A 70,765-nucleotide genomic window follows, 5' to 3' on the forward strand; every position below is an offset into this window, starting at 1 on the left:
CTTGCGCGGCAGTTCTGCAAATCCAAGCCGCCAGACCCAGCTGGTGAGGGCCTGGGGTCCGCAGAGCGGTAACTCAGGTACAACCAAGTGGGACACCCCACCCCGCAATCCACACTCACGCCACCTAATACGCCCCACTTTCCCTAAGTCTCCGCGTTCATTCTCCTGCGGTCAGTTTCTCCTCCGCCCGCCTGGCTCTCCCGGCCCACTGCCTGCGTCGGTGGGTCGCATCCTCCTCCATCCCCTTCTTCCGAGAGCACCGCGGCTTCCTCCAGCTCTCACCTGAACCCCCGAGGCGCAGTTTCCTCTTCTCTCGGGACTAAAGCCGGACCCGCAGCCGGTGGAAAAGTCCCGGAGCCTTCCACACTAGACTGCAAGCTACTTGTTTAACAAGTCCAAAGGTCAGCTAAAGTTTGGCTGATAAACAGAACCCGTACAAGAATCTCTTCAGCCCCCCGGCGTGAGTACAATGGACCCTGGCAGCCCTGCTCCCGGCCTGGGTCTCCGGCTCTCCCCGTCTGCCCCACAGGCTCTCCCTCTCTCGGTTTTCCCCCCTCCCCACGACCATTTGCATCTTGCCGAAAGCCGGGCCCTACCCACTAATTTGCATATCTTATATGGCCTAATGGTGGCGATCATGGCAAGTTAGAAGTTTTCTGACTCCTCTCGGAGGAGACTCCGGGACCCCGGGGAGTAACAGGTGTCTGGAGGCTGAAGGGTGGAGGGGTTCCTGGACTTGGGGTTCGCTTGTGAAACTCCCCTCCACCCTCCTCTCTCGCACCCACCCACCCCCTCACCCCCTTCTTTTTCTGTCCTTGGAAAATGGTGTCCAAGCTCACGTCGCTCCAGCAAGAACTCCTGAGCGCCCTGCTGAGCTCCGGGGTCACCAAGGAGGTGCTGGTCCAGGCCTTGGAGGAGTTGCTACCATCCCCGAGTTTCGGGGTGAAGCTGGAGACGCTGCCCCTGTCCCCTGGCAGCGGGGCCGAGCCGGACACCAAGCCGGTCTTCCACACTCTCACGAACGGCCACGCCAAGGGCCGCTTGTCCGGGGACGAGGGCTCCGAGGACGGGGACGACTATGACACCCCTCCCATCCTCAAGGAGCTGCAAGCGCTCAACACCGAGGAGGCGGCGGAGCAGCGGGCGGAGGTGGACCGGATGCTCAGGTAGGCGCGGACCGAGGTGCGGCGTGTGCGCCCGAGCCCCTCGAGGCCCGGGCCTTGTGCCTGAGCGACACGGCGCCCGATCGCTTTTGCCATGCCTGTTTCCCACGGGAGAAGTCCCCCGGTGGGCGCTCCGCTTCTCTCCCGACACCTGGACCCCTCCCAGGCCCTCAACCGGACGGCCCGAGCCCCGAGGCTTCAGGAACCCCTGCCCAGGCCAGCGCCCAGAACTCGCGGGGCCCTCCCGGCCGGGCTGGGGCTCGGCCTGGGAGAACCCGAGCTGCGGAGCCCTTTGCCAGGGGGTTTGCCCACGCGGCCTAAGGTGCGAATGGGCGCGGTGAAACCGCGGCGATTTGCAGAAGCCGAGGCTCGGGCCCGCATCCGCCCCAGGCCAAGCATTTCTCCGGGGTGCCGCCTCTGCGGTCCGGGAAAACGCAGCCGGCCTGGGACTCGGCGTCCTGCCACTGTTTGCAGAGGGACGGGCGGCCCCCGGGCCGGGATCTGGGGGGCGAGTTCTCTGGTGGGCACTCCCGTCTGCAGCGCCCGTGCAAGGCCCCAGGGGTATTCGGAATCTCCAAAGCGCGTTTAGATTTGCGGAAAGAAATGCTTGCACCTCGTCGGGGCCAGGTGGACCCGCAAGGGGCAAAAGAAACCACATCTCTAAGCAAGCGAGGGGTAAATGCGGCCAAGACCCCAGTTTGCAGCAGATTTGGTGGGAGAAAGGAGGGTGTTTCTGGATCTCGCTGCCGACAACCCGGCGTCCCCGGGGAATCCAGGCAGGCGGGCGGGCGGCGGGTCTATCTCTCGGCCCGGGGTCGTTTTCTAAGCCTTCCCGGGCGGCCTAGGGCTTTGACAGCTGGTTACTAATTATCCAAGGAGCCGAGCGGTTCCCTTAGACCGCACGTCGCTCCCGGCCGCTCTGCTTTAGGACCCGAGCCGCTTGCTTGGCCTCGGACCCTTCAGCGCCGCGGTCTCGGGGCAGGGCCAGGACCAAAGTCGCGCCCGGGACTCGGGCAGCCTCGGTCGGGCAGCACCCGCCCGCAGCGGCCGTTTGGGAGGGGAGATGACCTTGCATTTGAATTTGCTACCTGGGGACCCGGCGGCTTACTCTCTAGCAAAACAATCAGGGGAAATTCTAGATTTTTTTATTTTTTGCTTCCCGAAAGTATGTTGCTACAGTTGGTAGGTTTGAGGTTTTTCCCTCGCGGTTTCCCCGGTGGCGGCGGTTTCTCCCCCGCCGGCGTTAAGGGTGCAGGAAGGTGAGAGGGGTCAGAAGAGGAGCGGCTGGGGCGTCGGGGCGGCCCGGAGGTGGACCCGGGCCCGGAGGACCGGCCGATCTGCCGCCGCCCGCCACCCGCGCCCCGCAGGACCTAGGCCCATCTGCCTGGCCGCAGGCGGCCGCCTTCCAGCGGGGTTTTTGGAAGGACCTGGGAAGCCCGAGGCGACCTGGGGCGCCCCTCGGCACCCAGCCCCGCGCCGGGCTGGACGCGGCGGAGATGTAATATAAACTGCAGCACGTGGAGTTAGGGTGTTATTAATTTATTTCTATAAATCATCAACAGAAAGATACACAAAAAGTCGTGATTAGGTTGAACGGAGAGGCGGGTTATTCATTGGTGAAGTTGTAAACGCGGCTTCGAGGGGGAAGGAAAGCAGAAGGCGGACGCAGGGCTGCTGGCCGCACGCACGCACCGGGCTGCCGGGCCCTCCCAGCCGAGCCCTCGCGCCGCCTGGAGCCCCGGCGCCGGACGCGGGCTGCCCCAGGGCCGCCGACACCGCAGGCCCGGCGGGCAGAGAGCCAGGCCCGGCCCGGCGTCCCGGACCTCAGCGCTCTTCGCGGCGCAGAGCCCCCGGCTCCAGGGGGCGGGGAGCGAGGCTAGGGGGCCCGAGACCCTCGCTGGGGCGGGGGGACGCAGGACAGACCCCAAGCTTTCTCACCCTTTCCCCAGCGGTTGCTGCCTTCCCTCCCCCACCTTCGGGAGTGGTCGGACTTGATTAAAGTAATTTTTCAAGAAATCGCTAGCGGTCCCCAGGTCACCGCACAGTCGGCCGCTGAGCGCCAGACGCATGCACTCCCTTTTTGGCCCACCCTGCTCCCCAAAGGCGGAAAGAAAAGAACAGGGCAAGTCACTCCGGGGAGCGCCTGGCCGCTCTTTCCATCTCCTAGAAGAGAAAGGCGAGAAAAGCAGGTCGGGGTCTGCATGCTGCCGGGTCCCCGGCCCCAGCTTTAGGCTGGCGCGCGGTGGAAAGCTGCAAAGTTGGGAAGCTGGTTGTTCCCCCAAGAAGCCGGGGCTGAGGCTTCTTCCTGGAGAATCGCGGCGACCTGAGCCGGGGTCCAGAGCCTCTCTGCTCGTGGGCGGCCGAGCCATTGTTTGGAAAGGAGCGTGCTGGGCCGGCCAGGCGGGCGCCGAGGTCGGGCGCTTGACACCTGCGCCCTGAGCACAATGGCCGGGCGCGCTTCTCCAGTTCCGTGTGTTTATCCGGGTTGGGAACCCCTGATCATGGGCTGTGTTTTCAAATTTCAAAACGTAACTGACTCTCGGGACCCTTCCCAGCGAATTCATGAGAATTCTGTGGTCAGAGCTGTTAAAGGTGTAACTACGCCATCTTATCCCCAACTCTGGTGCTTGAGTGCGGGCTGAAGGATTTGCTGTCGTTTATAGGGTTTTCCTGGGCTTTTTTTTTTTTTTAACCTTCTCAATTGTTAAGCTAATTCACTCTTTTCAACGGAATCATTCGCTCTTAGAACATTACGCTATTTCAGTTAGGTTTCTTAGACACACAAAATAAATACAAGTAAAAAAATTTTAGACAAAACCAAAAAAGTCAAAGAATCTGTAGAAGCAGCATTAATTTTTAAAATCCAAATACTTTTTCTAACTTTTGAAGCTATTGTTCGTATCCGTTAGAGGTATTTTTCTACCCTAAAAATTTCTGTGGAAATATTCACCAGAAATAAGCTTTTAAATGAGCACTGATGTTTACACGAGTGTGTTCAAAATGTTACATTACTTTCCTCTTACGCAAGGTGAATTCTCCATGTTTGAAACCCAGATGCAGTTCCTCATTTTTTGTTGCTGTTGTTACTTGGTTATGTTGTATTCCTCAGAAGTACCTTTATAAATACTTGAGAAGTGTATTAAGCTACATGTAATTAATCTTAAGTTTGCATTTCTCAAAACCATCTCTGTCAAAGCCTGTGTTTTCATAAATTTAATATCAAAGACTTGCTAACATGATCACAATTTTCAAATGCATACAAAAATCTGTTTAATTACTGGATTTTTAAAAATTCATTACACAAACATAATTTTAGTTGACATATAGGTATCATTTAGAAATAAATCAGTTGTTTCGTTTGCAACACTGTGTCTATTTTGGCCTCTGCTTTTCAGCATTGTTTATTATTATCTCTGAAACAAATTTTTCCCTTCATTTTTTTCCTGTTCTATCAGGCTATTATATACATCAACATACAGTAAGGGAATGCTGGGGGTTTTTTAAGTTAAATATGTTTAACTTTAAACATTAAACATTTTGTATATGTGGATGTATTGCTTCTTGAATATTTTTGTTCTCCAATGTGCACTGTTTTCTTAATTTTTGTTTTCGATTATATCTCTCAGTTCTTAGCTACCTATTCAATAAGCAAGAAAAGATATTGGCAAAGTTGAAAACATTTGGAATAAATTCAAAGGCACTAATAATATATTATTCCAAAGAAGCTTTTTGCATTACCTGTGTTTATGAGAAATGACAAGTGTCAGTTCTTATCGCAATTTTAAAATTTATGAGAAAGATTAACTTCCACTCTTACCCCATCAGAAGAGAAATGTAAGAATACAGGAAAACATGGCATTTGGAATTGTTTGTATCTTATTCAGAAACTGAAATTATTCCTATCTCCATTTGGTCTTATTTGGGAGGTGGGGCTGTGAAGAATTTTTTTTTTTTAATTTTAACTTTACTTGCCTCACCTCAGCCCAAGGGAGAAACATCATTTCTTACACCTTTTCTGAAACTCTGAAAACTTTTTAACATTTGGCTAAGTCCTTCTTGCTTCTCAGGAGGTAGACACAAATGTTTTACTCCTGCTTTATAAGACAAGAAACAGAGACACCCATTCTGCAGGAAAATAATGTGGGAGCAGTCAGATGAGTTTAGAGATGCTGCCCCTATCGTGGTGGGATCAGCCAGCCCAGCTCTCAAGCTGATGGCACTTCTACTCTCCAGTGGGCCTCTTGCCGTTTAAGTCTCTCACGTTCCAGGAAAGTGAAGGAAAGCAAAATAAAACCAGAACTTCTCTTTCTGCTTCCCTAGAGAGAGTGCTGGGGGTGCTTTCCCAAGTCTTGAAGTGGGGAAATCATCTTCCTCTTTGCCCTCCTAATCTCAGATGAAAGGGATGGAGTATACTACGTAGGAGCTTTCATCTCCTCTTTCATTTAGGTTCTATTTTGGCTTCTGCCCAGGATGTAACTTGGACCGGAGGAGAAATAGGGGAAGGTCAGAGTTTTGCACAGAGTTAGGTAAAACCTCTAAAAAAGGGGATATTTCTCTCCGACCTCTTCCACCAGCATCCTAACCATCTGCTTATCTGTCTAGCGAGGACCCTTGGAGGGCTGCCAAAATGATCAAGGGCTACATGCAGCAACACAACATCCCCCAGAGGGAGGTGGTCGATGTCACCGGCCTGAACCAGTCACACCTCTCCCAGCATCTCAACAAGGGCACCCCTATGAAGACCCAGAAGCGCGCCGCCCTGTACACCTGGTACGTCCGAAAGCAACGGGAGATCCTCCGACGTAAGTGCTTTCATCCTGCCCCTGCTTCCACCAGGAGTGGCCTTTGCCCTAACTCTGACCCCTGTGGGATGCCTCAGTTTCCTCTTTATCAACAAGGTCTGCGTAGCACTTGGCAAACATAAGGGAGCTGGCAGGTGGATTTGGCCTTCAGAGCTGCTGTACAATGGGTTGGCATGTCATTTTCTTCTCTCATGACCCCCTAGTACCTAGCCAATTGCTTTGACAAGCCCTTCAATGGGTGCAGCACACCTTGAATATTTTGGTCCCTGCTTCCAACATCTTTCTCTTTGAAACCAAGTAGGTAACAGTGGAGTATTGTCCCCAAAGTAATCCAAGCATCTCCCTTGATCCATGACCACGGATAAGAGTTTCCAGAGAAGACATTTAGTAGCAATTAATAATATTGATCACTATTATTGTTATTTTCCTCCTCTCTGAAAAGAGTATAAAAAATAGAAGGCATTTGTATCTATAGATATATTCAGAACCTGACTCTGTTATTTGGGAGGGTGAGGTAGAGGGGTGAGACTGAGTTCTGAAGCAGCTTAAGATGCTTATTCACAATGACCAAAATTGGTAGAGTTTTAAGACCCCAGCTGGTGAGCCTGTCGGAAAAAGAAGCTGCTTCTGGCTAAGACAAGACACACTCAAAGTGTTTGCATTTGCAACTCTGACTCGCGAATTTTTGTCATTGCCAGTGTTATTCCAAAATTTCCTTTCTGTCCCGAGATTTCTTACATCCAATAACACAGAGATTTTTGTTTCAAAGTCTAGGGAAGTTTGAGCTGCACTTCAATGATAAGCGTACCAGTGACCTACTCTTTTTATTTTGGGAAAGTATACTTTTACATTACACTTTTTTTCAATCCAGCCCTTTTTCTAGGAAAATTTTGTGAGTTTTCACTCTTCCCACACACCATCCTCTGGGCCGTGGGCTTCTCTGTCTTGTCAAGATATGAATTTCCACCACTTTCTGGGCTGGGTTTTCCCCCTCTCACTGGAGGGCTACTTTTTAAAAAATCACTCTTGTTTTCTGTCACCCACTGACCTGAAGTGATTGTTTCAGTATTTATTGTCTCAATGTCTGTGGGCTGGAAAGGCCTTCAAGGTGGAGGGAAAGGGTTTAGGGATCCATCTCCTGTTGTGGTGGTTTGCTTTTTTGTTTGGAAGCAGTAGATGGATAGGTTAGAAGAAGCAAAGTGAGAGCTCTTTGCTATAGGGGGAAGAGGGCCCTTTTAAACTCTGGGATGATCCACCATCCATGGTGACTAGGTCTTTAAGAATTTGTGTGTCTGACATGAAGCAACTCCCTGTAATTCCTGGAAAGCCCAAGTAAATTTTTCAGGAGCCACAGTCTCCAAAGGCCAGAGAACCCTTGGGACACGCCCTCACTCCAATCCAAGCCTCAGGCAGCATCTCCAATTTGAGCTGTCTCTCTGCGTTTAATGGGATTTCCCTCAGAAAGGAGAAGGAGACAGGAAAGGCCAGCTGGAAGCTTCTAAAAAGACAGAAGTCCCAGAAAGGTTCTCAAGATGCTTGAGAATGACATTTTACGAAAATGTATGACAGTCTCTGCAAAGGATTTTTAAATTATTGTTATTATTGTTTTAAAGTCCCATGAGACATAAAACTTAAGAAGCATCCCTTCATTCTGTAAATATTATATGAGCACCCATGAGATGCCAGGCACTTGGTGGGCAGTGAGATATACCAGTCCTTTTCTCCAGGGACTTACAACCTAATGAGGGAGATGAGATGTTTGAATAAATAATGAGAGCTGCTTTCTAAGAGCTATTATGAAGATATATGCAAGGGGCAGCAGAAGAATTGCTAAATTGCCGAGAGACATCACGGAGGGCTTCTTAGAGGAGGTGACATTTGAACCAATTCTTGAAGGATTGCAAACACGGGATAAAAAATAGGAAGTAAAATGAAGAAAAGAGGGACACAAGCGAACATGGCGAGTAGTAAGAGAGTGTGGGGAGAATAAAAAAAGATGACACATGATAACAAATTTTCTTGAAAAACTAAAAATGACAAATAATAATATTCTTGAGCCCATCTACACAGATAGAATCTCCTTGTCTGAGCTGGCTCCTGAGCTGATAAAGAGGTTGCTGAAGCCAACTTCTCCAGGTTAATTTTTATGGGCAATGAACATTTTCTGTCCCCCTCCCCAATTAATCTGGAAGGAAGTGGGGGAAAGTTGGTAGTGGGTGGAGGATGTGTGGGAGTCTAGTTCTTCAAAAAGGGCATATTACTGCGCCATAAAAAGGAATGAAATGGAGCTATATGTAATGAGGTGGATAGACCTAGAGGCTGTCATACAGAGTGAAGTAAGCCAGAAAGAGAAAAACAAATACCGTATGCTAACTCATATATACGGAATCTTAAAAAAACGGTACTAAAACAAAACAAAACAAAACAAAACAAAAACACGGTACTGATGAACCCAGTGACAGGGCAAGAATAAGGATGCAGATGTAGAGAATGGACTGGAGGACACAGGGTTTTGGGGGGGGGAGGGCGAAGGGGAAGCTGGGACGAAGTCAGAGAGTAGCATAGACATAGATACACTACCAAATGTAAAATAGATAGCTAGTGGGAAGTTGGGAGATCAACTCGATGATGGGTGATGCCTTAGAGGGCCAGGACAGGGAGGATGGGAGGGAATCGTGGGAGGGAGGGGATATGGGGATATATGTATAAATACAGCTGATTCACTTTGGTGTACCTCAAAAGCTGGTACAAGAGTGTAAAGCAATTATATTCCAATAAAGAGCTTTAAAAAGGGGGGGGGGCAACTGACAGCCAGAGGTAGCCCCCACACTGTGTGCAGCTGCGAGTGTTTCTTGCACCCACTACAGACAGAACTTCAGGAGTCGATTCTGTTACTTCCACCCAAGGCCAGCTGGAAGGTTTTGTGGGTGTGTTGGCTGGGTTTTGTTTTTAGCGAGAGGTGCTGCACAGGCCCCTGGTTATGAGTTTAGCATCCACAGGCTGGGTTCACATCCTGGCTCCTGCCCCAAGTCCTTGCAACTTTAACTGATCTGAACCTCAGTTTCTTCATCTTTAAAATGGAGATAACAATACTTCTCGCATAGAGAGTTATGAGAATTAGATGAAGGGATACATTTGGAGGACGTCCTATAAAACCTCACCATAGAGATGGTTCAGTAACTGTTCACCGTGTTGACACCCGTTCACATCACATGAGGAACCTCATATTGATCCTGGGTCCTTGGGCTCATCCGTACTGGCTTTGGCTATTATTCATGGTGACTCCACAGGGCCACAGGGAGGAGAGGAGACCCTGAGACAGACACCCACTGAGCAGGGGACTTCCTTCTCCTGCTGTGATTGTCCCCAAAGTCACTGCACTTAGATGGAGGCGATGAAGACCAAATAATATAGGAAGTGCAAAAGCACTTTGAAAAGTATAAGGTTGATAATGATAGGTGGCCATCATTATCAACACCACTATCCTGATGAGGGGCAGATATTCTAAAAGACTATTTAGTGCCCTTAGGTCTTCACCCATCCCATTCCACAGGCGGGGAAGCTGAGGGACCAGGAGTTAAGGAACTTGGTTGGGACCCTACGTTATCTCCTTGAGTCAGTGACTTCCTGCCAGTAAATCTGGCAGAGACACTCGCAGGTATCTAAAGGAATTGCGGAGAACCAGGGAAAACAGAGCCGTAAGTGGCCCGAGAATCATCCAACGTGGGTGGGGTCCAAATCAAAGGCTCCAGCGACACGTTCAGTTCATCCACCCGGGAGGCAGCTCGTTAACTTGGCCCATCAACAACTGGTTAAACAAAGCCCAGCACCATCTGCATCTGAGGTCCTAAGTCCGGGTGGGTTAGAGGCCCCCTGCTCCTTGTGATGGGCCAAATGGAAATGGATTAGACGGTAGTAAGTTCCCCATTGCTGGAGGTGATGGGCTGGAAGGCCACGTGGTAGGGTGTTATGGAAGGGGGTTCAAGCACTGAGTAGTGGCCTGACTTCGGACCTTGAGGATTTTCTGAGACCTGCGGGTTCCTGACTCCAGGAACCAAGAAAGGAAAATATCAAGGTCCAGAACACGGGGACCAGGAGTTAGGAAATGAATCTGTTATGTGTCCTGGCTCAGCAGGGTGCTTGGCCTCTATGCTTGTTCATCTGTAAAGTGGAATTAATCACCCTGATGAACCCTGCTTCATGCAGATGTGAGGAAGAGGACAGCGAGGCTGCTCTTCCACGAGTAAATATCAAATCTCATTGCAACCCCGGGGGCTAGGGGTATCACCACCAGGCGAGCTGCCGTCTTTCTTTCATTCATTCAACCAAAATATATTGAGGATCACAGTATGCCTGGGTCCTGGGAATTGGCCTGACAGGGGGCAGCATGCCATCTCTATTTGCCTTTCACCAACTCATAAAACGCCTAGGAAGTTCCTGTGTTTGCCATCTCCTGCATTTTCCATCTTTCAAATGTGCGGGCAGGTCTGTAAGACCTTCGCCTCTTGGGTTGTTTTCCTCATAATGAACCCCTAGACACACACACAAACACACACACACACACACCCCGTATTGCCTTTGAAATGATCTGAACTCTAAAGAGCTTCTTCTTTTTCCAATACAAAGGGCCAACTATATTTATTTCCAAGTGGTAGTCAAAACTTTCAGGGTTTGGCATTTTTCAAAGAGCATAACGTTATAACGTTGGGCCCTAGGATCTACGGCAGGGCGGGGGCGGGGTGAGTTGGAGAGAGCTATTTTCAGCCTCTGAACATTCTGTCTAAGTGCAAATTGTACCTTTGAGCATTTTTTTCCCCTAGACCTGAGACTTGGTGGAGCTCATCTCCTTGACATCAAAACATAAGAGTTCAGTTCAGGATTCAGAGTGTTGCTTCATGTCTGAGAGCCAGTGAGCCAATGAAATAATAGTAATAATAAATTGTCCTGAAAACAATGGCCGGCCACGTTTGAGCTCCTCCAAAGAAAGAAAGGGGGTGGCTTTGGTGGAGCCAACAGAGGTGGGCAGTGAGGGGCCTGCACTGAGCCTGCCCCCACACCACTGCACCCCAGTAATGGCAGATCCCAAGGCTTAGAGGAGAGGAATAAAGGTGGTTTTGCCTGTCAGTCTATCTGTCTGTCTGTCTGTCTGTCTGCTGAGTGAAGGCTACAGACCCTATCAAATCTACTCCTTTCTCTTTTCAGAATTCAACCAGACAGTCCAGAGTTCTGGAAATTTGACAGACAAAAGCAGTCAGGATCAGCTGCTGTTTCTCTTTCCAGAGTTCAGTCAGCAGAGCCAGGGGCCTGGGCAGTCCGATGACGCCTGCTCTGAGCCCACCAACAAGAAGATGCGTCGCAACCGGTTCAAATGGGGGCCCGCGTCCCAGCAAATCTTGTACCAGGCCTACGACCGGCAAAAGAACCCCAGCAAGGAAGAGAGGGAGGCCTTAGTGGAGGAGTGCAACAGGTAACAGCACCAGAAGCTCACCCGACCAGGCGGGCAAGCACACAGACCCGCGCTCCATCCCCTCAGTCCTGGAATATTGAGACACTAGTTATCCAGATAACTGTGGCTACATCAGGCTTTCCCAAAGTGCGTTCCGCAGAACCCTCATTTCAAGTGATGACGAGATCAGTTTGAGAAACGTCATCTGCATGCTTCCTCTTAGGGAATCACCATGTATATTAATGTATTAAAGGCTCTGAGAAGTCCTGCAGACAAGAAACCCAGCTTACTTTGCTGAATTAGTTGTTAACCGTGGGAAGTCTTTCTGTGGCATATCCCTATGAACTATTAGCCCAGGGAATGCTAGAGAATGCTGGTCTAAAATATGATGCCAAAAAAAAAAAATAAATAAAAATAAAATAAAATAAAATAAAATATGATGCCAGTGAAGTGAGGGTCATATGTTTGACCTCCCTTACAGACCAGGGGAAAGCTACCCCTTAGCCACAGACTGGCTTTGGCCTTGACCAAATGTTGTACACACATCGGTTCAAAGGGACGCTTAGCAGGAGAGCAAGTGTCCCCTCCACTCTGCCCACACTGATTAGAGTTCTTTTTGTATCTGAACGACATGGAATTTTAAAGAAAACTCTTAGAAATCCTCCAGATATCTTTTTGCTTCATTCCTGCCCATCCGCTCTGACTTCAACCTTGACTTTCTAAAAAAACAAAAAAAATCTGCTCTTCGCTCTGGTTAAGATGTGTGGACACTCTCTGTCTCTGGGCTGGGCAGGCTCTGGCAGTGGGAGGATGCAGGCAGGGAGGTCAGGCTGGGGAGTGGGAAGGCAAAACGATGGCCATCTGCCCATACTTGTCACAGAGTCCTCCACTGTGCTCCGGCCCCCTACCGATGGGAAGGAAGCCTCCGGTATCTAGTGGTGTCTAAGAATCTCTCTCAGCCTGGCACTGGGGTTTCATCAGCAATGAGAAAACTAGAGCCCAGCCATCTCTGCACATCCTCATTTATATCTCACCCAGCCTGCCCCTTGGAGGGGATTCCTGCTGTGCAAACAACGAATCTGGCTTCCTTGGCACCCTTGAGGGCTTTCCAAACTCTGGAAGACCAGAAGTCGTTTCAGAGTGCTTCGGAGGGGCTCACACAGAGCCAGCGAAGGAGCTTGCCTTTTGTAGGGTGGGAAGAATAGCCACGTAAGATGTCAGGAGGCCCACCTGGACCTTCCCCCTGGGCTGCCTGATGCTGGGCTTCCTCTCTTTTTCAGAAGCCACACCAGAGGCTAAGCCCCAGGGCAGCGAGCCTGCTCCGTATCTGTGTTCTGCCCCATACCAGCCGTCTCATCAGATATGTACACAGGCTGGCCTTTTCTCAGGACAGGCTTCCCCTGCTCTATGCTTAACGTCTTCACACTCCTTGCCAAGGCCCCCGCGATCGCCTGTCTGGGGTCAAACGCCAGCGGGCCTCCCCCAGGCCGCCCTCCCTCATCGTCTCCCCTCCCTCCTGTTCTCAGGGCGGAATGTTTGCAGCGAGGCGTCTCCCCCTCCAAAGCCCACGGCCTGGGCTCCAACCTGGTCACCGAAGTCCGCGTATACAACTGGTTCGCCAACCGCAGGAAGGAGGAGGCGTTCCGGCAGAAGCTGGCCATGGACGCCTACAGCTCCAGCCAGACGCACGGCCTGAACACCCTGCTCTCCCACGGCTCCCCCCACCACCAGCCCAGCACCTCCCCTCCCAACAAGCTGCCAGGTAAGCAGGGCCCGGCCCCACCGCCTCGGCACCCCGACCGTCCGGCTTCTCCCCACAGCTCTCAAGATCCCTCAAGGAGGCAATGATTTTGGATGGTCCTAAGGCCGGCCTCCTCCTGCTGCTGGAATATTCTCATGAGAATAGCCTGAAGCTGCGGTTGGGTTTCCTCTGAATCCTTGCTCTGCCTGCAGGGAGCCCTTTGCCCCCTTCTTCTCCAGGCTCCTTTCTTCTGCCTGTGTGGCTGCTGACTTAGCGGGTCAGGGCCGCCACCAGATGAGACGGAGCAGGCTGCCTCGTTGGTGTGCCCAGTCCACACTGCCTCCTCCACCCCGTCCATGTGCGCCCCCGGGGCTCTGGCCAGCTGCAGCAGGAGAAACCCAGGGGCCTCTGGGGAAGGGCCACCCTGCTTGTTGGCATCTGTGTTCCGCCAGCGTTAGGGCGGGGCTGAGCACTTGAAATCTTGGCAGTGATGAGTTGGCCAAAATTGGTTGAGTACCTACTGTGTGCCGCTGTGTGCCGGGCCTCAGGCGAGGATGCTTCTGCTGTGAGCTGTGGGCTTGTCAGGATGGAATCCTACACCTTCCTGGTGGGAAAGCCTGCATCAGGTATAGGCTGGGGCTGAGTGCATCTCCCCCCTGGGGCTTCATCCTTCCAGGAAAGCAGGCTTCCCAGAATGGATGTGTTTCCTGAGGTCGGCTTGGTGCCTGTGTTGACAGAGAGTGGCACACACTAGGGAAGGGTTTGCAGAAGGAGAGCCGAGCACCATTTCTGACTCGGGGGATGTTTCTGAAACTGCTCCTCCCCTCGCCTGTGGGTCGCCCTTCTGATGGGAAAGGCCTGAGACCTGGGAGCTGGCCTGAGTGCTGGGGGGGGACAGGCTCACAGCCACCAGCTGAGCAGTCCCCAAGCATCTGTTCCACACCCCCCTCCCCCCCCCCCCCGCAGCGTGACCCCATCAGTGTCTCTGCGAGCCTGATACTGTCCAGCGTGACGCCTGGGGGACCAGGGAGGGGAGCTTTTCTGGGTCCTCTTGCCATAGAAGGGAAGGGCTCAGCCGCACGGGAAGAAAGTTTGGGTTACTCTTGAGAGGCAGAGAAGCCTCCAGATGAACACTGGCCTGACTGCAATGTCACGTAGCCCCTTTGCCGTAGTAAATCCACGGAGCTGGATCTGGGAGCTCTGGGCGGGGCGTGGCTGGGGCAAGGGGCGTTATTGAGAAGACAATGGCTATTGTGCTAGGCCCTGTGATCTCCACACCAAAGTCAGAGAGTCTGCACGCCAAACAAAGGCCCAGCAGCTTTCTGACAAGCTGGGGTTGTGGTGAGGTCACCACAGGGTCGTTGGCTTAAGCATTGTGTATAGTGACAGGAGACCCAGAGAGGCGGGGCTGGAGGGGCCGGAGCAGGTACGAGGGACTGGGGGTGGGAGTGGGAGACACCGCCCCTCAGTCTGAGAAGGCACATCCCACTGGAAGTGGATTCTCTGGGGCCCCCAGAAGTGGCAACCTTTTTAAAAGTCAGGGAATGTTAGAACTGGGGGGGACTTGGAAGAAGGAGGCTGAGACCCAGGAAGAGGTGGGGACGGCAGAGTTCCACAGGGCGATGGTAGCAGGACAAGAGCTAGAACCCAGGCCTGGTGATCCCCACCCACCGTGTACTTGGCTGCAGCACCGACACAGGCTGAGTCAGGGCAGCCCGTCAGTGATGCGTCAGAGGTGTGTCCCAGCACCCAGGGGCTCATGATCTCGTTGGGAAGAGCTCTTGCTGGCGTGGAGTCCCCAGGACCAGCTGGGGACCAAGGTTCTCTCGGGGGGGGGTTGAGCACCTTTCTAGGGAGAATCTGCTATTTATGGAGCAATAATTATGGGCCACTGTGTATTTTCAGTGGCTACCTTCCCCTCCCCCTCAATTTCCACTCAGGTTTCATCAAGAGAGTTCTTGTCCACACCCACTAGGGAGTGGTTCTCTGGACTTAGTTTTGAGTCCTGCTTCTAACCTGGTTCTAATTCCCATACCTGCAGCATGGCCAGTTCACATAACTGCTCTGAGTCTGAGTTTCCTGTCTGTAAAGTGGAGATATGTTACCTACCTCATAGGGTCCATGTGAGAATGAAACAAGAGCGTGTGTAAACGCCACCTTTCCCAATACACCGTAACTGCTGTCATTATCATTACGACCACAGAAGGAAAAACAAGCGGCCGTGGAGACGGGCAGCAGAAATCTACTTCTTTTTCAGTTTCGTACACGGGCGTTATTCCTAAGAGGCAGGGAGACGTGTTCTGGCTCTGGGGCTGGGGTGCAGGATGCTGGGATAGGACCGTGTCTCCCTCACAGGCTGCCAGGGTGGGCCGCACGTGGGCTGTGACGGGCCCTTAGGAAGTGCGCCCAGTGCAGGCGGAAGCCCCGCCCTCAGGAAAGATTTGGTCTGCACTTCTCATGATATCGTTCCCATCACGGCCCCTGCAACCAAGGTATGGTCTCTCACCAAGCCCCAGACGTACCTGGATGCAGAAAAGGGCTCTGTGGTGGCTGAAGAGAAACCAGCATCCAGACTCAGCACTAGGAAGCTCTAAGGCTGAGCTGGGGAGAAGAGGTCCCCACCCCCCAAATCCCCAGCCCCTCCCCACTTTCCCCTCCCAACACCCGTCTCTGAGCCAGGAGGACAGGAGGCACCTTCAAGACAAATCTTTCCCTTGACCTTTCTCCCTAGAGAGGAGAGCATCCCTCCCGTACCTGAGCCCCTTCCCTCCCAGCCACGCCTACGGCGCTGTGGCCCACTTGCCCACAGTGACCACAGTGTGACCCTGGTCCTGGAATGTCCGGCACAATAGGAGTGGCAGGAGGAGCCCTTTGCCTCTGTCAGCGGCTGATTGGTTACAAGGTGCCCTGCAAACACACTGTCAGCAGAATCAGCTGTTTTCAGCGTTACCCCTCCCGGCTTTACAATCGCAGGGCAGCATGCAGCCCAGGGTTGTCATGGCTTTGTCTCCCTCATGCATGCTTAAGTGACAATTAAGCTGGGGCTTTGAACCAGCCTGGCTGCCTCTGATGGGCCTTCATCTTTCCAGTGAGTGTCACAGGGGCACCCTTTGTTTGCTCTTCTTGGGGGCCTGGAGTTGCTGTAGCAGGCTGCAGGTAGCCATTTATCTTCGGCTGGGAAGGCCTTTATCTGCACCCCCCCATCCCAGCTCTGGCCAGCAGGAGCTGTCCCTGGTTATAGGCCCTGTGACAGCCCATTCTGAGGCCATTGAGCAGGCCCGGAGTAATGGCCCCGACCTCCCTTCTGGAGCGGAATCAAGAGAAAGGCCCCCCAAAGGTCAGGGAGCAGGGCTGTGGCAAGGAAGCAGACTGGTTGGAGACTGGTGCCTGTATTGATCGGCCCAAGGTGGAGGAGGAAGTTGGCGTGGGCTGGAAGCTGGGCTAGCCGTGGCCCAAGCCCTGGAGTCGGCTGCACATTCTGTGGTGGCCTTGCATACTGTCCCCTTTGCTCCAGTCTGTGGCAAACTGGCCTGGCCTCCTCCAGCAAACTCACCTGGCCGCCTTGCAACAGCAAGGGAGGGGCAGAGGTCTTCATCAGCCTTCATTCACCCCACACGTCATGTCCTCCCTCTTGTATCATCTTTCGAGAAGGAGATAGAGGCTTATTCTCCTGGAAAGAAAGTGAGGCCCAGAGGCGAGAACAAGCCCTCCCAGGATAACCTTTGGATGCCCTGAGCCACACAGCCTCTTTACCCAAGAGGAGACGGTTATTTCTGTGGCTCCTTACTGCTCCCTCCCTTCAAACTCCATTCCTCCCTCTCCAAGCCCGGGGGCTGTGATTGTCCCCATGGTCAGATCAGAGCTTGAGAACCTGAGAATCTTGCCTGCTGCCTCCCCCTCATCCCCTTTTACCTCTCCTTCTAACTTGCCTGCAGAAATCCAACCCTGGGTCTTAGACAAACCAGATTCTGGGCCCTAATATCCACGTGGTCGCTGTGGTTTTCCCTGACACTGACATCTGCAGGATCCAAGGAAATCTCAAAAGTGCCCAGTGGCAGGGTTGAGCGTAAATTTGAATAATCAGAACAGCTAGTCCTGATGGAGTGCTTCCTGGGTACCAAGCTGTAGGCTGAGTACATGCATCATCTCATTTAATCCTCACAACTTTGTAAGGTAGACACCATCCATATCCTTACCCCCATTTTACAATCAAGGAAGGAGAGATGTTTAGAATGTAAGTAATGTGCCCAAGTTCACATAGTTCGTAAGTGGCAGAGACAGGTTTTGAGCTGTTATACACTGACTATCTCTTTGCTTTAGGAAGATGCTAAGAACTTTCAGGCATGGAAATCAGCACACACACACACACAATCCTCCTACAGTTCCTTCTGCTCCCACATTATTACTGTTCCCCTCTAAGTGACAAAGGGGCTTTGGGAGGTGGGTTAAGGGTGGGGTCTCCCAGTCTGGCTAGTTTGCTGCTTCCCTCTCCCCATCAACCTCCTCCCCCTCCCCAACCGTTGCCCCTGACCAAGGTGGATGCTGTGCCCTGCCCAGGGAAGAAATCAAAGCCCCCCCCTTTCACGGCCCCGTCCCCCTCTGGGTGGGGATTTGAACTGCCCTTGCAGTCGGCGCTGTCTGGAGCACTCAATGCCTTAACAACTTGATGGGGCTTCTGCGACAGTGCGGACACCTCAGCTCACCTCTGGAGCCCCGCCCACTGCCTGGGCAGCAGACGAGTGGAGGGGGTTTATGAGGGCCGTTGTAAAAATATTCATCTCCGCAGCAAAGGTCCCCATAGTAAATAAGCCCCATTGTCCCTCAGTAGTAGGTTCTTTGAGCTCAGAAGAAAAACGAATCCTGCCTTCAGTTGTCTGCTATTTCAGCAAACACCTTTATACTGATCTGGAGTTCCATGGTGGCTACGGCTCCAATGTTCTCCTTGTAGGGACTTTATCTGACTGCCATTTTATCTGTTGAATTTGAAGGTCATTTTATCTTGCGAGTACCACCCCATCGGCTGCCACCAGATTGGGGAAGACAATCAGGATATTAATGAGATTAAGAGACCCAGCCTTCAGAGCATTCTGCTGGCAGCCTCCCCCTGATAGCGGACCAGCCCTGGTCTGCATACAAAGAAACCCGGCTGCCCAGGCTGGTGGGGCTCCAGCCTCCTCACAAAGGGGCCGAGGAGATACTGGAGTCCTATCACTGGAGGCAGCCTTACCTGGGTGCCTAATCCCCCAAAGGACCCTTGGACAATTCAAGGACTCCTTGCTGCCTCCCGTCGGCTCCGAGGAGGAAGGAAGCTGCCTGTAAGCACATTGCCCCAGCCTGTAGGTTATGAGAGAAGTGTCCTTGGAGTCTGTTTGTTGAAGGTTTGATGGAAACTGACAAGAAGTGGGAGAGAATTAAGCACCAAAGGTGCAGAGAGAGAGAGAGAGAGAGAAGGCTGTGCAAGCGTCTTTGAAGCTAACTGCTGACCAGGAAGCCACAAAATCAAACACAAATGGGGAGAAGGGAAAAAAATCTATATATGTGAAACATATAAAAATATATATATATGAAACATATAAAAATAAATATATATATGAAACATATAAAAGTATATATATGAAACAAAAATAAATATATATGAAACATATAAATATATATGAAACATATAAAAATAAATATATATATGAAACATATAAAAAAATATATATATATGAAACATAGCCCCAAAATAATGTCAAATGCATTCAATCCCGGTTATCATCCTAGCTATGCATAAGAACTCTAGCATAGGTGCTGGCAAACTTTTCTATAAAGAGCCAGATAGTGACTCTTTTAGGCTTTTCAGGCCATACTGTCTCAGTCACAGCTGCTCAGCTTTGCCTGTGGAGAACAAAAGCAGCCTTGGACCATATGTGAATGAATGGATTTTGCTGTCTTCTAGTAAACTTTATTGATGGGGATTGAAATTTGAATTTCCTGTGATCTTCACATACCGCAAAATGTTCTTTTTTTATTTTTAAAAACTATTTAAAAATGTAAAAACCATTTTGAGCTCATGGGTCATAAAAAAGCAGGCTTCTTTGGACTGCAGACCACAGTTTGCTGACCTGTGCTCTAGGACAATGGTTTCTAAGTCTCGCCTCACCTTAGAATCAACTGTGGGGCTTCTAAAAATCCCAGGGCCTGGGCTTTGCCATAGATGCCTGACCATCAGCAGTACCGGCATTTAATACATGCTAAAGATCCTCTGGGGAAATGCTGCTATAAATCCAGTGGACGTAGCAACAAAATCATGGGTATGGAGGTCGACCTGAATTCCAACCTCACCTTGGCCACTTATCTGCTGTGTGACCCTGGACAAGTCTCTGGGGTCTCTGAACCTCAGTTTCTCAATGCATAAAATAGGGACGCCCCCTCGCGCAGCTGTGGGAAGGATTAAATGAGATAACATACATCAAGCACCCCGAATATAGCAGGCTTTCATAATTGGTACCTGTTACCATTCCTTGTGGAGCCTAGTGGTTTGGGTTTCATTTTTCTTCTTCCTTCTGTCCCTCTTATAGGTTTCTTTTGATCTTGATTTTGAAACAATTTGAGTAGTTCTAGTAGATACTCATCTCCGTGTTTGCGGCAGACTCAATCTGGCTTCTTGTAGTAATTGAGTGTGAGGCAAGCTCTCATGCTTCCAGGAAGGACTGCTCTGTGACATGCATAGGGCATTTGCAGTGCTATATCCAGCGTCACAGGCTTTCAGTGCAAAGACACTAAACAGTGAGAGAAAGCTGGAAAGAACCGTGGAAGGCAGAGGGGAGGGTGGGTTACATTCATGTAGCAGAAGGTCAGGTACATAAGATGACCTTGAGTTTCCTGTACCTAATAAGGCATTTCTCTCCTTTAATGAAAGGAGGCGTGAGTACCCCTACTCATTGGTAATTAGCCCTGGGAACCTGCCACTTAGAGGGGGTGTGGTACTTTCCTGGTAGAGGCCAAACCTGAGAAGCTTCATGACCTTTGTTCTTAGGAAGGAAGCTCCCTTAAACTTCAGGCAAAAGAGCGGTAAGAAGGGGTAGGTGGATACAGTTCCTGCATGAACACGGGAAACCTCAGGTGCTCCTGAGGGCTGATTTTCTGGAAGCGGCATTCCCCTACCTGAGAGCAGGCATCTGCTTGAGATACCTCCCCAGTACCCTCTGTTCTGGCTTCTGCCGCCCCATCCAAAGCACACCTGTGTGAGTTCAGCCGCGGAGGAGCCGGCCAGTGAGGCTCAGTCTCTCTAGTGCTCTCAGGAAGTCAAGAAATTTCTCAGGACATGTCCCTCCCAAGATCTAGACACACCATGCATGCAGACAATCTTTAGCATTTAGTGAGTTTCCCAAGGGATGTCCACATCCCCCAGGCAAGCTGGTCACAGGTGGTCCCTTGCCAGGACCACACTCAGACGGGTGTGTCTGGGTAGCAAGGTGTAGCACCCCAAATAGGCTTGGGCTTGAATTGCGGTTCTGTCACTATCCGGCAGTGTGGCCTCAAACAAGTTACTTAGCCTCTTTGAAGCTTGGTTTCTTCATCCATAAAATAAGGATCGTAGTACCTATCTCCTTCAGGCTATTGTGAGGCTTAAACATGATAAAATGCAGCTACCGCCCACCCGGCACAGGGCCTGACCCAGAAGGAGTTATTAGGTTGAGTCAGGAACCCTCAGGGCATCAAGAGAGAGGAAGATCTTTGGTTCTCCCTGGGTTCTTGACAAGGCTGTGGTTTGCAGTTTCACCCTGGAAAAGTTTCCCTTTTTGTGAACGCTGCTTGTCATTTGAGACATCAGGAACAATGAAACCCAAGCATTGACAAGACCTGTGATTCTCAGATCTCCTTCCCAGGCCACATGAAAGGCATCTGGGGACCGTATTAGAAGTACCCATGTCTCCCCCATCCACACCTTTTAGAATCAGAATTTGGAACAAGGGGTCAGGCATGGGATGTTTCAACACACTCCCTAAGAGATCTGGATGTACAGCCAGGGCTGGACATCATAGGCTGGATGGGACAAGGCTGCAGTCTGAAGGGGTTGGTGATAGTCCTGATGGTCTCCTGCTGAAGCAGAAGAGGTGAGGCAGCTGGGCTGAGGGCCCTGGACTGGGATCCAGGAGCCCTGAGGCACTGAAGAGCAGAGGTGACCTTGGGCAAATCACTTAACTTCTCGGGGAGTCTGGCAAATGAGACCTTTCAGCTCTGGCCTTTCAGCTCTGACAGGTTATTATTTGGAGACTGGGGCCCAGGGCTCTGCTGTTTGAAGGAGCAGAGGGAGCTTTGCCATTGTGATATTTTATTGTTAACCTCATCATCTGTCTTTCTCCCTCCTGCTCTCCCTCACTCCCTTGCTCCTTCCCCATTTCAGGAACTGTGTGCCTTCCACCTTTATTAGGGACCATTAGAGCTTTACAGCACCAGCAGATTGGGTGAGGCCAGTCACAATAAACAGATTTATAATGGGTATAAACGAGACACCTATAACTGCTGGAGGTTAACACTTTCAGGGCCTTTGAGTGGCAGCCTGCCTGCCCAGGCCTTCTTGGCCCTGCCTGCTACAGGATGCCTCTTCCCAGTCGGCACCTATTGGATCGGGCTGGCAGTGAGGCCCAGTGAGTCCTTGCTCAGCAAGGATGGAAAACCTCTGGACAGCATCTCCCATTTGTAGAACATCAGTTTGCACCGTGAGCACAAAATAGGTACTTAATTTATCTCAAGATGGAAGAAGAAATGAGCCTTCTCCTCCTTCTTCTTGAGAATCCCACTGTCAGGTGGAGTGTAGGGTTTGCATCCCTGCTTGTCAAAGGCAAAGAAACAATCCAAGTGAGTCTTATTCTCACCATAAAGAAGAGAGTCCCTGGAGTCTCTAAAAATCCAGCTCCCTATGGCGCTTTTTTTTGTTGTTGTTGTCTTTTTTCACCACTGAGTCTCTAGCCCAAAGCCCCATGTCTGGCATGTGGTAGACCTTCCATATAGTTGTGGACTAACAATATTTCTTTCAGAGGGCTTCCTGTCCAAAAGCTTTATAAGCTTAAATCCCCTGCTTTATAAGTGTGTTATTCATTTTCAAGCTGAGCATGGAATGTTTCGTTCTACAAAACATATGTACATATTATTATGTAAAGCATATTCTCCCCTTTCTAGAAACAAGGTCATTCAGCTCCACCTCCATGCATACTGCTTCACTAAAGCACACAGTCCACCAAAAAAATCCTTCGACGTTAAACACTACCAGTAAGTTTTCAAAGAACATGTTATTATTTTCTCCCTTATGTTCTACAATTTTGCTTCTCCTAGTTTAGTGTATTAGTTTAGATTACTAGCTCAGTTCAGTCCTACTAGATTACTTCCTTTTTTTCAAAAAAATTTTATTGGAGTAGAGTTGATTTACAATGTTGTGTTAGTTTCAGGTGTACAGCAAAGTGCATCAGTTATATATACACATATGTCCACTGTTTCTTAGATTATTTTCCCATATAGGCCCTTACAGAGTAATGAGTACAGTTCCCTGTGCTATCCAGTAGGTCCTTATTAGTTATCTATTCTGTGTATACGTCAATCCCAATCTCCCAATTTATTCCTCTCCTCCCCGCCTTCCCCCCCGGGGACCATAAATTTGTTTTCTACGTCTGTACTTCTATCTCTGTTTTGTAGAGAAGTTCATTTGTACCCTTTTTTTTTTTTGGATTCCACATATAAGCGGTATCATATGACATTTGTCTTTCTCTGTCTAATTTACTTCCCTCGAGATTACTTCCTTTGTATAATCTCTTACCAGCATCCCTTGGGCAAGAAAAGAGCAAGAATTACTCTTCCTGAGTTTCCTATTGAGCCACTGAGGTCTAAAAAAGGGGATTGAACTTATTGCAGATTAGTCATTTCGAGAGACGGGAAGGAAACCGCCCAGCTCTAGGCTGCCACCGGGTCTCTGGGGGTGCTCCCTGAGCACGTTACTGGTGCCCCTGGTCAATGGAAGCCAGTGCTCATCCGCCTCCTGAGGCGTGAGTGCCCGGCACCTGCTGCTCCCTGGGACCAGCGTCCGTGAGCCTGCCAGGTGCTCAGTGGCCATCCGCTGTGATGATGGTCGTGACGATGGTGGCGACCACGATGCTAGAGCTGCCCTCCGTGGTGGCCATGAAGGGGCTGGGCTCTGGCCGGGCAAGCTCCCGTGACGGGGCGGCTCTGGCACTTGCCAGGCCTGCAAGGATCTTCTCCTGGGTATCACTGCCCAGTAGGGGCCTGTGTATGAATAGGTCGCAGTGGAAAACCCCTCTCTTCTAAGGCAATTTTATTAGCCCTTCGGTCACAATACAGATGTCTGTTTATGGGACCTCACTTTTATGTGGACACCCAGTGGCTCAGTCTGCGGATGACTTTATAGCCTTTCCTGTTCCCCCAGGCCCACTACGAGCATCATCATTCCCCGCCAGCCAAGCCGAGGGGCCTTTGTTGCAGCCGCATTACCCCTGCCCGCAAAGGCAGCCTCTCAGAAAAGACACCCCAGGAGCCAGACTGCGGCAGGGCTCTGTCTGCCCCCGCAGCCTTTAGGCCTAACGACGTCCATCATTAACCCGTCTTAGTTTTACCCGCGATTCCTTTGGAGAAAAAGGTATTTGAGTTACTCAGGCTGCCACAGGGAATCCCCAGTAATTGATCCTCCTGACCCCCAAATTAACCCGAGGGGCCTAAAACTGGGTTCTAACTTGGCAAGTCTAAATTTGGGGTTTCCACCAGCAGCCCGAATCCTTCAGAAATGGTCAGCCCGTCAGGATGCATGGGTATATGCTCAGGCCTCAAGAAGCAGAGAATGGGTAGGTTCCCTGCAGGCATCCCATTGGCCCTTTGCACTCGGGAGAAAGCACCGTCCAAGGTCTCCGATGGGGAAAGGAAGAGCTGCTACAGCACACTCACTCCTCTGCACCCCCAACCTTGTCCCTCCCAACAGGAAGTTGCTGAAATGCATCAATGCTCTCTCTTCACTTTGATTATATTTTAATCTCTTTTTCTCCTCTCTCCTTGTCTCTTACTCCTCCTTCTTTCTTCCTCCTTAAAAATACATGCCTCCTGTCAACCTCAGAAAACCCAGGAGATTTAGAGAATAAATTATACCATCGTCACTTCTCCACTGCTCGGTCAGAGTTGAAGTACAGGTCATTCGTTCATCACGTGCTCTTATTGAGGGCAACGCATAGTCTGTGCAAGGTGCTGAGGAAGGAGATCCTGGAGAAGACAGACAAGGTCCTGCCCTCACTGGGCTTACAGTCCAGTGAGAGATGCAGCCAAGAAACAAGAAAACAGACGAAATCATTTCAAACTATTAGTGCCTCACGATGGGAGGCTCAGCACATCCGGAGTCAATGTGGAGAAGAGGGAGAGGGGCCAGCTTTGGAATACTGGGAGACCCTTAACAAGAGGTAGTGAAAATGACTTCTTCCTCTTTGAACCTCAGTGTTGCACTCTGTCAAATGGGCATCTGGGACATGCTGAGAAGCAGACTGTGTAAAACACTTACAGATGTGAGGACCTGTCAGGTTCTTGAGGGTAGGCTGAATTTCTTTCACCTGCAGCAGTGTCTCCAGGCTGAAGTGTTCATTGCACACCCTCTCTTGTTTGCCTGCAGAAACCGGCTCTCTGCTAAGCAGCAGGTGTGGTAGCCGAGGTGGGCTTTGTGGGAAGGACAGGCAGAGCTCCTGCTGCCCTTTCTAGCTCCCCCCGTGTGCCATTTTCTCAGGTGCACTTTTGCTTCTGTTCTCAGCCAAGATGCTTTTGATGGAAGCCTTGTTCTTTTCTTGGTTACATTTGCTTTGATTTTTATAAGAAAACCAGTTTGTGGGCTTCCCTTAAGTATCACTCAACTTTTACTCCTTGAGTTCAAGAATGTTTACCATCCCTGCAGGCCTGTCTGTGTTTCTCCTCTTATGAATTGGGCTCCTAACTAAGCCACCTCAGGTAGAAAGAGATCTGGAATTGAAACCAGCCCTGTGTTTAAATTGCTTTCATCTTGCCTCAGATTTTTCCTCCCCGGCTTTCAGATTTTTAATCTCCTCAACTCTTGGCAAACATTCATCTTTACCCTCGGAGAGAAGGAAATATTAGTAAGAACGGGCAACAGCCCTGCGTGACCGACGAGGAAACTGAGGCAGCAATGCCAGCTTATTTGAGAGCTTTCATTTTTGGAGTTCTCAGTTTCAAGCTGGGGGAAGTGGTACACATTCTTTTATCCTAAATGAGTATCTTTGAAGTTCACCAGACTGAATCATCTGTGTCTCTGCCTCTCTCTTCAAGAAAGTGATTCCTTTTCGGGGGAAGGGGGAGTGGGTTTATAAAGGTATAGTTCTGGACCCCTCAAGACGGGCCTCATTTCTCCTGGTCCCCCGACCCCTAACCTTATGTTTTGGCTTCATAAGAAAGACAGTTCTGCTTACTTATAATTGATGGACACGGTTGTTTCCTTTTTGGAAGAGCTTTCTCCTCTGCACGCTCCCGCCTTTCTGATTTTAAATTCCCAGTTTCCAGACCCAACAGGGCTGGGCTACGCTCTGCGTGAGGTTAGGAACACAGGGGAAGAATGTGTGTGACAGAGCCCCGGCCGGTTGAGTAATGTTTACTCTGTTGGTGGCTGGGACGCTCACTGGAGCTGGCAGAGCTCCACCAGCCAGAGGAACATTCCTGCATTATCAGGGATGGGAGATTGGCTTTGAAATGTCAAGGGTGAAAGGCATCCCACCCGATTCTGGGTGCAGCTTACAGATCCCAGGGAAAGGGACCCCCAGGTTTCAGGGTCAAAGGCCACGTGGGGTCAAGCTGAGCCTCCCACTGCTCAGGAGACCCCATCTCCCTCTTTGCTTCTTTCTAAAAGAGCAACTCTGGTTGTGCTTTCTGGGCTGATGCTGCTCTTCTGTTTGCCCAGCATTTTCTTTCTCAGGAAAACCCAGTGCTTCTCTCACCTTATTTTATTCATTTGTTATTCTGGCTTCTGAGGAAGGGACATCTGTATGCCCATTTTATAGACAAAAAAGCCAAGGCCTAGAAGTTGACTGGCCCAGAATCATCAGAGAGTCAAAGCAGAGAGAGAGAGAGAGTTTAAAGTGGCTGGATGCTGGTGCCCAGCTGATTTCCGGAGTTGTGGAATTGGGGTCTCAGCTGTTTTTTTGGGTGGTTTATTTATTTATTTTTTTTGGCTACGCCACATGGCTTGTGGGATTTTTGCTCCCCAGCCAGGGACTGAACCCAGGCCATGGCAGTGAACGCACCAAGTCCTAACCACTGGACTGCTGGGGAACTTCCTCAGTTGGTTTTTTTTTTTTTTAAAAGGAAAGGTTGCTGCAGTCTGGGATCTCATTTTTTTAATTAATTAATTTATTTATTTATTTTATTGGCTGTGTTGGGTCTTTTTTTTTTTTTTGCTGTGCACAGGCTTTCTTTTTAGTTGAGGTGAGTGGGGCTACTCTTTGCTGTGGTGCGCGGGCTCCTCATTGCCGTGGCTTCTCTTGTTGCAGAGCACAGGCTCTAGGCCCATGGGCTTCAGTAGTTGCAGCACGTGGGCTCAATAGTTTTGGCTCACAGGTTCTAAAGCGCAGGCACAGTAGTTGTGGCGCACGGGCTTAGTTGCTCCGCAGCATGTGGGATCTTCCTGGAGCAGGGATTGAACCTGTGTCCCCTGCATTGGCAGGAGGATTCTCAACCACTGTGCCACCTAGGAAGCCCCTCAGCTGGTTTTTGTAAACCATTTATTTTTATTTTTTTATAAACTTTATTTATTTATTTATTTATTATCTGTGTTGGGTCTTCGTTGCTACACATGGGCTTTCTCTAGTTGTGGAGAGCAGGGGCTACTCTTTGTTGCAGTGCGTGGGATTCTCATTGCGGTGGTTTCTCTTGTTGTGGAGCATGGGCTCTAGACTTGCAGGCTTCAGTAGTTGTGGCACATGGGCTCAGTAGTTGTGGCTCACGGGCTCTAGAGCACAGGCTCAGTAGTTGTGGCACACGGGCTTAGTTGCTCCGTGGGATGTGGGGTCTTCTCGGACCAGGGCTCCAACTCATGTCCCCTGCATTGGCAGGAGGATTCTTAACCACTGTACCACCAGGGAAGCCCATAAACCATTTTTTTAAATTAAAGTATAGTTAATTTACAATGTTGTGTTAGTTTCAGGTGTACAGTTATACATATATATTCTTTTTCAGATTCTTTTCCCTTATAGGTTATTACAAAATATTAAATATAATTTCCTGTACGATACAATAGGTCCTTGTGGTTTATCTCTTTTATATATAGTAGTGTGTATATGTTAATCCCAAACTCCTAAGCTGTTTTTTGAAGCTCATAGAGGGCTGGATTAGATACCCGGGGCTCTATGGGGTAGTTCTAAGCCCCTGAAGCACAGGTTTAGGGAAAGTTTTTGTGGTTAATTACACCCTGGGCAGCTCCTCTCCAGGGTCCTCCTGGGAGGCAGTTGCGTCCACTTTTGAACGCGGGGGCATAGTCAGTCCTACAGAACCCGACATACCCATCATAAAAACCACCATGCTTTGCAAGGTCACACAATAAAAACCACAGGGCTTGTGGGAAAAAATGAGGTTAAGGGCAGAATACTCAAAAACTTCATCAGTGACACCTTTTAAAAAAGATAAGAATCTAATAAAAATATTAGCAGTTTTACACCTGTTAAATGCTGAGGAAATACATAAACTCTGTACAACAGTAAATATGGCACTTTCCTTGAGAAAGTCCTAAAGTTTGCCCATTGAAGTGGGCATCAGAAGGGTTGCAGCTGCTGAGCTATTCTGAGGTGGGGGACCAACGTGGCTTACGGCGCATGCAGTGAACTGATGGTAGCTATTAGATGTTTGAAGGGTGTGAGTTTGCGTGTGTGTGTGTGTGTGCATTTAGTGTATTCCTATGTAAATGAATAAACAAATTCCTACTGTATGGCACAGGGAACTATATTCAGTATCCTGGGATAAACCATAATGGAAAAGAATATAAAAAAGAATGTATGTATGTGTATAACTGAGTCACTTTGCTGTACAGCAGAAATTAACAGAACATCATAAATCAACTATATACTTCAATTAAAGAGAAAAGAATCTGAAAAATATATATGTATAACCTAATCAGTTTGCTGCACACCAGAAACTACCACAACACTGTAAATCAACTATACTTCAATTTTTTTAAACTAAAAAAAGAAAAAAGAAAACCAATTGTCGTGTATGCCTCTGTGGCTCCATTCAACTGGGTGCAGATTTCTGAATCCTTCAAATATGAAACTCCTATTGCACTCAAGTTATTCCCTAACATATCAGTAGAATTGGAACCCATCCACAATTTTAATGCAAATATTACCGCAGAACTGACTGTACTTTCTCCTTTTGCCAGAAGGGATGCTCCCTTGTTCTGGGGCAAGGATACTCAAAGCACCTGAGGTCCTATTCCCTCACTCAATGAATATCCACACAACAGTGCCTCTGCTAAGTGCTGAGGATGCGCTGATTGGTAACAAGCTATCTCTTTCAGAGGGAGAGAGAAGAAAACATATCAGAGCATTTTAGTGCAGGGTGACCAGCTCCTGCTGTAAGTCTCTACTGTGTGTAAAATACAAAGGACGGAGCAGATAACTACCAGGATGAATCAAGGAGAGCTTCACAGAAGAGGTGACATTTAGCCCGCTTAAAGGATGGGACATGGAGAAGAAGGGAAGAGCTTTCCAGGCATAAGGAACGGTGTGAGCAAAGGCACAGAGGCAGGAGATGGTGGGGTCTGGGCGAGGAGTGGCAGGGCTCTGACATGGCTGTGTGGGATGTGGTGACAGATGATACCAGTAAGGCAGACTGGAGTCATGATGGCTCAATTCTGCCAGCCTCAGGTGCTGGGGCTTTTCCAGACGGCAGTCAGGAGGAGCAGCGTTAGGTTTCCAAACAGGGCAGTGACCTGGTGCAATTTTGTTCTAGAAAGAAATCCCAACCTGCAGCAGTGTGAAGGCTGCCCTGCAGATGGTACAGAAAGGCAGGGTATGGAGAGGCTAGCTTCCATCATGTTTTGTCACTTCTGACCAGTCATATCAGATAGAAACCAAATGATTTGTCTCTGTCCCACATGCTGTCAGAAGTTAAACAGCATCATCACCCATGATGCTGAGGACTGGGAACAGGTGAGAGTAGAAACCTCCTTACCAGGCCTCGGGATGTCTCTAGATACCAGCCTTCTGCTGTTGGACACACCTGCTGTGGTTCTTAGGGCCGGTGATAGGGATGTGGCCAATTAGTGACTTGAGCCAGGAAGTGAGTGGAAAGTACATGGCCACCTTCTGGCCTTGTCATTTCTCCTCTGGGGCCTCTGTGGCTATTAGCCTGGCATCTTCAGTCAGTCACTATTAAGCCAGAGCTCTCATCATATGTTCATTTGCAGAGCCTGGGATGGTGAAAGGAGAAGGGAAGATGCCATTCCACTTCTTAAGGGCTCCCTGCCACAGTGCCTGGCACAGGATAGGTGCCCAATGAAGTTTTCCCAAAACTTTAGCCTTCCTAAAAACGTCTTTTAGACAAAGGCAGTCCCCAGATAGGAGGAACAGATGTGTCTTGAGCAGCTGTTATGTGCCAAGCATGATCTGGGTAATTTCACGCCCATTAACTCATCCAGTCTTTCCCCCAGTGACCGAAGGGATAGAAATCGTTAACAATAAAGAACCCGAAGCTCCGGGAGGTTAAGTAATTCCCCCAAGATCACACAGCTATTATGTGGTAGAGCCAGGATTTAAACCCAGGTCACCTGGCACCAGAGCCTATTCTCCTTTGGTTCTCCTTTCAAGCGCTCTTCTGAGTTTGTGAAATACACAAGGACTGGGCCTCTCCTTCCTCTAATAAGAACACTGATCTCTGGTCTCGCTGTCAGAGACCTTGCGATACACCCTCCACCTCCGCACCCCCTTTTAAGGGGGCTGGCTGATCACAGCCACCCTCTTAGGAGTCTGAGGGATTACCAGATTGCTGGTGCGAAGAGCGTCACTGGGAAAAGTGACAGGTGCATCTGGAGCGGCCTGGTGCCCAGCTCCCCACCACACTCTGCAGGAATAACAGCCCCCTCCCCACAGCAGGCAGGCCTCTGGCTGACCTGAGGGAGCTGGAGCTCACCCAATACCCTGATGGCAGAGCAGAGGTCGAAACTGGGGTCCTCTAGTCCCCATCCAGACGCTCTCTCTTAACCAGAGGTCCTTAAAGCAAGGTGCAGAGGTCTAGGCTCATCTGTCTTTGCAGAGAGCAGCTCCACAATTATATTTCTCGTATAATGAAGTTCTGCTGGGGGAGAAAACAAGGTTTGCAAAGCACAGCAGCCTTGGGCTCTGCTGCCGGGACTCTAACAAATGGCTCTTGCCTCCCTCCTGCCAGGCTCCCTTGTAAAGAAGGCCTTTGTTTCCTTCGGATATCTTTGGTTAATTATTTTTAAATAAATAATTATGTAGCCTGGGGTAGGGGAGAAGTCTCCCCGCGACCCATATTTGATCATCAGAGGACTGGCCCTCTTCCTTCAGCCAAATTAAATAGGCGAAAATGAGCGTCTGTTTGACTTGAGACCGAATCGATGATGGGGACAAGCTGGGAGGTGAAAACACACCTGACTCCCAGCGTTATCACCGCTCTCTCAGGAGCAGAGCATCCTGGGGAGGTAAATAGCTGGTCAGGGAGTCAGAGGAAGCAGGAGAAAAACAGGGTGAAGTCCAGTTTCTCCAAAAGGAAAGAACAGGAGGGCAGGGGCCAGGCCTCCCTCCCAAGTGGCTTCCAGGACAAAGCATCAGTGGCTGCAGCAGAGTTGGATTCTTTGGAAATGATGCTCCATGGGAAGGTAATTCCATTCAGTGCTTAGAATCTGCCATTCATTGTCCAGAACCGTAGAGCCTTAGGGCAAATATCTTGGGGTCCATCCCTACACCAGCGCCCTTCCTACAGCATCCTTAGCTATGGTTGCCATTTATTTGGCATCCTGCTGAGAGCTTTATAGCTTTATAGATGTTATCTCTAATCCAAACTAGCCCTATGTAAGAATCCTGCTGAGAATCCAGTGGCAAATATGAGTGGAGAAAAAGGACTTAATTTAACCCATGGGGATAGAGGAGAGGGTGGTAAAGAGGAGACCTAGGGGGCTGCAGATAGGTGCAGACGAAGACAGGACTGGGCGGGGGGTGTTGGTTTGGAGACGTGGACGTCTTTCTTCCTCTTAACTTCATGGTTCCTGTTCCCCCCAAAATATAGTGCTCCAAACCTATAACTACCAAATTCCAGTGCTGTCCCACTGCCCACATCACCCCCACCAGCAGCCCCTTGAATCAAAGGATGGGAAAACAACCAATAGAAGAAGCCCATAGGGCGCATGTCAAAACACTTCATAGTCAAACAAGTTGCTCTTGAAGGTTAGAACCCTGCCCTAGCATGTGTTTGTTTTCTCCCCAGCCTTCTTAAGCTCTAGGTCATATCAGCCTTGGGGAACGTCCTTCAGACAATCTAAGGAAAACTGTCTTGGGTCTCCTCTTGGCAAGATTCATCTTGGTGAATTAGAGGCTGCTAGTTACGGCAGCTTGCCTGGCTCCCAGGGGGACTTTTGTAGCCTCCTTGAGCAGGTGGGACTCCAGTAAGGGCAGGAGGCAGGGCAGGGGGCAAGCAGACCAACAGAACTTGGATACTTGATACAGTGATGTTCCATCTTGGGGAACTGGGCAAAAAGAAAAATGAAGACGTTGGCTCTCCTCTCCAAATAATTCCTTGCCTAAGGCATTTGGTCTCCGGCCCTTGCAGGTAGGAACAGGGTGCCCCAAACCTTTTTGTCAAATACAAAGCAAAAAACAAGAACAGCCTAAGCTTTGAGCTTAGGGTGAGATGCCCCAGCTACCTCCAGCTTTGTCTTTGGCTTTTCATGGGCACATCAAGCAGGACTTTGTGCCCACTGGGCCCGGGTTCTCTTCCCCCTTCAGCTTCAGGGAGGGTCAGAGCAGTGAGGTCGTACACATGCGTGGCTCTGCCCTCCCTTGCAGACCAAACTGCAGGGCTTTCCTAGGCATCCACCTCCCACCTGTGTGCTGCCTGCCCCGCCCCCCCGGCAGACACGCCTTCCCCGGGCCCTGGAAGTCAGCCAAATAGGACCCCACCAAAGGAACGTGAGTACTGGAACCAAAGCCTCCTAGCTTCAGCCCCAGCCCCACCCTGCTCTGCCTGTGTCCCCCTGGCCTCTTGGGCTTGGCCAAGATGGCAGCGCACAGTCTGATGCCTTTCGCTGTGGCCCTTACAAGCGTTGCTGGGCCAGTGCCTCTCTGTAAAATCCGTCAGCTCATACTCTGAAGCCTTACATGGCTAAGCGATGCCAGGGGAACGTTTCTAGAAGGCACTTTGAAGAACAAAAGAAATACTCCAGCCAGAAAGAGAAGGCCCTACATCCTAAAAGAACTATGCGAAAGCAACAAGAAGCAGAATCTCTTCTTTCATTTGTTCGTTTGTTAGTTCATTCCTTTGGCAGATGTTTATTGAGTGGCTACAAAGGGAACATAGTGATGAACAACACAAAACAGATAAAAACAGCCTGCCCTCATGGAGCTTACACTCCAGAATTCAAGCAGAGGCCTTGCAACCTCTACCCCAGAGAAAGACAGCCAATATGTCTTGTGGGTAGACAGGCGAAAGAAGGCAGCTTTTTTCCCTGCCTGTCAGCCACCCTAGAAAACAAGTGTTCCCGGGTCAGGTGGCACTAATATTCACTATTGGGTTCTGCCTTGTTTTGCAGGAGTGCGCTACAGCCAGCAGGGAAACAATGAGGTCACTTCCTCCTCAACCATCAGTCACCATGGCAACAGCGCCATGGTGACTAGCCAGTCTGTTTTACAGCAAGTCTCTCCAGCCAGCCTGGACCCCGGCCACAATCTCCTCTCACCTGATGGTAAAATGGTGAGTACACCTGGGCCATTGTAGCTCTGAAGCTGATAAGATAAGAGGCAAAACAAACACAACTTCTCACAAGGCCTGCCTCAAACAATGAACCATTGTAGCCCCACAGGGCAAAATGGGGGCCGTCCAGAGCTGGAACGGAAAGGTAGAACCGGTGACCCAGCCTTTGGCCGGTGGAAGAGGTGTTCGGTTTGAACCCAGCCAATAAACCTGACAGAGCCCTGCTCTCCGTTTATTGATTGAATGCCTCATAAAGGAGCAAGCCGGGTGGGACACTGTTTGTTTTGGGGCTGCCAGTGACATGTGAGTTGATAAAATGTTCATTCATCCCCCAAACCCAGGGCCTCCAAAGTCAGGTTTTTAAACCCAGAGAGCACCTCGCTTTGAAACAAGCCCCCTCTTTCTCTTCACCACCCCCCTGTGCTGGCAAGGAGGGTAAGTCAGGACTGAGTGGATGGCGAGAGGTGGGGAAGCTTCTGGCCCACCGGGGTTTTGAAGGACATTGGACGGCAGTGAAGATCACAGCACAAGATGGCAGGTGGGGCGGGGCGGTGCTTACAGGGTGAGTGGGAAACACCGACTTTGAAGTTACAGTGACCTGGGTTCAAATCCCAGCTCTGGCACTTAATAGCTACGCGTAGCCTTGGGCAGGTTCTAGCTCTTTCTTTCTCATCTATAAAATGTAATAACACTAGGGTTGTTGACAGAACAAATGTGATAACACGAGAGGTACTCAGCTCGGTGTTTGAGACGGTAACTAGTCAATGAATGACAGCGTGGTTGTTGTTGGGTGAATGTCAGTATTTTTCTCCCTAAATGTCAGTATTTTTCTATACCCATAACTACAGCTCACCCCGAGATGTCAGTTGAGCGCCCCCCGGTGAGGAATAGACGAGTTGATGTTGAATTTTCAAGGTTCTAATCCCCAAGCAACACAAGTGCAGCAGGGGAGGGCGGCTTCCGAGAGAACGCAGGCATGACGACACTGGGAGAGTAGGATGTGGAAAACTTGATTCTTTGGGTCATGCTCTGTGTTTCAGGGGAGGGAGGAGCCACGGCTTCCTGGCTTCCAAGCTCAAGGTGAAGCTGTATGCCTTCCCTCAAGGTGTCTGACCCAGAGGCAGGTGGGGGCCTGAGTGGGGGGAGGGGGGAGGGAGCCGATGCCATTTGAGACCTTGATGAGTGTGTGTGTGCCGTGTGTGCAACACAGTGGTGAGTCACAGGTGACTGAGTCCCCAGCTCCCTGGAGGAAAAACAAAGTGTGATTTCTGAGAGGAGTGCCGGGCCCGGCCAACTCTAGTCTGGGGACTCGAGCTGATGGCGCCCTGGTTGTGGTCTCTGCAAAAGGAAACGAAAGATGCTCCTGTGGGAGGCATTTTGCAGCCCTCCTACCCACCTCTCATCCCTTAAGCTTCTTCTTTGGCTGCCTTGTGAGACCCAAATAAGTTAAAGGTTTGCCCAGACTTCCCTGGAGGAGGGGGCCTCGCGGGAGAGATCTTGGCTTCCCAGGGGAGGAAACCCCTCCAGGTCTCTCCTATTGCTGGAAGGTCCTTGAGGTTTCCCTGTGAGCCCTCCTGCCCTTCCTCCTAAGAAGCAAACTGCCTCACCCAGTCCAGGGCGCTCCAAAGGCAGTCGCAGGACATGCTTTTTTCTTCCTCTTCTGCTCGGCAGCGCCCTAATGGGCAGTATGTTATTGGATTGATGATTGACCAAGACAGCACACCTCAACGTTAGCAAACACCTGGAAGCTTGTTTGCAGGACCAGCTTTTCACTAGTTTCCAACACCCTGGCTCATATGTTATGTCACTATCGCTGGATGCCCAAATTCAAGAGTCTGTTTTTGGTTAATATGTTACAAGCCCATCACAGATCTTGGTCCACCAAAGACAGGAGCAGAATTTGGTTAAAAATAACACAGGCAAGGGAACCTGTGTGTCCAATTCTTGGGTTCTGTTCTTTATCAGCCATAGGATGGACGTTGCTTAACTTCAGTTTCCTCATCTGGAAAATGGGGGATAACAATGTCTGCCTCACCAGGGTGGTATGAGGACTGCCTATAATTCTGCTGTTTTGGTGGTAAGACCCATCCAGGGAACGACAGTTTCTGTGTGCTGACTTGCGGTAGGATGTGCATTTGAAATCTTCCCCCAGGGATTGGTTTTGGAAAGAATGGTGATGCATTTGAGCTTTCTTTTGCTCTAATTGGCCCCCACCCCATGCCCAAATGGCACATCCACAAAGAGCTGGCCAGGTTTCGGGTTGCAGTCTGTGCATGTTGAACCTTATGTTTTAGAAAAGCACATTCTGGATGCTTTCACAGTATCAACGCAGTAGAGCTTAATAGTGGAAAGCTCAGGGCAGGAGGCAGATCACCTGCTCTTCATGGCCACTGTACCACGTGGGCACATTTCTTAACTTCTCCAAACTTCCATTTCCTTGTCTGAGAAGGATGGATAACAGTACCAACCTCGGAGACTCTAGGTATGTAAAGCACATAGCAAAGGACTGCAAAAGGCAGCGTTGATACCATTCAAACTCTCCGGATTATTCTGTGAAGATCATGACTGATATTCTTCCCAGCTCCCTGGCTTCCATCAGTCCTGAAGGCAAATAGAAGATGATGGTTACATCTTATAGTTGCATCTTGGAACTTGACCAAGGTGCCCCCCCACCCAAATAGTAAGTGGATGAGATTTAAAGTCCAGCAAAACTGGGTTTGAACTCTGGCTTCATCGCTTACTTGTCAGGTGACACAGAGCTACTCTCTCAACTCTTCTGGGGCTCAGTTTCTTTCTTTTTTAAAAATTTTTATTGAAATATAGTTGATTTACAATGTTTCAGATGTATAGCAAAGTGATTCAGGTATACACATATATAAATATATATATATTTTACATTCTCTTCCACTATAAGTTATTACAAGATACTGAGAGAGGTTCAGTTTCTTATTTATTTTATTGGCTGTGTCGTGTCTTCATTGCTATGTGCTTGCTTTCTCTAGTTGCAGAGAGCAGGGGCTACTGTTCATTGTGGTGCATGAGCTTCTCATTGCGGTGGCTTCTCTTGTGGAGCACAGACTCTAGGCGTGTGGGCTTAGTAGCTGCAGCACATGGGCTCAATAGTTGTGGCTCAGGCTCTAGAGAGCAGGATCAGTAGTTGTGGCGCACGGGCTTAGCTGCTCCTCGGCATGTGGGATCTTCCTGGAGCAGGGATCGAACCCATGTCCCCTGCATTGGCAGGTGGATTCTTAACCACTGCGCCACCAGAGAAGCCCCTCAGTTTCTTAATCTCTACCACAGAGCAATAATCATAATGCCTTCCCAATCTGTGTCATTATCTATTAAGGACAACCAGTGAAAACACTTTACAAACACTAAAGCCATACACATTGAAATTGTTTTTACCATTGGTGCCCACGTTTCTCTTTCACCATTAAAACCAAACATTGAAATGGCAGAGATTACTGTCACCCCATTGACTTTCTCCAAAGGACCGCATTACTCAGGGGAAGTCTGAAGGCAGGTCACTGATTTCTTTCTTTCTTTCTTTCTTTTTTAATGACTCTGACATTTTGAAAAACAAGTCTGGCAAACAAGCTGGTTCTCTCTTGTTTGATGTGGTCAGAATTCCTTCTTGGTCACGTGACCCCTAACTCAAGTCTTGATGCTCATTTTAAAAACACAAACAATCCTGTTTGGGTTTTTTTTTTTTTTCCTTTCTTTCTTTTTCAAATTCACCTTGGAAGCTATGGAGTTGATCAGAAGGGCGGGCAGGAGATAACGTCTCCCCTGGGTGCTGGTGTGAGACCTGTAGTCTAAGGAGCTCTGGGTCACAAGGGAAGGAAGAAGGAAAGGGCGACTCAAACATCTGGTGTGTGTATCCCAACCCTAACCCACCTGTCAGCATTCCTCATGCCGTTAAGAATGTCTGGGTTAGTTCAGAGTGAGGGGGACAGTCCTTTCATAGTAATAATTTTAAAAATTATCTTAAAACTATATATGGTAAACTATCATGAATAAAAGTATATTGTATGTGTGTGTTTTGTGTGTGTGTGTATGTAAAACTGAAAGGTCCTTATAATTAATGGGGAAACATTGGAAGCATTTCTGATAACATAGAATCAAAGTAAGCACAGCTATGACATCTGTTACTGGTTAATACTATTCGGAAAGCTCTAACCAATGCAAGTAGATACATTAGCACTAGCAAGGAAGAGACCCAATTAGCATTATATGTTTGTGATGCCATTATACGTACACTTGGGAAAATGAAGAAAATCAATAAGGAAAAGATGCTGTTAGGAAAAAAAGAAAAGGATTCAATCCTTAATAAAAGGAGTCAGAGTGGCCTTGGACAAAAAAGCACACAAAACTCAGTAGCCTTCTCTTACTAATCTGTCATTAACATATAATGGTGAAACAGAGTAGGGGTACATGGGGCCAAGCGTTATTTAGTAGTTTTGTTGTTATAATAGTAGCTCCTCGCCAAAAAAAAAAAAAATTATTTTAAATGTATAGCAGAGATTTGAGGAAAGCAGAGAAGCCCAGTAATAACTGATCTCCCCCAGACAAACCTTAGTAATAATTGTGGGGGGAAAGCCCTCTATAAAAAGTGAAAACTTGAATTTTACAGTCAGACAGACTTGGGTTTGAATACCAGAGGTACCATTTACTAGTTGTTGGATCTCAGGCAACGTGCACATCTACTCTGAGCCTCAGTTTTTTCTTCCATGAAATGGGAACGGCAGAAGTATCTGCCGCATTGGTATAGTGAGGTTTGTGAGTTAATGCACGAGCAGTGCCTCCCAGAGCCTGTACTCAGTGAAAGTTTCCCTATGCTCCTGCCTGGGCCCTAATCTGCTGCACTAGGGAATCCCAGGGCATTTCTTCAGTTATTATCTTTAGCGATCACGTGTCTTTAGCACCAATAAAACAGAAGGCATAGAACAGAACAGAGGACACTTTCGACGTGAGCCAACGACAATCATATAATACACATGAGCTGAAGAATCTCTAAGGCAGGCTAGTAATTCAAAGGCAGTCAACAAAAGATGTACATGAGGGAAGGGATTATGGTCAATATTACTTACCTCTCTATCCTCTGTACCTAGAACAGCACCTATCCCTTACTTGATGCTTAATAATTGTTACTGAAGGAATGAATGCATGAATGCGCCAGTGGATTAGCTGTGCCAAGGAATTGCTAAGCCATGTCATTTTGGACACTGCTCTTTGCAACCCTGATTCTGCTCACGCTGCTCTTGTTTTTTTCTCTCCAGCAGATCTCAGTCTCAGGAGGAGGTCTGCCCCCGGTCAGCACCTTGACAAATATCCACAGCCTGTCCCACCACAATCCCCAGCAATCTCAAAACCTCATCATGACCCCCCTCTCTGGAGTCATGGCCATTGCACAAAGTAAGCTCTGTTCTCGGTCAGAAAACTTGGGGGCAGGGAAAAGCCGCATGGGATAAAAAAACAAACCAAAAACCAAATTGACTAAAGAAGATCGCCTTCAAACTCACCCACCACTTGCAGAGTTGATTCAACTCTTTTCCTTCCTTATCTCTCTCGTCAACAAGATTTGGATTGTTTAGCCTAAAAGAAGAGAAGATTATGGAATGGAGTTGAATCTTGGTCACAGCTCGCCAGCTGTGTATCCTGGGTCCAATCGTGGGTCAAGCTTTGTGTGGGTCAGTCTCCTCATCTGTAAAATGGCTTGCCGAGGCAATCCGAGGACCATGTGTGTAGACACGCTTGTAAATCGATAAAGCGTGAGTATGTATAATATTGTAGGTTACACTTTGTCTGGTGTTCATTCCTACCCCTAAGTATGTGGTGGATTTCCCAGGAGCTTGGGTCGTGCTGATGTTTCTTTGTGTTGGTCAAGATGGAGTAAGACACAAGCACTTCCTTCTCAATGGGGAATTCTGTGTGGTCGAATGAGACCTCCTTGGCCAGCCGTGAAAATGTACTGAGAAGGAACTCTGCGGGAAACTGTCATAGCATCTCTGAGCCTTGACAGATTTAAGGAGAAATACATTGTTTATGCCCAGCCTTGAAGACAGGGAGAGGGGTCAGGTCCTTCCAGCCCCGGGAGCTCACATCCCACAGTGAGTCTCTCCCCATCCATCACAGATGGGCCATTTCAGGGCACGGGAAGGCTGACACGGCTGTGTCTGTGGAGGCCTCTCTCAGAGTAATAATGCTGATGAGTACTCAGCGTATTTTCAGCCTTGTGGTGACAGCTCAAGCCAAGTCTTCCTGGTGACCCTGGGAAGCTTCCAGACATCTCAGGAGAGATCTAAGGGTGGCATGTGGCTCATCTTGCTTTTACCCTGGGTATCGCCTGCTGTCCTCATGGCCTCCCTGTGTCCGGTACCCACATGGACTGCCTCTTTATTTGTTCCTGCCTTTTTCACTCCTCCCTCCTCTCTCCCTCAACCATCTCTAGTCAGGGTAGCAACTCGGATCACTTCTGAAGAGAGGACTTACGCGCTCCTTGAGGGCACAACAGGGCTGGGCCCACAGGAGGCACACGCGTTCACTGAATGAATCAGCGTGGCTCTCTCTGTGCTCAGCTGCTGGGAAATTGACACCCTCCCCATTTAGTTTTGCAAAGGGAAGTGGGAATGGAGAAGGCTTTAGAGGACTCACAAAATAAAAAAGTATTTTAAATTTGCTGCCTTTTCCCTGGGCCCTCTCCAGGAATATGGTTACCACACTAACACCAGGGTTTGAGAATGAGATAGGATTCCTGAAACCAGCTCACTTGCCTTCTAGAAGACTTAATTAAAAGGCTCATGGATAAGATATCCCACCTCTACAACCAAAACGATACACAAACTGTTCCACATACCTTCTCTCTTCACACATCTAGCTTTGGCTGATATACACAGTGATATATTTTCTTAGGCACTATCTGAATTAAAAATTTTCCCCAGAGCTGTTACATATTTTTCCGTTTTGTTCCTCCTAATTTTTCTCACCCATCCTTTTCTACCTTCTTATAATAATCTTAATCTCCTACTGCAGACAGCCAACACCAGAGTACCAGAGTACAGATCTTAGAAGGTTGTGTGTGTATGTGTGTGTATACTAAGAGTTTGGGGGAACGTGAAGCATGGTGAGGTTCACCACAAAACGTGGCTGCGACACAGTGGTCCTACCCCATGGAGTGTCAGGATGAAGAATCGGTTACAGAGTCCAAGCTTGTACTGCTCTGCTCATGACAGGCCAATAAATCGAAAGCCGATTTGTTGGGGCAAGGACTAGCCGGCTCCTGTCCTGTTGAGTACATGGGCCCTGCCTGGCAACTGCAGAGGCCCAAGGAGAATGTGATAACAGATTACCTGGCAGTGCCAATTCCTCATTCTCTACTCACCTACTGGACTGGATAACATGCTTCTTAAGCAGGAACCAGTGCCCAGAAAACAGATGGAAAGGCCAGGAGTCACACTCCGCGGGAGCTCGAATGACATCAGTGGCTCTCCATCCTGGAATTGAGGCACATCAGGGCCACAGACTGTGTTGAAAATAAAATTCCTGGGCCTCACCTCTAAAGGGTTTGGCTTATTAAGCCTTGGGTGGAGCCGAGGAATGTATATTTCTTAAAGCGCTCCCCAGGATAACTGTAAGACACTGGCAGGTTGCAGAACTATGCCCTCCCATGTCATCCACTCTACACAATATAATCTGCTTTCTGGGCAGAGATTTCCCAAAAAAGAGCAGTGGCAATGGGCTCGGGGAGAAAGCAGCAAATCCGTGGGGTGTCCTCGGAGACTGAGACCTTACAGGTGAAGGCAGAAAAGGGAAACAGGAGACCCAGGTATCAGGTCAGACGCTGCCTGGAGGAGAAGCCGAGCCCCTGGGGAATTGGAGATCGCGCTATTTTCAGTGATCAGAGGACCCCACCTCCCCAGCCCCACCCAGGAGAGCCAGCAGTGGGCTTATCCCCCCTTCCCCTCACCTTTTAGGTTTCTGATAACGGTATCAGCGAGGCTCTGAGCAGGCAATTGTTGAGGTCTTTGTGCTATCTCCACGGAGGACATCCCCCTCCTGTGAGCCTGCTTATGGAACCCTCTCCATCTCAGGAAAGGCTCTCTAGGTGTCTTTTCTGCATTTGCCTAAAAGAGACCTTTTCCTGGGTTTCCTTCTTCATCTCATTCTCCGCCCCCGCCCGCCCCCCCCCCCCCCCCCCCCCCCCGCTATTTCCCAGAAAGCAAGGTCAAAGGAACCTTGGCAGCTCCAGGAAAGAGGTTGGAGTATCTTTCCCCTGATCCTCCCACCCCCACTCCCACCCTGCCTCAGCTGCCTTCCCCGGAGTCCCGCCCAAGGAACCGATGGAGGATGGGTACCAGGGACCTCATCTTTGCAGCGCTGACCTCAGTTCTAAAGAGACCTCAGGATAGAGACACAGTACAGAACCACGGAGGCCCCCATCCCTCCAGAGCAGAAAGATAGCCACACCTACTGTAACTGCCAGCCCTCAGTTTACTACTTCCTTCTTCCAATACCTGGTCATTTTGTTGCCACCAGCTCTGTGCTTCTAGATAAGATACACCCACTTCATAGATTGGCTGAGTTGCAGTGTTTTCTCCCCTTTGCTAGTCAAGTTAATGAGCATCTGACCTCTCTCAGGGCTTTGCACAGCCTGCTAAAGGAAGGTCTTCAGGCTCTGTACCTCCAGGACTGCGGAGGTGGTTTTGTGGGTCCCTGCACACTCCTGCCCCCTGCTGGACAGACATATCTGGGCCGTAATCTGCACCTTAGAGTGGTCGCCTTTAACTCTGCTCCCCCAGAGCTGGGCGTGGATGGAGCAGGCAAGGATAGGGCCCTGCAACCTCAAGGGAGCTAAGTTTGGGAGGTCACAGGATGACTTTGAGAGACTCTCAGGCCTCAGTTAGATCTATTGAAACCCATTTCCATCCACAACTTGCTGTGGAATTTGAGCAAGTCACTTAATCTCTCCAAACCTCAGTTTTTTTAGTCTATAAAGTGGGTCTTTAAAATCACGTCCCGTGTAATCCCTTAGGTAACAGGCTCAGCCCAGGGCCTGGCACATAGCAAGCGCTCCGTGGATGACCGTTTGCATCTGTTCACCCATCCTCATCCCTGAAGCCATCTCTGATCTTGACCCTCTCGTTCCCACAGGCCTCAACTCCTCCCAAGCTCAGAGCGTTCCTGTCATCAACAGTGTGGCCGGCAGCCTGGCAGCCCTGCAGCCCGTGCAGTTCTCCCAACAGCTGCACAGCCCTCACCAGCAGCCCCTCATGCAGCAGAGTCCGGGCAGCCACATGGCCCAGCAGCCCTTCATGGCTGCTGTGACGCAGCTGCAGAACTCACACAGTAAGGACACGGGCGTGTCGGGGAGGGAGCCCAAAGGGCCCCCAGCAGCCAAGCTCTTCCCTCTCTGGCTCTGAAGTTTCTTGGAAGGTTATTGGTTTGGTCTGGTCACTTTTTCCTACCTGTGATCAACCAAGCCAGCTTCTCAAGCATAACTCTTATGCGATACTCTGCCTTTTTTGGTCCTCTTATCTACCCCAGGATTCCTGGGGGAGCATTTGAAGAGGACAGTTAAGGCCTATGTGGGAAGGGGAGCTGGAGTTAGAGAGCAGGGGTAGCGCAGACATGGAATGAACTCATACCCCCCTTTCCCACCCTGGCCCCCCTGGAAGAGACCCCCAATCAAGCACACCCTCCTTTCCCAACGAGCCTCAACTTAGTCTTTTCAGTCCAAAATTCCAGGTGGCCATTACCAAATGATCAGACTTGGCATGTAATTTGCCTCCTATTTGCCTTCTCTGAAATTGAAAAATCCTCTCAAGTCCCCATGCCCTCCAATTCCCACAGCCCCAAACATCCCTAATCAAGAACCATGGACACGAGTGGAAAATACCACCTACACGTCATCCTGCACAAGAAATATTAGAGTTTCTGCCTCCGACACAGAGGCTGCTTCCCACCTCCAATTTCTACACCTACCCTAAGTCTACCTTTCAACCATTTAGTTCCCACCCACCCCAGCCCCCACCTCTCCCCCTACCCCATCCTGAGCCTCCGACCCCCAGTCCTCTGGCCACATCAGGCTATAGCCCCTGGCCTCTGAGTTTGGGGAGAAATCATGGAAAGGATAGCCTCCCTGCTTCAAGCACAGTCCCACAGGGACACCAGGGACATCTCTGGAACAGAGCAATAGTCTTGGGATCAGACAGACCCTAGCTGTCTGGTTCAACCCTGGCTCCAAGCCTTACCAGCTAGGTAACCATTGGTAAGTTCCTTACCCACTCACAGCTTCAGTTTCTTCCTCGTAAAATGGAGTGATTATAGAAATGAAACAAAAATAGGTCTGAACTGTGTTTGGTAAGCATTAAGAGTTACAAAAATGCAAGTGGTTATTTTTTAAGGGGCTCCTTAATCAGAGGAGGCAGGGGTGGGCAGAGCTGTGGGTCTGAGGGAGAACGGCCAAGTTCAGCCTTCGTATGTGCTCGGGGGCGCTATCCCGCCCCAGGCCTGCAGAGCTGGTTTCCAAGTACCATCTCACATTCCAATCACATTCTCGTGGCTTTTAAAAACTCTGCCACAGCCTGCAGCAGAGTGTGGGACCACAAGTGTTCCACTGCGCTTCCCCCCGGGGCCTGACAATACGCTCCCTACTTGCCCCCGCCCCCTCACCTGGGCAGGATTCCTCAGTGGCGAGGCCTGGGTGGGACAGTCAGAGGGTGGTCACCAGCGACCTGTGGACTGCCGAGGCCCAGCTGGCCTGGCTGGCTCTGTAGAGATTAGCTCGTGGGGCCCCAGACCAGGAAATAACCAGCCTCCCTCCTAGGGAAGGGCTGGCTGAGGCAGCGGGCTGTGACCTTCACCCCCATTCCCTACTGGAGGACTCCTTGGTAGAACAAGCTGGTCCCTCCCTCAAGGCCAAACATCCACATGCTTTCTGGGCTGGTCATGTGACCTGGAATTTACATGAATCTTATGGATGAACTAGTAGGAGTCAAAGGTTCCAGCCTTGGTGGGCACATGCTAGAAAAACAAAAAACAAGCCACGTGCCCCGGGGGGGTTTATTGGAATCTAGTCTCCTTTTGTCCATCGGCCATCATATTTGTGTGATGTCATAAGGCATTTTAGTGCAAACCAGAATAGCCCAGAATTATACAATTAATGACACCCATGTCTATTTATAATTATTAATTAATCTACAATTGTTAGCACAAGACCTGGTACTTGAGTCATGGCAGAAACAGTAAGCACACGCTGCCCAGCTACTTAGAACTTTTTTTGACTTAAATTCTCAGAGGTACCACATAAGGATCACTTGTTGATGCCCAGGTGTCTAATACTTTGTTGAAAGTTAGGGGAAAAGAGGTGCTCCCACCACAGAAGCGCCTTCCACCACTACATACTGGGCATTGTGCACAGTTATTGATCTGTTTGCTACAAAGTGCTTTAAACGTGAACTCTACTAATCCTATAACAGATATCATTCCCATTTTACAGGCGAGGAAACTGAGGCTAAATAAGTTGATTAAGGAGCCAGGATTTAAGCACATGGCCATCCTTTTTATCACATCACACGGCCTTGCCAGACATCACCACTGCCACCACCCCCCTTTCATCCGCCTGGGGAAACAGGAGCAGTGGGAGGAGGGCAGTCTGTAGCTGTGCTTACGCCTGTGTGATCTGCATCTTGATTTTGTCTTCACTCTGTCTCTCCAGTGTATGCACACAAGCAGGAACCCCCCCAGTATTCCCACACCTCCCGGTTTCCATCTGCGATGGTGGTCACAGATACCAACAGCATCAGTACACTCAGCAACATGTCTTCCAGTAAACAGGTAATGCCGGCAGGAGGGTGGGGAGGAGGGGAGGGATGACTGTGGCTACTGACGTGCAGAGAGCATGGCACGTGTGGACTCAGCCACAAGCGTGGTCCTTCCGAGGCTCCCCTGGTACTTGCTAAAAGAATCCCTGAGGTCACAGGCAAAGAAGATAGACCACAGGCTGAAGGAGCTTATTGCTCCCCCAGCATCCCTAACAAGAGCGCTAGAGTACTGAAGTTTGATCCGTTGCTGGAGGCTGGATTACACAGAGCCTATAGGCACTGAGACTGAGTATCCCCAATGGATTGTTCAGTGATCCACGGAGAAGGTATTTCCAAGGAGGGCGCAGAAAGTCAGAGCCTCTGTGGAGTTTCATGTTTTGCAAGACTGAGGATTTCCCACGTAATGGTTCCCATTAACCAATAGAGAAAGTGAACAGTGAGTCAGGGGTCCTGAGGCTGAGTCACCCAGTCCAAGACCCATGCTGGACCCCCAACACTGTAAGCTCTAGAGAATGACACAATTCTGACAACCCATGGGACTCCCCAGTAGGCAGCCTGGCCTTGCCAAGGGCATGCATGCACTTGGTATTTTGTAGAGAAACTTAGAATCAACTTCCTGGTACATTGAAAGTGGGGAATCCAGAGGCTTAGTCACCATTTCAGTTGATGACTAATCCCCACCACCACATAGAGGGGATGGAGAGTAAAGATGACCCCTGGTGAGGCTGCAGCTTGGACACCTGGACTCGAATGAGACTAGACCAGAATGAGACACTGAGAGTTAGAAAACAGGACAAGATGTCTGAACACGGGTCACAATTCCAGAGTAACACAATAGGACCTTTTAGTAGCTGGGGTCTGTGCAGTGTGGGAACTGTTTGGCCTTTATTGATTGCTAGATAAGTAGGCGACAACCTTGAACTTCATGTCAGAGGTTCTCGGCAGGGTTCAGTCCTGTTGATGGTCTTTTTTTTCCATCACATCACATCTCATCCGGTGCCCTGTGCGTCTGAGCAAGTTCTTTCATGGGCTCAGCCTTCTCTGTTCTTCCTTTGCCCTCATCTCCTCCTGGTCCTGCAGCATCATAGAACAGGTGGGTTCAATTCCTGGCTTTGCCACTTTCTCGGTGACCTTGACTTTCTTCATCTCTGAAAAAAAGTCATAACATCTGCTTGTTCTGAGGATTTGATGATGTCATGAGATTAAGTGCCTGGCACATCTTGGGCGCTGAAACATACATGACCTAGGCATCCGGGCTCTGGAATTAGGGATGGGGGGGTTGGAGATGGAGAGGTATGTGGGACCTGCTTTGCTACCCTTCTCTCACCCATTGGAAGATGAAAGGACAGCCCCCATTGCCCTGCCCTTCGACTCCCGTGCGATTTCCCACTCTTTGTAGTGAGCAGGGAAAACATTTATCTGTGCTCACAAATCTCAATCAGGGGGGCAGCCAGGCGCAGCAGCCCTGCTTGGGAATACCTTCCCCTCTGAAAGGTTTATCAATCCATCTGCCGCTTGGTCAGCCCTAGACGGGGCTGTGATTAATGATTCCTGTCTTTCCCAAGTTGACTTTGATGCTTGCTTGTTGAAACAAGTCCTCTGAATTCAGGAAATGGGTTCTTAATCAAAATGCTTCGTGATGCTCTCTGAGACGCTGCACCAGCCCCCAAACAGCTTCTCCCCTCCACTGGACAGAGTGGCCAGCCGACCTTGAAGCTGTGTGAACAGCCCTCTAGAGGTTGTCTCCGAGTCCCCGGACACTTTAGGAGTCTGTGACAGACTCACTTCTTGGATGATGATGACATTTAGTAAGGATAAAACTTCATGTAGCACTTTACAGTTTATATTCAGTACTTCTCATGAACATTATCTCACCATTTTCTTTTTTACCAAAACCTCCTAAGAAGTACGAAGAAATGAACTGAGGCTCAAAGATGCAGGGTCACCTGCCCAAAGTCACATAGATGGTATTCTGGAGCCAAACTTTCAGACTTTGGTCTTTGATTCTAAATGCTGGACTCTTTCCACTTAAACAATACTTGTCTTCCAATACCCATCTTTAAAACATCCATGGTAATTGCTGCTCTTGGGGTCTTTAAGGGTCAGGAACAAGAGTAAAAATTAAGCCCACATACTGTATTCCAGTCAGGAAGCTTTCTTCCTATGAACTGCAGAAGAGGAAATAGGAAAGACAGAACGAAGTCCAAGGAGGGTAAAGATGCTGCCAGGAGAAGGAACCCAAGGTGAAGAAAAGTTGTATAGACTCTTTGGAAGGCAAAGGGTCAGAAGTGAGTTCTGAAAGAGAGTTGGTGGCAATTCTGCCTTTTTGTTGTTTTAAAGTACTATTTTCCAAAAAGAGTTTCAAGACTATTGCTGGGAATCAGGTTCCCATGGCCTGAGGAGAGGGGGACTCCTTGGTCAAATATGTTGGGGAAACAGCTGGGTTAAACAGAAATCCCACAGGGCAGGGCTTCTCAGAATCTTTCCTGTGCTGATGTGCGCATTGAATAGGGACCCATCGCAGGCAATGCTGCTCTAGGGGCATCGTAGAATGCTAGGAAAACCCAACAGGCCTGAGCCAGTCCCGGCTCCTTCACCCCTGCTACACGACCTTGGGCAGTTAATTCACGGCTGTGAGACTCAGTTTCTTCATCTCTCTAAAAGGGAAACTCCCACCTCCCTCTTACAGGATATTCAAAGTGCCTAAAGACCGTGCCTGATACAGAGTCATGTGTTCCAAGTGATAGCTTCCTCCCTGTGGCTACCCCTTTCTGTCTGTGGTCCTTTAGGAGACACCTTCCATTAGTTCCTTCAATATTTAACTCACTGTTGGTCTGCATGTGATCAAAGGAGGTTCTGACAATGATATTTCTTAGGGTTAGGCCCGTCTCTCAGGCATATCCTGCCTCATGGGCCCAGGCTGCGGATCCCTGCTCCCCATCCTCCTGCGGCCGCAAAGATGCCCTCTCACCCACCTCCCAGGAAAACAGTAAATAGTTCAGGGCCTCTCAGAGCACCCAAGCCCTTTGTGCGTAGCCAAATGCCTGGGCTTTAGTAGATGCTCAGTAAATATGAGTGAATGAATGAATGAGTGGATTTAGAGCTAGCATTTTCTGAGTGCCTCCCATGTTCCGTGCAGCACGCCAGGCGCTTGTCCATCTTACATTTCCTGGCTAATCCTCCCACTCATCCTGCAAGGTATGCCGGATTTACAGAGCCAAAAAATGAACCTCAAAGATAAGGAAGAATCTGCCCAAGTTTACCTCATGGTAAACCTGGAGCTAGAGTTCCAGACTTTGGTTCTTCTAACTCCAAATGCATTAAACAACACCCACCATCTAAGATCCATTTTTTCAACGTTTACTTTTTTTTATTTTTATTTATTTATTTATTTTTGCCACGCCACACCGCATGCAGGATCTTTCCCGACCTGGGATCGAACCCATGCCCCCTGCCTTGGGAACGCAGAGTCTTAACCACTGTGCCACCAGGGAAGTCCTAAGATCCATTTTTAATGGTCTTATAAAAATGACCCAAGGTTATGCCAGTATAAGGCTACCGCCCCGGGGATTTGACCTTGAGTCTGTCTGATCCCAGTATTTTCCACTGTCAAGACAGACATGCCCCAGAGCCTCGTGGATCATGTTGCAGGAACCTTCTAGCTGGGACCCCTTGGCCGCTACTGCTCTCTGTCCTTCCCAGAGTTTATGCCCCTACCCCCCCGGCCCCTCCTTCTCAACCCTTGGGTTCTGGTGAGTTACCATCTGAGTGAGTCCCTGCCTGAGCCGCCTGGAAAACAGCAGCCTGCCAGCTTGGAAACCAGACCGCAGCAAGCAGCAGCCTGCGTTGGAACACGTCTGGGCAGGCTGTGAGCAGCCTCCTGTTGCCACAACTTTTCTACCCACCGCTCCACGTCCTAGTTCATGGGAAGAGGACCCCCAGAGCAGTCACCTGTCGGGGATGCTGAAGAGAAGGAGGCGGGCAGCCTGGTCATAAATCCCCTGCAGCTGCCGCCGCCCTCCCGCCCTCCCCCGCTGGTGGTGAGGTGGTGTGGGCTGATGGTGAAGAGCCGCCACGGGAAGGAGGCAGACCCGGGCTCAAGATTCTGCCATTTCCTACCGGTGTGACCAAAGGGAAAGGTCCATCCTTCTGAACTTCAGTGTCCTCATAAGGAATATGAAGATAACGATTCCTCCCTCGTGGGATCATTGAAAGGACGAAACGCAATAAAACTGGTAAAACACTCAGCTCGGTGCTCAGCTGGAAATACCCAGTCCGTGGCAGCTGGGTCAATCTTGGCTTTCCCTGATGGTAACCTTGAGTGTCTCTCGAGCTTAGGAAGGAGGATTTTAAATGGCAAAGGGCACTTATTTCCCCCTGGTGTCCCACTCAGAAGATAAAAGGCAGTAATCTTACATAGTGGGTAAGAGCACAGAATTTTCTGTTGTGAGACCCCGGGCAAGTCACTTAAAATCTCTCTAAGCCTCAGTTCCCTCATTTACAAAACTGGAGGTATAATCTTTACTTATAATTAACAGAGCTATAATGCGTCTAACAATAATAATAGATTTTTTAAATAAATTTATTTATTTATTTATTTATTTATTTCTATTTTATTGGCTGTGTTGGGTCTTCATTGCTGCACACGGGCCTTCTCTAGTTGTGGCGATGAGGGGGCTACTCCTCATTGTGGTGCGCAGGCTTCTCATTGCCGTGGCTTCTCTTGCAGTGGAGCACAGGCTCCAGGCACATGGGCTTCAGTAGTTGCAGCACATGGGCTCAATAGTTGTGGCTCACGGGCTCTAGAGCACAGGCTCAATAGCTGTGGCGCACAGGCTTAGTTGCTCCGCGGCATGTGGCATCTTCCCAGGGCAGGGATCAAACCCATGTTCCCTGCATTGGCAGGCGGATTCTTACCCACTGTGCCACCTAGGAAGTCCCAATAATAGATTATTAATAATAATCTGTACTTACTGTCTCCACTTCCTCACCCCCAATTCTCTCTTTTTCCTTCTTTTTTTTTTATTGGGGTATAGCTGCCTTACAATATTCTATAAGTTTCAACATAGTGTTTCACAATTTTTAAGGTTATACTCCATTTATAGTTATTATAAAATAATGGCTATCTTCCAATATCTGTGCTGTACACTAGATCCTTGGGGCTTCTTTATTTTATTCACAGTAGTTTGTACCTCTTAATCTCCTTTGTTTTCCCACCCACCTTCCCTCTCCCCAGTGGTCACCACTGGTCTGTTCTCTATATCTGTGAGTCTGTTTCTTTTTTGTTACATTCACTAGTTTGTTGTATTTTTTAGATCCCACGCATAAGTGATATCATCACAGTATTTGTCTTTCATTGTCTGACTTATTTCACTAAGCATAATGCCCTCCAAATCCATCCATGTTGTTGCAGATGGCGAAATTTCATTCTTTTTGATGGCTGAGTAGTACTCCATTGTGTGTATAACCTCCAGTTCTCTCTTGAGAACACTCCAGACTGGCTTTTGTCCCCACATTCCTGAAACCCGTCTTGTCCAGCCCACTAGTACCTCCATGTCGCCACTTCCAGTGGTTACCTCTCAGTCTCTGTCTCTGACACAGCCAATCACGCCTCCTTTCTTCACTTGGATTCTAGGACATTACCCATTCCTGGTTCCCCTCCTATGGCATTGGCCGCTCCTCCTTTCCTTGGCTGGCAACTCATCTTTGCAACATTTACTTGTTGCAGGGCCCTGGGACTCATTTTTGGCCTCTTCTCTCCCATGTTTATCCCTGGGGGATCTCTAATCCCACGGCTTTGGATCAAGTGTACACAGCGATGGATCCTATCCTACTGTCTGCAGTACACACCTCTCCCCTGAGGGCCCACTCACAAACCTGATGCATCTTTGGTGTATACAGATGCACACCTAATATAGCTGACAAGCCTCTCAAATTGAACCTGCCTAAAATAGCAGCTCTTCATGTTGCCGCAGTCTCTCCTGACCCAAATTGCTGCCTCCTAGGGCTTCTCCATTTCCAAAAATGGTATCAGTTGTTCAGGTGAGGTTCCTGAGAGTACCCTTGGTCATTTCACACCTCGCATCCAACACCCAGTCCACCAATAAGTTCTGCGAGGGGTCCTTCAAAAGACATCCTCAGTCTGACCGCTTCTCACCACCCCATCAGTCTTTCACTCCTGCAGTGGCCCTAACTTCCCACTCCCACTCTTGCCCCATGGGGGTGGGTATGCTCTGTTCACCACACAGCAGCCAGAGTGAGCTCTGAAAAAGGGATATCCATCATGTCACCCCCCTGTCAAATCTCTCCACTAGCTTCCCGTTGTAACCAGACTGAAACAGAGACCTCCAAGGCCCTGCGTGGTCAGACCATGGCCTCTCCTCCCTCTGTCACTCAGCTTCAGCTGAACCAGAGCTGAAGCAATCCCACCACAGGACTTCTGCAGTATTTTCTTTTTTTTTTCTTTCTTTCTTTTTTAATAAATTTATTTATTTATTGGCTGCGTTGGGTCTTCATTGCTGCACATGGGCTTTCTCTAGTTGCAGCAAGTGGGGGCTACTCTTCATTGCAGTGCGTGGGCTTCTCATTGCAGTGGCTTCTTTTGTTGCAGAGCACGGGCTCCAAGCGCATGGGCTCAGTGGTTGTGGCACACGGGCTTAGTTGCTCCATGGCATGTGGGATCTTCCTGGACCAGGGATCGAACCCCTGTCCCCTGCACTGGTAGGCGGATTCTTTACCACTGCACCGCCAGGGAAGTCCCTTCTGTGGTATCTTCTGCCTGGATTATTCTTTAATGTGCATCTTTGCATGCGCTAATTTCATTCAGCTCAAACATCAGCCCCTGGGGGTGGGGGGGGTGGAGTCACCTTCCGATCCCCCTCCGTAGTTTATTCCCTCTGCCCTCTGGTCACTGAAACCTCTGACCATGCTTATTTTTCCAGAGTATTCATCTCCTCCTAAACTTTCCTGTTAGGCATTTTGTTTGACTCACTCATCATTCAAAACCCTCACTAGAATGAAAACTCAGTGGGGGTGGGGACAGGATCTTGTTCACAGCTGCACGCCCAGTGCCTAAGAAAATGCTGAGCGTATGGAAGGCTCTCAAAACCGTGTGCAATGAGTCAGTGATGACCTGCCTGGAAGGCTTGATGTGAGCATTCCGTGCAGTGATGTGTGTCAAGCCCTTACTCAATGGTGCCGCCGGACACACAGTAGGACCTCAATAAATGTCACCTCTCCCCATTAGGGATCAAATCTTCTTAGGGGGAGAACGTCCTTAACGATCCCCCAGCCACCACACCCTCCAGACGAGGGCCGTGTGGTCGCTCAGAGGTGCTCGGGCGAGGCCCCCGCAGGGCGGGGCGAGCCGGGCCTCCGTTCTGAGGGAGCACAGTGCACCCCTTATCAGATGTTTGTGTTTAGACTCTGAAGGGGGCAAATACCTCTAGTTCTTTTGACGACGTTTAGGGCTCTGCCACCATTTTATGATGTGAGCAAACATCTGATAGCTGGGAAGCCCATCCCTAATGACAGCTCATAGAACCTCTCTGGCGTCTCCTTATCTGCTCCTGGTGTTTGCTCATCTATTGAAACCTGCAAGGTCACAAGCCGTTTTCTCTCTCCTCCACCTGAAATCTGAAAATTGGAAAAAGGCTGAGAGTGGGGAGTTCAAGGGAGTGGAGTGTGGGGGTGGGTGGAGAGAGGAAGAGGAGGCAAAGGGTATCAGAGGACCCTGACTAGGGCCTCAAGAATGCAGAAGGGCCAGAAACCTGTCTCCTCACAGAGACGCACAGCTCAGTCCCGCTCTGAGGAGCACTGGAGGGGAGCAGCCCGGACTAGGTCACCCCGGGCAGTCCAGTGGTAACAAGGACAGTTATGCCAAGCACCGTGCGGAGTACTGCAGGCGTAGCAGCCCATCTGATCCCCCAACGACCTTCATCTTATAGGTGGAGAAACCGAGACACAGGGGAAGGAGCTTGACCAAGAATAAAGCGAGTAGAAGGCTCCTAACCTCGGCGTGATAGAAAGGACGCAGGCTGGGCAGTCTCCCAGAACTAGTCTGAATCCCCATACTCTCCTGGTTCTGAAGCCTTGGACAGTTCACCGACTGTCTTTGACCTTGTTTTCCTCATCTGTAAAATGGACATAATGGCAGCCTCATGCAAGGCTATGGCTGGGAGCACTGATTAATGAGATAACACTGGAATAACAGGCCTCTAATAGTAGTGGTAGGTGGGGGTGTGTGTGTGTGTGCGCACGCGTGCGTGCACACACATGTGTGTTTGAGGGGGGTCTTGAGAAAAGAAGCCACTAAGCCAAAGGGCAGAACCTTCCCCTGAGATGACAACAAGGGGAAAGAGGAGGGGGAGACAGAGAGGGGAGAAAAGGGACTCTCTGGAAGGCAAAGGCGAGCTGTGATGTCCGTGACAGTTGCGATGAGCGGGGCCCGGGGCTCTGGGAGCAGACGCTGCCCCGCATGGGGTTCTGGCTCCTCTCAGAGGCTCCTCCGTGCTGGGTCTCCTGCCCCGACCCACCCGGCAGCCTGGCATCAGAGGCCTTCAGCCCTTGGATCCTGGTCCTCTGATTTCTTGTCCTAACAGTAACAAACATTGTCAAAAGCCCTTTGCGATTTCCCACACTTCTTCCCTGATGGATGGTTTGTGAGTACGTGGTGAGTTTCTCATGTGCTTTATGGCCTTGCGGCTCAACCTGGGAGCTGATTAGAAATGCAGGTTCTTAGGTGCCCCCCAGGCCCACTGAATCAGAATCTACCAATACATTTTAACAGGATCTCTGCTACTCATGGGTCCATGACCATTCGGGAAGAGGTCTAGGGGAAGTCCCGCTCTTAGAGGTCTTAGGAAGAGACCCTTGTTTCCTTCAGAAGCAGGAGTGCCCCATCCAGCTGTCGTTGCCGCCAAACTGAGCAGCTTATTTATAAACTCACAGGAAGAGGAGCCCAGCTTCAGGATAAAGGTCGGCGAGTTATGACTATTTCAAGGTCGGCAGTAATTCACTTCTTTCTTCTGAAGTGGCCAGGGAAGCCGGCTCCTAGGTTTTCCTAAAGCGAGAGTGTTTCAGGACCAGTCCTGCAGGACTGAGCCAGCATAGGGTCCCCGGGCCTCCAGCCCCAGCTCTTTGCTGACTGAATTGGGTCTCAGCTCCCCCAGAGAAGCCAGACTAATGGCCCAGGTCCCAGCAGATGCACGCAGCTGAGCTGTCTCTCCTCTCTCTCTGCAGTGTCCTCTCCAAGCCTGGTGATGCCCACACATCACTTACTTTGTACACAGCAACAAGGACCCTATTTACCACACCATCACCCTCCAGGCAGCTGTCACGGAAAAGCACAGTGACCTGACAAGCAGCCCCTGCGAGACGTCCCTGCTCACCTGACGTCCTGCCACATCCTGCCGGCGCCTCGGACAATCCGCTCTGAGAGGCACGGCCTGGAGCCCAGCTTCCCTTCTATGCAGTATTGTCACGATGCCTCTCCCAAGACGTCAAGCTCTCCCTCCAGGTCTGTCCTAAAGGCAGGAGATGAGAAACCGAGGAAGAGGAAGAAAGAAAGCCGGAGTGTCTACATTATACTCCTTCATCGAACAAACTGACATGAAAACTTGAATCTGTTACTGAAACGAGGAGAGGAGGACCCGTGCTATTGAACTGAGCCAAACGTACTGTAAATATCAGCCACCTCCCTCTCCCACCCCACCCCCATCCCGGCTGATCTGGAGATTTCTTTTAAAGAAGTAAATTTGTCCAATGGGTGTAAACTATAAACTACTGTAATTAAGTGCAATTTCCCCTCTACGTCCTCTCCCCTCTGCCCTGTATATAATACTAAAGTGTCTATCGGTTTTCTTCGTAAAGGTCAGAGCTGAATTTTCAAAGTGATTTGCCCCCTCTCTCTTCCCCCACGGGAGAAATATCTAAGGCGGAAGTGAAGCTCTTGCCGCCTTCCTCAGGCCTGGGCACACACAGGGGCTGCGTGTTTTGGACGGACTGCCAGCTCACTCCAGTCTCCTGATGTTAAGACACACGTCTGGATCCCTAGAAGGGCTGAACACAGTGTCCGAGTAACGTCCTAGCCTCCGGTAGGGTTGGGGGATCAGCCGGTACATCCCCAGGAAACCCCAAGGCAGGGACACTGCCTGTTTGAGAGCACAAGAAAAAGTTGCCCTTCCAGAAAACCTCCCATTAAAACAATTTATTTTATCACTGCCCAGAGTCTCATATTTCTGTCTCTGACATTTCCCCTGCCACGGTTCCTCCAAGAGCCCCCGGCCCCGGTCCCCTTGGAATTTTCCATTTACTCCACCGGACTCCCTGCTGCATGTCCCAGTGTCTTCAGGCCGGCTCTACCACTAAGGTAAGAAAAGTCTACTCCCCCAGTCGGACTCCAATACCTTTGTCTTTCGGCAACGCACAGGAATAGATGTGGAGCCAATTCTTGGTGACTGTTGGTCACAGGAACAGAGAAAAAGTTGGAAAAGTGGAACTCCCATGGGTAACATTTTCAACCTCATTTGAAGCGTTAACCCCAGCCTCTCTTCCCGTCTGTAGGGCTGTTAGTCAGGAGAATGGCTCTTGTGGATGTTGCTTCCCGCTTGGGTTCCCGCCTCTGCTGTGGATGCTATGAAGACAGTCCAAAAGGGGAAAAGCCAGAGGCCTGAGCACTCTGCCAGCAGGGACTTTGCCACAAATAATCCGGTGGTGACTCCAGGAAGAAGGAGGCTGGACCAGTCCGCTTTGCCGTCTCCTCTTCTGTGCAACATAGACCTACCGCATGTGGTTCTGGCTTCCAGACAGAGCAGCTCCCAAACTGGGAGGCAAGGGTGTCATGCCAACAAGGCCCTAAGAAACAGGGGTTTCAAAATCCCAGCGTAGTGGAAGATGCAATTCTTAGTGAGCCGGACAAATGTACTGAGTGCCCAGGGCAGGAATGGACAGGTTTGGAAACGATGACCTCCTTCGGCTGCTGGCTCCCCCAGGCGATGTAATTTGGGTTAAAGTGGTCAAGAGAAAATTCATGGTTGGGTTGAAAATGACTGGGGCCAAGGCCAAGCACCATGTGTCAAGAGAGGCCAAGATTCTCTGTTTCTGGTGGAGGTGTCCTGTTGGTTGGCTCCTGTGAGTTCCAGGAAGAGGAAGGGAGTATAGGTCTCGAGCTCCAGCCTCCGTTGGAGCCAATGTTTGGACACATGTTGTTTCTGGAACAGCAAGTATCTGCATTTGACAGATTTTGGATCTCATGCTAGTGCAATAACCCTGAGAATCCAGAAGGTCTTAATCATCCAAGAGGCCATCTGGGAGTGGTGGTGGGTGGGGGGACAGGTAGGGGAAATCTTTAGGGATTTTTCTTTACCAAACCCTGCGTGGTCCAAGACTTGCAGAAGGTGACCCTGGTAGCTGAGGACACCTCCCTTCTAAGTCAAATCTCCCTCCCCACTGGCTCTAAGAGGGGCAAGGAGGCCCACTGTGCATGCATTCAGGTGGGCATTACCCAATCTGAAGATTCATTTACAACCAAACCCCCCCCCATACCTTCCTCCAGCACCTTATGGACCAGCATTAGCAGGGTCTCTCTTTACACCCTGAGCTCAGGCTAACAGACAGACGGTTCTGGTTTTTACCATGACCTGCTTCCATCTTCCAGAGTGAGCTCTGGGGAAGGCAGGTTTCATGTTCAAATCCATGGATAAGAAATGAAATCAGTAATGAACACTTGCCTTCAGATGGATTGAATTGTCCATGCCAACCATGGGATTATTTCCCTCAAAGGCAGAGAGAGGTGGAGTGTTAGCTGCCTGATTCAGGTGGATAAGGACACAGTGTAGACAGCAAGGGAATCTGAGCTCTTGGGTTGGGAGCAGGTCTTTGAGCTTCTTTTTGGAGCTAGAATGCCTTGAATAGAATCTCCAACTTCACCACTTAAGCCCGTCCTTGCTGTCCTCCTACATAAAACTGGGTGATAATTGTAGTGCCTACTGTATAGAGTTGTTGAGGAGTAAATGAGTTCATACGTGTTAAATGCGTGGACGTGGCCTGGTACATTGTGAGTGCGGTGTGTTAGCATCCTCTCATCCCAGGTTGCCTTCTCCTGTAGTCTTCTGGACTTGGTTGATCTTTCCAGGTACCCTCATCACAAATGTGATGCTTGGTAAAGAAAACTGCCAATCATGAGTGAAATGATTTTGCTCAAGTCAGTGAGCGGAGGATAAATCAGGGAGGAGAGGTCTGAGGAGAGTGGAAAGGCTTGACTGGGGCATCTGTCTCCTTAGGAAAAGAAGAAGGTAAAATGTGGTGATGAGCAGGAAGGCCACAGAGAGCCAGGAGCCTGGGACTAAAGCCGGCTTCATGGAGGTTTATGGAGGAGGGAGACAGAGAGTGAGGAAGGGGCTGGGTCAGGAAGAGGCAGGAGTGAACTTCTTCCCGAGCACAATCAGGGCTGATGTGTCCCCTTTGAATGAGGAAGTAATTCAAATAAATGCCATTGAAATCTGTCCTGGAAAATAAGAGATTGCCAATAATGGACCACACAGTGGCATATGACAAATCCATGGTTTCCAATACTTTAAACACATTCCAGTCGTATCAAATAGACTGAATATACATGAGAAGTTGTGATCAGCTAAACGAAATGCCTATAAACCTCCTTGTCTCCCTCCCTCTCTCTCTCTGTCTCTCTCTCTCTTTCATACAGAGGTTATTCCAGCTGGGCAAATACTAGATTGCTGGCCAAGATTTATAACATGACAGTATTTTATAAATGAATCTTTGGGGTGTGCAGGGCTTCACATGTGCCTGGATGACCATTTTTTTTCCCTGGGTGTATATAAAATGGTACTTGTATGTATACACAGGAAACCCTTTCTAAGGAAGAATGAGCAGAACAAATATGAGGGGGACCACATCAAAAGCAGGACTCCTCAATGCAGGTTTCGTGCAGTCTGCACGCATGTTTATGCCGAGAGAACACCCAACATTTCTTTGCCGTTTCCACACATTTAATTTTCTCACCAGATACATACTATCATACTCCCCAAAGGCAGGTTTCCTTCCTGTGCCCTGTTGTCCAGACATCCTTAATAAACCAATTATATTAACTGATTCCCAATTAATTATGAAAGGGATGAAAATGTTAAGCTAGTTGTATGTGTGTGTGTGTGTGTGCGTGTGTGTGTATGTGTGTGTGTTTTGTCTGAGCTGCACAGCATAAGGAATCTTAGTTCCCCGACCAGGGATCAAACCCATGCCCCATGCAGTGGAAGTGTGGAGTCTTCACTACTGGACCCAAAGGGAAGTCCAAAGCTAGTTTTTAGAAGACAAAAAACAAAAAAAAATCACACGCTAAGGAAAGCATGCCTGATTTCCCGAGCCATTATAAGGCCTTCTGTGTATCCTTTTGCTTTTGCTTTTGGAAACATCATCTAGTCCAAAATAATATTTCTCATTTACTTATTCAAGAAATACCTACTGACACCTACTGAGTGCCAGGCACCATTGTTCTAGACACTGAGGATACATCAGTGAACCAAACAGATAAAGATCCTTTCCTTCCTGAACTTTACATTCTGGTTAAGGAGTAAATGTGTGTATGTGCATGTCAGATGACTTTAAAATCTATGAAAAATTCAGCGGAGAGGCTGAAGTAGCTAGAGCTGAGTGAGAGGGAGTGTGGGGTCAGGGTGTGAACAGAGTGCTGGAGGGTGATGACAAATGACAAGGAGCTTGTCACCATTGTAAGGACTGCTATAAGCTACTGCAAGGACTTTCATTCTGAGGGAGCTGGAGGCCATCAGAAAGTTGTGAGCAAAGCAGGGGCGAGATCTGGCTTATGCTTTAAAAGGATTCCTCTGGCTGCTGAGATGTAGGGAGAGGCCAAGAGTGACAGCAAAGAGACCATCAGGAAGCTGCTGCATCATCGAAGCCTGACAGCAGGGGCCGGTGGTGTAGATGGGGAGAGGCTGTTTGATCATGGATGTGGCTTAAAAGGGAGAGGATTTGAAGCCACCAAGATTTTCTGATGGTTTAGATGTGACATCAAAGAGGATTCTGGGGCCTGAACAAAGCAGGAAAAGCAGGAAATAGAAATTGATGTTATAGAAAATGGAAAGCAATATTACCTGGGCAAAGACTCTATCTTGGGCATTTTGTAAAGCGGCACTTTAGGAAGCATCTGGGTGGTATGGCATGCTGTGATGTCTCCTGTTATCACGTCCCTGATATGCTGTCAGGGCCCTCCAGGGGACAGTGACCTGACATTTGATCATTCATCCAACAAATGTTTATTGAGTGCTTACTATGCGCTACATACTCTGCTAGGTATGGAGAAACGAGCAGTTTAAAAAATGTTACTCTTCCCATGGAGTTTACATTCAACTGGGAGGGAGCCAACAATAACGAAATAAACAAATATACAGGATGGTATTGATCAACAGGTAATTGAAAGAAGCACAAAGCCGAGAGAGGGGGTAGGGGTGGGGAAGGAGGTGGATTCATTTTTTACGGGGATCCCCTTGCTTTCCAAGGCGGGATTTCCTGGGGGTATCCTGCCTAAAAAGAGAGTGCATTTCTTTTTTTGTTGTTAATTGAAGTACACTTCGTTTACAATGTTGTGCTAATTTCTGCTGTACAGCATAGGGATTCAGTTACACATACATATATATTCTTTTTTTGTATTCTTTTCCATTATGGTTTGTCATAGGATACTGAATACAGTTCTCTGTGCTATATAGTAGGACCTCATTGCTTATCCATTCTATATATAGAAGCTTACATCTGCTAACCCCAACCTCCCACTCCATCCCTCCCCCAACCCCCTCTCCCTTGGCAACCAGAAGTCTATTCTCTATGTCTGTGAGTCTGTTTCTTAGGTAGGTTCATTTGTGCCATATTTTAGATTCCACATATAAGTGATACCATATGGTATCTGTCTTTCTCTTTCTGACTTACCTCACTTAGTATGATAATCCCTAATTGCATTCATGTTGTTGCAAATGGCATTATTTCATTCTTTTTTATGGCTGAGTAGTATTCCATCGTAAATATATACCACACCTTCTTTATCCATTTGTCTGTTGATAGACAGTTAGGTTGTTTCCATGCCTTGGCTATTGTGAATAGTGCTGCTATGAACACAGGGGTGCATGTATCTTTTTGTATTAGAGTTTTGTTTGGATATACACCCAGGAGTGGGATTACTGGATCAGATGGTAATTCTATTTCTAGTTTTAAAAGAGAGTGTGTTCTGAATCACCTACACTGGTGGTCAAAGACTTGTTCTCCCTGCTGCCTCCTTCTCTAGAAGACTGTATTAGTTTCCTGTGGCTGCTATAACAAATTTCCATAAGTCTGGTGGCTTAAAGCAGCAGAAATACATACTCGCAGTATCATTAGGCCCCAGCCAGGTATTAGCAAGGCCACACTCCCTCCGCAGGTTATAGGAAGGAGTCTGTTCCAGCTCCTGGTGGCTTCCCAGTTCCCTGGCTTGTGCCACATCACTCCAGTCCCTGCCTTCCTGGTCACACTGCCTTCTCTCCTGTGTCGCATCTCCCCCTTCTTCCTCCCCATAAGGGTCTATGTCATTGCACTGAGGGCCCACCCAGATTACCCAGGACAGTCTTCCTTCATCACATCTGCAAAGACTCTTTCTTTTTAAGGTAACGTTGACAGCTTCCAAGGATTCAGATCTGATATCTTTGGGCGTCGTTATACAGCCTGATACAGACTTTACCACAAACCCAGAAAAGAGAACTGAAGGTGACAGTTTCTTCAGCACAACTTTTTCAATGACAATTCACTATTATTTTCATAAAATAGGTTGCCTCGCCCAGGAAACACAGATGGTAATGAGAGAGATGCTTGTTTCTTCATCTTTATAAAATCTACTTCCTATGGGAGCCCCACTTTGGAAAATATTGAATCAATAAGTAAATGAAAAACTTAAACATGGTGCTCGCATTTGTATCATGGAAGCAAAACAACAGGCTGCCACTGTAGTGATGGTTAACCATTCATCCACCCTTTTGTTCACCTGGTAAATATTTACCGCTCTGTACAGAGTCACGGTGAGGAGTTCAGGCTGGGGAGTCAGGCAAATCAGAGTTCAAATCCTGGCTCTACCACTTACTAGCTGTGTGATCTTGGGAAGGCTACTTAACCTCTCTGAGCCTGTTTTCTTATCTGAAAATGTGGTTGTGGTAGGGATTAAATGAGATACAAGGTGGATCCTTCACCTGGTACATGAGAAAGTGTGCACTAAATGTTAGTTATTTGCATCCAGTTTTTCTGGACTACGTGAGAGAGAACACAATGGGCCCCATCCCCACCGTCACTGAATGCCTGCCCCCAACTGGAGTGTAAGTTCTAAGAGAGCAGGGACTTGGAGTTTCACTCAGTGTTTTGTCCCCAGCATCTAGTACCTGGTACATATTAGACACTCAGTAGATATTTTTTGAGTGAATGCATGTGTGTATATATGTCATGGAGTTCACTAGTTTTATGTCTGGAAAATGATTCCAGTGTACACCTACCACCACCACCCTCACCACCTCTGTCTGGGGCCTTCGAAGCTTCAAAGGAAGGAGTAAGTCATTGTTATTACTGTTATAAATGGGGAAAAGGAGAAAGGAAAGAGATGAAAATGGAGGTCCTAGGTAATGCCTTATGGCTAGTTTAGTACTAGGGTTAGTTAGACCAGCTTGGAACCTGTTCTGGCTTCTGAGCTGGCACTCAGAAAGGAAAACCAACCACAAAAACAAACCGCTTCTGTCTACCTGTGAATCTGATCTTTATACCCCATCTGCAAATATTCGTATCGCCCATAGAAATATAACCAGATTGCACACTTCTCCAGGACAGAAGGTTATGCCTCTCCTTACTGGCCTAACCCAAAGCTTCATCCCTTTGACTATATTCTTTGTACATTTTCCAGATGCAAAGCTTGTAAGTGTGGTGGAGAGCCACATAACAGATGCCCATTCACTCATTCATTCAACAAACCTCTTTTGCACACTGACTTGAACCAGACACAGCGGTGGGTGCTGGGGATTCCAAGATACCTTGAAGGAGTTCCCAGCCTGGCTGGGGAGACAGAAAATTTAGCAAGTTATTGCAATGAATGTGCTGTGTCAGTGTTAGAAGGTAGAGTGGTAGGACAGTGGAGGAAATTCTGTTTGAGCGGAAATCAGAGAAGTTTCCTCGGAGGACACTTGAACTGCGTCACAAAGAATGAATGTCAGCTCACCAGGCGGATGGGGGAGGGGGTGGGGAGAAGACATTCCAGGCAGAAGGCCCACAAAATGCAAAGTGAATGTCCAAACCGGTTCCAATGTGGTCTTGGCCCAAATCTTCTCTCTTCTGTGTGCCTGAGACCCCCTGCCTGAACTTCTCTTGCCCTAGCTCTGCAAATTGTGATCTGACACAGTGAAATATGTTCTCCAGGCTGCAGGGTCCTCAGGTCAAGGTAAAGGGTCACTAGCCAGCCAGTGCCTCTGAGGAGTGAACCAGGTCCTGAGAATCAAATATGTGGGCCCCACATCTCAGAAGAGCAGAGGTAAAGCATGGGGTAAGGCATGTGATGTTTACTTTCAGAAACGGCAAAGCCACTAGCCTGCAGAGTGTCATTACGTCTGCAGGTGGAGGGTAATTTTCCTGTTACTCAAGGACTCCTGATCAGGCTCTGATTGGTCTCTGGGGAATTGTTTTATGACCCAGAGCCAGGCAGCCATAGATAGGAGATGTGGTTTGCTGGGCAGAAATTTACAAGGCAGGAAATTGCTTCACTGGGCACAACCATTCATAAGAAACACCTCTGGGAAAAGGAGCTGGGCTCCTGGCAAGTCTGCCCCTGGCCATTTGTTTACATCAGCAACAACCCATGTTCCTGGTTACACAATGCGGCAGCGTCACTTTGAGTGGGGGATCTTTGCCCCTTGGAAGAATAAACACATTCCTCACTCGCAGGGGAATTAGCAGACCTCACAAGACTCACAGTGGCTCTCCTGGAGGTCTTAATGTCATAAGAAGGTGACTCTGCACATGATTAGCTGTACAAGCTACCTTACTCCAGATTCGGTTGAATTTTCCTTTTACGTGGCAGTACAGGCTAAGATGAAGATACTCCAGCATTGAAGGGTGGAAAGGGGTAACTGTCCACTCTAGGGTTCTTAGGAACAATTTAGGGGTTTAGGGGTCATTGGTCGGTCTTTGGGGAGGAAGGGACAGGGCCGTGGGTTGTTTAGATATATTCCAAAGCCCACGTTTCCATTGTCCCACCAGCTCTTAGCTGAGTTCTAGAATCCAGTGCTTTCAGGATGAGAGCCTTCAGATCTGCACAGGTCATGGGGGGGGAAGATAAGGGGCTGTGGCCAGAGTCTCCAGAACCGTGGGGGTCCGTCTGGCGAGTTGCCAGAGGCTCCAGCCCAGCACTGTTCAGTAGACTCAAGAGCCACTCCTGGGCCCTACTCCTCCCCACCGCCTGTGTAGACCCCATCTCAGCCCCAGCCTGGCCAGGGCAGCTCCCACCGGCTGCTTCCCCTCTCCAAGGCCTCAGGGTCTGTATCTGTGACGTGGGGGAGAGCCTGGTGCCACTTCACGTCGCTGCTCTCACATGAGGCTTATACAAAACCGTACATTTCTTTACTCTCAGGCGTATTTGTATACTTGGGGTTTGGTATATTGTCTCTGGGGCAGTTGGGCAGGCCAGGGGACTTGGAGGGGAATCTCATTTTATGTTTTTTTAACCTTTCTGTGAGGAGTTACAGGCAATTTGCCGTTACCCCGACTTAGTTCTGACCTACTCAGTGTGTCCTTATGCTATTGGTGCGACATCCAAGGCAGGAGAGGTCAGTGGCAGAAGGCCCTGGCCTTGCCCCATCTGAGCTCATTCTCTTGGCTTCCTGGAGACCATTGCTTTAATTCTGTGTCTCACAAGCAAGTTCCAAGGAGGCCCAGACCATGCTATTCTTGTTCCCCACTGTACCTCCAGTACCTCATGTAGTGCACTTCTTTTCAAAGTTGAAATCCATTGATATAGTGAATCCATCGTAAACTTACTATGGGCTTCAGATCACCTAACTTCTTTTTTTTTTTTTTTTAATGGATCTTGTTTTTTTTATTGGATCTCCTGTGCCACTTCTGATATGGAGTTTTTGTCCCAATCAGCTTTTTCCCTCAGAGGTTATGTATTCTACAGTCTTACTGAGAAAGTCTTCACATGTTTCGGGAACATAAATTGCAATCTGACCACAGGGTATTGGAGAGCAAAAGTCCTTAGGATTCAATGACGAAGAAAATATCTAAAGGAATCATAAAATTATATAACACTTCAGATAGGGACAAGTGGTATGCAGCAATGTAAAGCGGGTATAAAGAGAGAGTGAATAGTGCATTCAGTTTTTCACAGGTATTTAGGCAAGACCTGAAAACAAGTTGACAGTTGAACAGTGACTTCAAGTAGCAGAGGGGGGGACATGAAAGATTACATGTGGAAGTGTGTGTCCGGCAGAGGGAATGGCCAGGACTCAAGTAAAATCAGGAATGAAAGAGGAGATGTTACAACTGATACCAGAGAAATGCAAAGGCAGATCACCTAACTTCTACATCATCATGTAAGCAGGCAGCCTTGATTCCTAGTTTCATTGTACAGGTGGTGCCGTGTGTCAGGGAGAGCAAAGCCTACCAAGGCCATTGCAAGGACAGTCCCTAGCTGAGGACCTTTTAGATAATGAGTCCATAAAGTATCCATTTTAGTAGTTATTTTCAACCCTGCTCAGGATCTCATACTTACTGCCCTGCTCATTCTCTGTGAAGGAGACTGCAAAAAGATTTAGAGCCATTGCCTCTAGACATTTGAAGAATGGGATTACTGGCCACCAGATCTCCAGATTCTGCTAGAGGGACCAGGATAAACCCAAAGGTGAAGGGATGATCCCCTAGGGTCAGATTACGGGAGTTTGTGGACTGGGCAGCATAGGACAGACCTAGAAGAGTGTTTTGGGATCAAGGTCATGGGCTATGCAAGTGTGTTAAAGGCCCACTTTGTGCTGCAACATGTGTATGGGCCTGATGTCCTAAAAGGCATGCTTCTTCTCAAAGTGGGATATAGGGCAGTGAGTCAGGGGGTCCAAGAAGCCACAGGAAAAACAGCTTATCTTCCTGGAGCATCCATTTTGATAAGAGATAAGTAATTTTAATTGCATTTTTATATCAAAGCAAATTGATAGGTCATGGGAGAAAATACAAAATTTACAAGCATTTTTAAGATCAAATATGGGGTATCAAAGAAATGTTCTGTCTGCAGTGATCTAAAACCCCGGGTCCTTTGAGAAGTGTGAAATTCACTCTTCCTTGCCATTAATGGTACTTGAGTAGAACAGTTTCAGAAGTACTGACTTAAATGAATCATGCAGAAAATGCCGCCGACTGACAGTGCTCCCACTGTCCATACAGCCTGCTAGACTCCCAGTCCATGCAGTGAAGGTCCCCTTGATGAGACAATGGCATTGATACAGCAGTGGCCCCTCGCATCATCTGGCCACCCTGGAATCCCAAGAGATCAACTTGCTGTCCTTCTCCTCCCAGATTCTCAGAGATATAAAAGGAGGCGTCACATTTCCACTATTATTTTCTCAATTCCTGGTGGCCAGCACAGATGTGCCGAGTTGTGTTGGGATGGCCTGAACTCCAGACCAGCACCTCCGTCTCCTCCTTCCTTCCTCCTGAGGGCAGTGGCAGCTCTGGCCTCAAATCCCCAGGAAGCCCAAACCAAACAGCATGGGCATACCTAACAAGTGTGGCTCCAGTTGGGGTCCCCATGGGTACAAGCTTCGCTTCCTCAGTTCCCAGGACTAAATGGCTGAGAAATTCTTCCCAAATAGAGACACAACCTTTTTACTTTTATTCATATTTTTGAGACAAAGTCACGGAAATCACATGGGAAAAAGCTAGAAGTGCAGATAATTGCTAAGTAGACAGTTCTACTCTGGAATACATGAAGGTCTGCAGTGAATGGGTATCTGGGTGTAGAGTTGTCTGTAGCAAACTTTTTGGCAAACTTTGATTGCCAGATTCCCTGAGGTCCCCAGCTCCAACTCCCTCCTCTTGACTTCCTGACAAGCGATGCTTCTCTGGGTCTCCCTGACTCTGGCGCAAAGCCCTGAGCATGGGAATGATGTCTCATTCATCTTTGTACCCACTACTGCTTAGCAGAGTCACTGCACAGAAGACACCCGCAATACATATTTGCTGGTGATGAGTAAGACAGCAGTAGGCTAAGTCATCCACCAAATATTTCTGTTCTGTGCGGTCTACTGGGCGTAGGGATTCGATGATGAATAAGAAACAATCTCTTCCCTCTAGGGTCTCGTGGCTTAGTAGGGAAGACTAATAGGGAAGATGACCAGTGTGCAACAGAGTAGTGAGCAAACTGCGGGGCAGCATCAGCACCACCCCCACCCCCACCCCCACCCCACCACATCCCCAGACAATGCAGGTGTTGCCTGAGCTCTAGCCGGTGGCCTCAGCAGCTAAAGTGAGGACTTCTAAATCCATTGAGGTGGGCTCAGCCTCCCACAGGTAAAATCATGGGGTACCGAAGGGAGGGTCACGTCCGAAGGTGGGCTTTTACAATCGCAGGAATGCCCAGAGAGGGGTGGGCTAGAGGTGACCTCTCCATCACCCTGTAAGAAAGTGAGGCGAGGCTAACACCTGTGGAGACAGGTAACTCCCATTGGCCCATTGTCCTGTGTTTGCAGAGGAGGACCAGGGGGCTCCGGGGAGTGAGAGGGGATGGGTCAAAACCAGGTGAGCCTCCTTTGGGCGGCACCACAAGCATTAGCACGGAGATAGGGTGGCCGTCCTGGAAGGATTTATAACTCCAGATTTCAAGATCTTATCGTAAACAAGCTCTTTCTCAATCTCAACATGTCAGGGGGAGGTGAGGACAGGCAGGTAGGGACGGAGCAGATAGCGGTGTTGGAGGTGACACTCTAGCAGAAATGTGCTCCCTTGGTTGTAGCAGAATAGGGGTGTTTAGGAGGGAAACAGAGAGACAGCAATGGAGCTATTTGTGGCTAATAATGTATAGGACATTGAACTGGTTAATAATAGTGATTAATTTCTTGTCTCATTCCCTGTGACCCAGGCCTGAAAGGTTACAAACATGCTTTGGAAACCCTATGGCAAGCCCTGAGAGCCAGTCCAGCGGGAGCATTGTGTTACCCAGGCTTCTAGAATCTTCTCCCCCCTCCACCCCCCACGAGGGTTCCTCACCCAGTGCATTTTATTGCTTGCTGGAGGGGCTGGGGGGGCAGAGCTTCTGAAGCTGGAACACAGCAGCGCTGTCCCTGGGGGAAGGCAAACTGCCCCCTGCGCTGCTTTGGGGATGAGGGGAGAAAGGGTGACATGCTGTGCGGGGAGTCAGGGAGGCAGTTGGTGGAGGATGAGACAGCAGGGAGGAGACTGACCACAAGTGGGACCCTCAGGCCTGTGGCTACTGAAGGCACCAGATCTGTCTTTGTCACCACTTTCTTCAAGTCTCCCTTTGCTGTTCATTCTTACCTGATGCCACCTGAACAGAAACTGCACCCAAGGGAAGCAGCGTACTCTGCCCTGGACCACACCCCCGTGGCCCACCCTGAAGGGAGAGGGCTAGGTGTTTCCTTCCGTCGCAGGCCTGTCACCGGCTCTTCTGGACTCAGGCCTGGTCTGTATTCGTAGGCAGGACTGCAGGCTCCGCAGGAGTTGAAAGCTGTCCCTCGGAGGACCCCCGGGACGTGCCTCCCTCCTCCTGCTTCTCCCGAGACATCAAACACCCCAGGCCTGGGCAGGCGGGTGGAGTTAACAAACACAGCCCGGCTGGGGGGAGGCTCACAGGCCTCTCCTTCAGGCTCCCCACTCCAGCCTGAGCAAATCCCCCCTGAGACTTCAAAGCCAGCTGCTTGTTTGCCTGGCCACAGGGCAGCAACAATGCTTTCCCTTTTGACCTAAGACAGTATCACTGCTGGAGGATGGCTGGCCTGGGCGCCGACCTGGACCACGGGACCCTGCTTAGGGCTGTGAGGTGGGCACTCCTGCCAGTCCAAGTCCAAGGCATAGGAACTATGTCCCCAGACCGCTGAATGAACCTCCAGAAAGACTGTCCCAGCCGGGACTCAGTTCAGAGAAGGCAGGCTCCACCCACCACAGCAAGGCGTAAACTGGCCACATCCATGCATCTGGGAATGGAGACCACAAGCCCGTGAACTTGCTGTTCCCCCAGTGGCCCCCCCTTGCTTCCAGGGCCTGCTCATCACGAATGCAGTGGTGTGGCATGTGTGCTTGTCCGGGCCAGGGGTGTGTGCGCCCACCCGCACGCATGTGCTCAGGAATGTACGTCTCAGTGATGCCAGACACCACCCCAAAGTGCTCTAGGAACCATGCCCTTGACCCATATTCTGGAAACAAATTCTTATGCTTGATCTAAAAGCAAGAGCAGAGGATGGTGCATCAGAAGCAAAAATTATAAAACTGTATTTGTAGATATATACTTTTTTTATTGAAATATAATTGATTTACAAAGTGGTGTTAGTTTCAGGTATACAGCAAAGTGATTCAGTTATACATATCTATATACCTGTATATTTATATCTATATCTATATTCTTTTCCAGATTCTTTTCCCTTATAGACTATTACAAAATATTGAGTACAGTTCCCTGTGCTATACAATAGGTCCTTGTTGGCTATCTATTTCATATATAGTAGTGTGTATATGTTAATCCCAACCTCCTAATGTATCCCTCCCCTCCGCTTTCCCCTTTGGTAACCATAAGTTTGTTTTCTATGTCTGTGGGTCTGTGAGAAGCAGTAAATTGATTCAACCCCTCAGCTCCAAAGATGGAGAAACCTATCTTAGGACTTATTTACTTACTTAGGCTTTATTTACCCTTCAGCTTACTTCCACCAGCTCAGTGATGAAACACTCAGGTATGCCGCAATTTTCATTCAGAAATATTGGAGAAAGAGACCAAAGGATCATGTGGAACAGATCAAAAAAAGAATATTCAAACTGACTTGCAAAAAAGTCTATTAGAAGATAAGACTCATCAAATTGATTCTGAAGAGAGAGCATCTATTGATATAGTATGCTCTGGAGGAGAGAACAGTAATTCAGCTGAACAAGGTTCATATAGCAACTTTCAGGTTTATCACAGTCAATTAAAATGTCCCATCAGTTCAGTCATTTTAATGTTCTCACTCATCAGACATTTTTGGGGACACCATATGCCCTTTCATCAAGTCAGTCTCAGGAAAGTGAAAATTACTCTTTATCTGCTTATGCTCAAAGCTTGGATAGAGATAAATCTCTACCTCCATTAAATTGGTGGAAAAGTGATTCTTCCAGATCGTTTTCGAAAGAGAAATAATTATAGTACCTTTTTTTTAAAAAGTAGGTTGTTATGGACTTTTTCTGTTTCTTAAAAGTGAATTAATTTATATTTCATTCTTTAAACAAAAGGTTTCTTTTCCATTCTAAAATGTTTTTTTCCTCTTATTTAAAACATGATGGCCTGTAACAGTTAAAGCATCTGAAAACTGAAATAAATATAAACATTTTTAACAACAACGACAAAAAAGGAAACACTCCCATTTTCAGGGACCCTCACTTTGAGGCCTGAAAAGCGATCCTAGATTGTAGCTTTAATAGGATTTTTTGGTAATAATTATGATGATGGTGACTTTTCCCTGAAGAATGGCTCCCACATATTGCCCATCTCATGCAAAAAGAGGGTATTGAGAGTGTGCAGGCTCTTTATGAAGATACGGCCCCATGATAGAGGTAGTATAGGGTCAGGGGATGTGTGTGGACACTAAAGGCACCCAGAGGGCATTCCCTGGTAGTCCAGTGGTTAGGACTCTGCACTTCTGCTGCAGGGGGCACAGGTTCGATCCCTGGTTGGGGAACTAAGATCCTACAAGCCAGGCAGCATGGCTAAGACAAAACAAAAGAAAACAAAATAAAATAATAAAATAAAATAAAAGGCACCCAGAGCAGGGTTCACATCCTAACTCAGCTACTTACTCCCTACATGACACTAAGAACATTATTTAACACTCTGAACCAATGTTTCTTCGTCTGTCAAGGGGCTAAAACCTACTGGAAGATTCTACCCTAAGAATGCTCTTAGTGATTACAATAAGAGGAAATCATTTGGCAAAGAGGAACTTTGCGACAGAAACCCAGACTTGGGACTGGGTGGTTTAGAGCCCAGACATTAGTTTGACCACCTGGAGTTTGATCCCACCTGCCACTTTTAGCTGTGTGACCTTAAACAAGCACATCTCTGTGCCTCAGTGTCCTCATCTGTAAAACAAGGATAATAACAGTCTCTACCACAAAGGACTGTTGTTAAGGCAAAACGAGTTAACACATATACAGTGCTTAGAAGAATGGGTGGCACATTGTAAGTGCCATTGAATGTTTTCCATTTTTATTATTGCATCGTCAGTGCTGCAGTCACACAACACTGCCCTTGAAAATACAGTCCAGGCAACATTACAAATATTTGGTGAAGTTGAGGGACATGTGTTGGGGTGGGAGAAGGTTTACTGATTTGTAAGTATGGGTTTGCGAGCAGAACAAGGGCAAGGGAGACTTGGGTAGCTAGGATTTCAGTCTCAAAGACATACCCTGAGATTCCTTTGTGATAGTCACATAGTGGGGTGGATGGTAACCCCGCTCAACCAGGGGATATAAAGCTGAGCAGAGCACTCGACTCCTTCTGCCCCTTCCCTTCCTGTGGTCCTTCCATCATTTCTTAAGAAGGCTTTAAAAAACCATGAGATTTCTGCTTTCGTGTA

At 48.9% G+C, this 70,765-nt stretch overlaps 1 protein-coding gene and 1 non-coding gene across 5 annotated transcripts; both read left to right on the forward strand.

Annotated features, from left to right (window-relative positions):
- Positions 1-822: 822 nt before the first annotated feature.
- On the forward strand, positions 823-54,956 carry HNF1B (HNF1 homeobox B). Of its 4 annotated transcripts, none has more exons than XM_057715249.1 (9): positions 823-1,166; positions 5,766-5,965; positions 11,168-11,432; positions 12,938-13,173; positions 32,939-33,099; positions 38,382-38,514; positions 42,250-42,444; positions 44,816-44,934; positions 54,162-54,254. In XM_057715249.1, the coding sequence occupies exons 1-9, from the start codon at positions 823-825 to the stop codon at positions 54,180-54,182; spliced, it is 1,674 nt and encodes a 557-aa protein (XP_057571232.1). In that variant the 3' UTR covers positions 54,183-54,254. The 4 variants fall into 4 exon arrangements, with proteins under 4 accessions (XP_057571232.1, XP_057571235.1, XP_057571233.1 ...); XM_057715252.1 differs by having other exon boundaries at positions 11,246-11,432; XM_057715250.1 differs by lacking the exon at positions 44,816-44,934 and having other exon boundaries at positions 54,162-54,956.
- A 14,839-nt stretch (positions 54,957-69,795) lies between these two features.
- Positions 69,796-69,868, forward strand: TRNAR-UCU (transfer RNA arginine (anticodon UCU)). The gene has a single exon. It is a non-coding gene; the product is annotated as a tRNA-Arg (tRNA).
- The last annotated feature ends 897 nt before the right edge of the window (positions 69,869-70,765 follow it).

This window comes from Hippopotamus amphibius, chromosome 17, assembly GCF_030028045.1.
Source record: "Hippopotamus amphibius kiboko isolate mHipAmp2 chromosome 17, mHipAmp2.hap2, whole genome shotgun sequence".
Classification (NCBI taxonomy): Eukaryota; Metazoa; Chordata; class Mammalia; order Artiodactyla; family Hippopotamidae; genus Hippopotamus; species Hippopotamus amphibius.

Coding starts and splice junctions, on each gene's coding strand:
- HNF1B (XM_057715249.1), top strand. CDS start 823: ATGGTGTCCAAGCTCACGTCGCTCCAGCAAGAACTCCTGAGCGCCCTG. Junction 33,100..38,381: donor TCTCACCTGATGGTAAAATG/GTGAGTACACCT, acceptor TCTCTCCAGCAG/ATCTCAGTCTCAGGAGGAGG. Junction 44,935..54,161: donor ACATGTCTTCCAGTAAACAG/GTAATGCCGGCA, acceptor CTCTCTCTGCAG/TGTCCTCTCCAAGCCTGGTG.